At 38.8% G+C, this 62,784-nt stretch overlaps 9 protein-coding genes across 11 annotated transcripts in view; 2 read left to right on the top strand and 7 right to left on the bottom strand.

The window, feature by feature from the left end:
- Positions 1–6,236: 6,236 nt before the first annotated feature.
- LOC104429367 lies at positions 6,237–15,905 on the top strand. Its single transcript, XM_039307708.1, is given in 9 exon segments — positions 6,237–8,282; positions 8,285–8,893; positions 9,686–9,818; positions 9,916–10,004; positions 10,961–11,199; positions 12,116–12,202; positions 12,909–13,008; positions 13,151–13,352; positions 13,443–15,905. Coding segments are annotated over 9 exon segments (4,341 nt in total). The 5' UTR covers positions 6,237–6,623; the 3' UTR covers positions 14,666–15,905.
- A 1,491-nt stretch (positions 15,906–17,396) lies between these two features.
- LOC104429368 (photosystem II D1 precursor processing protein PSB27-H2, chloroplastic) lies at positions 17,397–19,520 on the bottom strand. Of its 3 annotated transcripts, none has more exons than XM_010042242.3 (4): positions 19,367–19,520; positions 18,654–18,771; positions 17,917–18,329; positions 17,397–17,825 (listed from the first exon to the last, which is right to left on the bottom strand). In XM_010042242.3, exons 2-4 carry the CDS (start codon positions 18,763–18,765, stop codon positions 17,688–17,690), a joined length of 663 nt encoding a protein of 220 aa, XP_010040544.2. In that variant the 5' UTR covers positions 18,766–18,771; positions 19,367–19,520; the 3' UTR covers positions 17,397–17,687. The 3 variants fall into 3 exon arrangements, with proteins under 3 accessions (XP_010040544.2, XP_010040545.1, XP_039162164.1); XM_010042243.3 differs by having other exon boundaries at positions 17,917–18,313; XM_039306230.1 differs by having other exon boundaries at positions 18,654–18,780; positions 19,367–19,508.
- Positions 19,521–21,296: 1,776 nt separating this feature from the next.
- LOC104430737 (preprotein translocase subunit SECE1) lies at positions 21,297–23,461 on the bottom strand. Its single transcript, XM_039306091.1, has 2 exons — positions 23,402–23,461; positions 21,297–22,221 (listed from the first exon to the last, which is right to left on the bottom strand). The coding sequence occupies exon 2, from the start codon at positions 22,211–22,213 to the stop codon at positions 21,650–21,652; it is 564 nt and encodes a 187-aa protein (XP_039162025.1). The 5' UTR covers positions 22,214–22,221; positions 23,402–23,461; the 3' UTR covers positions 21,297–21,649.
- Positions 23,462–24,933: 1,472 nt separating this feature from the next.
- LOC104434651 (late embryogenesis abundant protein D-34) lies at positions 24,934–25,917 on the bottom strand. Its single transcript, XM_039306816.1, has 3 exons — positions 25,591–25,917; positions 25,194–25,484; positions 24,934–25,101 (listed from the first exon to the last, which is right to left on the bottom strand). The coding sequence occupies exons 1-3, from the start codon at positions 25,915–25,917 to the stop codon at positions 24,934–24,936; spliced, it is 786 nt and encodes a 261-aa protein (XP_039162750.1).
- A 3,093-nt stretch (positions 25,918–29,010) lies between these two features.
- LOC104430740 (late embryogenesis abundant protein D-34) lies at positions 29,011–30,021 on the bottom strand. The gene is made up of 3 exons (XM_010043464.2): positions 29,665–30,021; positions 29,270–29,557; positions 29,011–29,178 (listed from the first exon to the last, which is right to left on the bottom strand). The coding sequence occupies exons 1-3, from the start codon at positions 30,019–30,021 to the stop codon at positions 29,011–29,013; spliced, it is 813 nt and encodes a 270-aa protein (XP_010041766.2).
- Positions 30,022–32,902: 2,881 nt separating this feature from the next.
- LOC104424475 (pentatricopeptide repeat-containing protein At4g14820) lies at positions 32,903–35,433 on the top strand. Its single transcript, XM_010036913.3, is given in 3 exon segments — positions 32,903–33,495; positions 33,729–34,366; positions 34,369–35,433. Coding segments are annotated over 3 exon segments (2,184 nt in total). The 3' UTR covers positions 35,322–35,433.
- Positions 35,434–35,664: 231 nt separating this feature from the next.
- On the bottom strand, positions 35,665–37,694 carry LOC104424466. Its single transcript, XM_010036900.3, has 3 exons — positions 36,913–37,694; positions 36,617–36,766; positions 35,665–36,188 (listed from the first exon to the last, which is right to left on the bottom strand). The coding sequence occupies exons 1-3, from the start codon at positions 37,612–37,614 to the stop codon at positions 35,913–35,915; spliced, it is 1,128 nt and encodes a 375-aa protein (XP_010035202.2). The 5' UTR covers positions 37,615–37,694; the 3' UTR covers positions 35,665–35,912.
- Positions 37,695–46,003: 8,309 nt separating this feature from the next.
- On the bottom strand, positions 46,004–46,971 carry LOC104424456 (putative uncharacterized protein DDB_G0277255). Its single transcript, XM_010036889.3, has one exon. It carries the CDS (start codon positions 46,679–46,681, stop codon positions 46,286–46,288), a length of 396 nt encoding a protein of 131 aa, XP_010035191.2. The 5' UTR covers positions 46,682–46,971; the 3' UTR covers positions 46,004–46,285.
- Positions 46,972–61,285: 14,314 nt separating this feature from the next.
- Positions 61,286–62,784, bottom strand: part of LOC104428418 (folate-biopterin transporter 1, chloroplastic) — a 5,503-nt gene continuing 4,004 nt past the window's right edge. Inside the window, 2 exon segments of the mRNA XM_039307721.1 lie at positions 61,286–62,022; positions 62,025–62,052. Coding sequence (XP_039163655.1) covers positions 61,754–62,022; positions 62,025–62,052 — 297 coding nt within the window. The 3' untranslated portion in view covers positions 61,286–61,753.

Genomic DNA, 62,784 nt, shown 5'->3' with positions numbered 1-62,784 from the left:
CTCAATCCCCAAAAGTGGTGGCGGCCAAGGAGAAGGGCGGAGGGAATGAGGGTGGCTTCTTCTCCCTCTTAACTTAATAACCTAATATAATTAGATAAAAGAATTCATTAAAACTAGGTTTAAAGAGAAATAAGACCAATATGCTTATGTCCTCCCATGCACCTTTCCAAGGTTTTCAAAATAGATGCACAAACATTTACGGTGACAAATTATTACGATGCCTAACAAACAAGAAACATCTTAATACCTTTGCAATAAACGAGGCCTCTTGCGGTCTAAAATCCCGCACCTCAAGACATTCGCAAGGCTAAAAAAAAGTCTTTCTTTTAAAGTAAACAAGCACTCACAACCTCAAATGGGCCTAATTAGCGCTAAAATAGAGCCCGCGTCGTCTCGAGCAGCCCTGATATCCTGTTGACAAAACCGGGCTTTAAGGCCCTATGGACTTAACTCAAGCCCATAATATTAATTTGGCCTGTTCTCGTGGCCCAACTTGACTTTCTTTCTTTCATCAAGCAGTTCATTAATAAAATCTTAAGGCCCAAACCATGCTTCAAATTGGCCCGCTTCAACTTTATGAACTTTCTATTATTCGCCTAATGATTTTCAAAGTTGGAAAATTCGAGGTATCACATCTTGGCCCCTTTTTATAGTCTAAAATTGGCCCTTTGCCCCTGTAACTCAAATAGATTAGTAAAGTTGTAAAGGCCTTAACGTGTAAGACTCTCCCCCTTAATTGGGTTTCTAGCCTCCCCCCTCTCCCTTCCCCTCTTTAGGAGATCTTGTATTTTGATGCCCCTTATTCTTGTAAGGGGGTTTGGGTTTAATGAAATGATATCTCTATTTCGTCCCACAAAAAAAAAAAGAAAAAAAAAAAAAAAGTAACAATAAACTATTGTACCTTGATGGCGATCAACTACTTGATGGAAAGTTAAGATTATGAGTGTAAGAAAACATTCTTAATGAAGTTCAAGGTTTTAGCAAAACAATGCTAAAAAATATATTAGGAACTTAATCTATATGAACATAGTAAGTTGTGCTACTTCTAATAAAAATCTAATGAACTTTTGTAAATGTTCATGAATGTAGAAGGGAGCACAATAGCTTAAAAGTGGTATGGCATCAAAATTTCTAAGCAAATATGTGTTCATATGTTTGATCATTTGATTTATGATTAGAATCATAGTTCAAAGTTTTATCTACCATTGATTTCGTTATTGAAGTTGTTTACATTAATTGAACATTCAAATCTTAATAAATACCTCTTTAAATGTATTAATTTACATAAATTAGTACATTTTGTGGAGGATTATTGAAATGGAAAAAGTGTCAAGTCCTAAACCTATTATATTTGTATCAATTCACTATAAACCTTTTGACATAGTGTCAATTCAGTCATTTTGACAAATTTTGCCTTGATATTACCAATGTGGATGTCGGTCGACTTATGTGCATAGCCGCATTGACATCGACAACTATTAATAATATTTTAGTATTTTTTTTCAAAATTTTATTTATTTTATTTATTCTTTTATTTTATTTTTGCTTTTCTTTTCTTTCTCTTTCCTTTTTTGTCCTTCATTTCCTTCTTGCTCTAGCAGGTCACAGAAAATAAAAACATAAAAATTTTAAAACATATCGAAATATTAGTAAAAGTTGTTTATAATAGAGTCGGTTATGCCACATGGGCCAATCGACGTCCATATTAGCTATATTTGGATAAAATTAGCCAAAAAGACTAAATTGGCATTATGAGAAAATGTTTAGGACTGAATTGACACTAAGTAAAAAGGCTTAGGACTAAATTGATACTAATAAAAAAAATTATGACTAAATTGATACCACTACAATGGGTTTAAGACTTTTTTTTGACACTTTTCTCTTATTGAAATAGCTTCTTATTATTAAAAGATGCGACTCTTGGTCATAAAAGAAGTTATTGTTGACATAGAAAGTGGTTTTGAGAGGATAAAATATACATTCTTATGACATGTGTTCATTGGTTGTTATAAATAAGAGCAAATAATACATTATTCAAAATAACTGTTCAAGGATCGCAACTATTCAAAGCAATAATTTCTTCTGCATGACCCTCTCTTCTTATTTTTTTTTTCATACACACAACTTTGATGACACATTCAAGGTAAAATTTCAAGAGAGATATTAAATCATTGCTAACTTGGATCTCTGCGGTTTTGGTATATACCTGAGAGGTATATTTAAATGTAGTAGCAACATTAGTGGGGGCAAACAATACCTTGGCGTACACTAAGGCTACGTTTGGTCGTCCATTTCTAATCGTGATAGGACGTGATATGATAGGATATAAAATCCCTGGATTTTTTTATATCCTGTCCATTGTTTGGGTGAATCGTAATATTTAAGTTTCGGATATGTTCACATCATATCATATACATTTTTATATATATATATATAAACGACATATCATTATAAATGAACCTAAATGTTCATAAACGGAGATGGTGAAAATTTTCGTAACACTATTCCTTAGTTTTATTTTTTATTTTTCCTTTTTATATTATTTTCATTATTATTTCCTTTTTCCGCTTTCATAATTCTTTAATAAAATTTTATCAAACAAGTAAACTATACTAACATACCTAAAACACAAAAATACCTAAAATATATAATAAATATAAATATTTAATTTATAGATTGAATGTTTATTATAAGATAGAATTAAAGTTGAATATATAAATTAAAATAAGATTAATTGATTTTTAATTTTTAATTTATTAAATTAGAATTCAAATATTATTTATATTGAAATATGATTTCGATTTTATTAATTGAATAAGTTTGTTATTTAAGAAAATAACTTTCCTATTATGGACATTAGAAATCCTATCCACCTTTATCCCACCTCCCCCCCATGGGATAATTTTATCCCGTCTATATCCCCTTATATCCGACCTTATCCCGTCCAGTGAAGAAGATTAAACGTAGGATAGGATACATCATATCCTATCCCGAATTTTATCCTGACTGCCAAACGCAGCCTAATTGTTATCACGCATCAAAGTATCAAAGATTTATGGCTATTGTTCTATCTTATTAGCAATCAAATGTCTCCAACATAACTCACTTTGAATTTAATAGTCTTATGATTATAGCCATACCAAATACAAGATGGAGAGATCTAAAAGATTAGTTGATATCACAAGTATAAGTGAATCCAGCACATGGACTAGTTTGGCTCCAAGCCCATCCAGATTATTTGATGGTTTTGAACTATTGTTGTTTAGGGAATTTGAAAACACTAAGAATCCTTAGACATGTATAAGATGAAACCCCGAATTATTTGAAGAAGGTTCGCACGATTATAGACATTTTGTAGGTCAGAAGTTAACAACTTAGAATTGATATAATAGATATTAGTTATTTCATTGAACTTATATCGTTCGAGCTATTTAAATTTATGAAATATGTATTTTTTGCAAGGAAGTCTACTTAAGGTTTTTTTTTTTGGTCAGGAAAATCTACTTAATTTGAAAATAAAGTAATTAATATTCACAAGGTTGAAAAGACATAACTTATAGTTTAAGTTATTAGTATAATAAATCTTAACTCATTCCATAACAAGTACAGTCCGTATGGTGACAATCAAAGGAGTCACTAGTATTGGTCACTCCTCCCCACGTTTTAATTCATTAAATTTTTTTTATAATAAATCTTAGCAGCTAACACCACCAAAAGTCTCAAATTGGTACACTCATGCCACACTTGCCTCAAATTAATTTTTGCATCACGAAAATTCCAAAACTTGTACATCCATGTCACATTTACCTCTAACTACACCCATGACAAACCTACAATTCATTAGCTTCCATAAAAATATTCATATTAAATTGTCAACAATACTTGGCAAATAATTCGGATGATTGGAGAGTGACGTGGATTTAATGTCGAAATTTAAAAGAATGGGGTCCTCTAATTGACTTCAATTTTAGAGAAGGTAGATTTGAAGAAAAAGTATTGAGATTGAAAAATTTGCTAAAATCTACTAATTTCGTTATAAGAACTCCCTCACATTTCAAAGATGTACTAATTTCCTAATTTTTCCTAATGTTACTTTAAGATTTTGAAGGATTTGTTACAAATGCATCATTTTGGAAGTTTGTGTGACACTAGTTGGGGTAAATGTAAAGCGCTTGTATCAATTTGTGATTTTTCTATGACACGAAAATTAGTTTGAGTCCAATATGGTGTGACCAAACTAGTCTGAATTTTTCATAACACAAAAATTAGATTTGGGAAACGTGGCAACTGTTTGGGATTTTTATTTTATTTTATATTATTACTCCATTTTAGACTTATTTCCTAGCTAAAATATATATCAATAATTTAATAGTGATGAAGAAATAAAAATTGAAAAGTGTATTCCTCTAAAAAGTAAGTTGAAAGAAATCAATATAATTAGGGTATCACATAAAGTTAGCTTATTGCACTAAATAAAAAAATGCAATAATAATTATATTATTTAATAAAATAAAAATGGTTTTCCTAGTTTTCAAACTGCTTAATATTAATTCACAGAGAAATCAATAAACATTAAAAATAGAGAAGTTAACTAAATGTTATACACTTACACTTTTTTTGCGATATGAATTGGCAAGAAACTATATTATGGTTATGAAATTAAACTTGTGGATGTTATCCATAATTTGTTAAGAAATTATACTGTAAATAATTATAGCTTATGCCAATAATTAACACAATTTAGTTATATTAGTTAATTAATTAATATTTTAGAAAAATATTTGGTAATTTGACCATATACAAGACAGGCAAATTAATAAAGTGAATAGTAAATCCTAAATTAATTTTTTGACAATTATTCAATTTCATCCTCACAATATAGGGCATGTTTATTTACACTTAAACAAAAGTAAACAAAAAACTTGCTAAAATTTAAAATACCACTCAAATTTCAGCAAATTTATGAAAAATTTATATGTGAATTTACATATCGACACTGAGGTGTAAGTGTTTCAAGAGTTTGGAATTTAAAAAAAAAAAAAGTCGACGTGCAGAGTCGCAAGATTTAGATCAATAAAAAAAATAATAGCCATTTTAAACATGCCTCCTAACTTATCGTCAAACAAAATCAATGGTACCTTCGTTTGTTTCTCTAGTTTCGATCCTTTCTAGTCCAAAATCCTAAAATAAGAAAAATTTCAAAAGACTTAACAAATATAAAACAACACAAACCATCATAGTTGCTCAATTAATGAAAAGTTTGAAAAAAATAAACATGAAATAAAAGAAAATGACATAAACTACTATTTTCACACTTAAACTGCTCAAACACTAAAACTGAACCACTCCCGCACAATTTTTTTTTCCAAACTCCCACACAATTGGAGGAACTAAAATTGCACTATATTCCTTCATGTATTTTTAGACCAAACTCCCAAATACACATGAAATTTTCCAAAATCAAAACCATCAACCATTCTATTTTTTTTTTTCCATTTATGCATAAGCTCGCCAAACCCAGCCTCAATAAAATTAATTACCATAGATTAGCAATGCTTAATTAACACGCAGCCTCAAGAAGTGACGAGTTGAAATGATTCTATCATTTATCGGTCGTTTCTGGTACCCTTCGAAAGCGAAATGATGCTCTATCGACTAAACGAAAAATTCCATCACAAACCAAAACAACCACCTCAATTTCTTTTCCACTCAAAAAATAAATCCACATCACAACCTCCTCTTTCTACAGCGAAAGAGACAATTTGCTTGTTGGGACAAAGTAAATGCACAACCAAGTTCTTACCACACTAGTTAAAATCTATAAATCCCCAAAAACCTAAGCATGATGACATTACGGGGGACAAAAGAAAGGCCGCCCCCACTGCCCTCCCTCCACGCGCTTCGCACAGCGCTTGTCCTACACGCTCCTCGTTTAACCAAGAGAAGGAATCGCACTACGACGCACGAGCGCACGACCGAAAAACTTCCCCACCAATGACCCCACGACACGTGGCCGAAGACCGCCCTTGGGGACACGTGGCGGGATCACAAGGGCCGCGATCACCCGCGGGATCGAAGGTTGGGGTCGATTGCCGGGGGGACATCGGTGCACGTGCGCGCAGGGGAACACGCGAAAATAGCAACAAAATAAAAATAAAAAAGGAGGAAAATTAAGAGAGGGGGGAAATAGTAAATTCGCCCCCGATTCACATTTTTCATATACGAGCGCGACAAGGCTTTGGCAATTTTAGAGGAAAATCGCCATCTCTCTCTCTCTCTCTCTCTCTTTCTCTCTCTGCGCGATTCTTGAATTTGCTCGCATGGGCTCGGCGGCAGCTGCGAGGAATTACTGATCCCGGGCGAGCGCATCCGGCGGACGCGCGGCGGCGAGGTAAGCGTCGGCCCGAAGTCATCCCTCCTCGTTCGAGGTTTCGGAGCTTCCGTGGTGGTGCGGGCTTCCAGATCTGTCGTTGCTTCGATTCTGTTTGTATGTTTTTCTTGTTACTGTCCGGGAGAGGGAGAGGGAGAGGGAATTGAGGCTTCTTGTCGGTTCTGGGGTTCTGGGTGGTGATGGGTTTTGAAGTTTAGGGCTTCGGTTTGGTGGGTGGGACTGAGTGCTCGTCATGGAGGAGAGTAGCAGGAGATCTGTGGAGCGGTCGGGGATAGTGCTGAAGAAGCGGAGCTCCTCGGGGTGTTTGATCGTGAGGAAGAAGAGGGATGGGGTCGGCGGGGTCAGCGGGGTTGGCGGGGTGGGTGCCTCGCAGAGGAAGAGGCCGAGGCCGGTCATGAGCGATTCGGGGTCGAGCGACGAGCTCTCCCCGGCGCGGCCGCGCAGGCTGCCGGTGGGTGCCGAGACGATTCGGGTGTGTAATGGATTGGGTGTCCCGAGGAAGGGCGTTCCGGAAGGGAGCGATGGGGTCGGTCGGAATGGGGAGGGGAAGAGAAGTAGGTTGGATGTGTTTGAGTTTGATGAGTATGATGGGATTGATGGCGAGGGGATGGGGGGCAGGGGATTTGATGATGGTGGGATGGAGTCGTCGGGAAGGAGATTCCTGGGCTCACCTCCCATGGCTCGGAGTGGTGTTAATAGGGACTTCGCCAGTAGTTCAAGTAGGCAGACTGTTGTTGAGAGGAGAAAGAATATTTATATTGATGAGACAAGTAGCTTTGGTAGGGAAGATGGCAGGGGTAAAAGTAGGTATCAGATGAAGCAGGAAAGCGGTCGAATTCCTATACAGATGTTGAGAGAAAAATATGGTGGCCGTCCAGACGAGGCCATCAGGGTTCAGGGTAAAAATGGTGTTCTGAAGGTGCTGGTTAACCCGAAGAAAAAAGTAGGTGGGCCTGTGAGAAATCTTGATCGGTGGGATGAACGTCGGAAAGTTTCTGTAGGGGAAGGCAGGAAAGTTTCTATCTCTGAAGATACTAGCCATAATGTCACATCCCGTCCTACAGCATTTGCTGAGATTAGAAGGAATGAGATGCGGAATCCGACAATTAAGATGGAGAAAAATAAGCTGAATGTGCAGAAAACTGTGTCTGCTAAGATCAAGAAGCCTGATGACTGGGAATCAGAGGACAGTGATATATCTCCAACACCGTCACGGAGGAATGCAGATATACGAGACTCAGTTACAAGAGTCAGCCGCGAAAAAGAAAAGTCCCCACAATCTAAAATAAGCCATGAAAGAGAGAAATCCCCGCAATTGAAAATCGGCCGTGGAAAGGGAAAACCCCGACAAGCTAAAATAAGCCGTGAAAAAGAAAAATCCCCACAGCCTAAAATTGTTGCACGGGCCAAGTCACCTGAAACACCTGTTCCAAGTGGTCCCAAAGAAGGAAAAGTGAAGCGTGGCAGTGGCACGGAGAAGCAAAAACTCAGAGAACGTATAAGAGAGATGCTACTGAATGCAGGGTGGAAAATTGATTATAGACCTAGAAGGAATAGAGACTATCTAGATGCTGTCTACATTAACCCCACAGGGACAGCTTACTGGTCTATCATTAAGGCATATGATGCACTTCAAAAGCAACTCGACGATGACAATGATGAGGGAAAGGCAAGTGAGGAGCGGTCTGCTTTTCTTATATCAGATGATACTCTCGGCCAACTAACAAGGAAAACCCAGAAGAAGATGGAGAAAGAAATGAAGATGAAAGAAAGAGAAGGCGCTGGAAGTGCCAATGCCAGACAAGCTGCTATTAGGAGAAACTCCAAGCCAAAGCATGAAGAAGAGAGCATGGACAGTGATAGTGAGGAAGAAAAATTAAGCTCCTTCATAAAGCAGGGGGTAAGTCATCAAAGAAAGGTCCTGTTCATAATATGCACAGCAGTATTGAGAAAGGCACATCTGATTCCAATGTTCACCAAGTACATGGAAGAAAAGGCAGAAAACTAGGCAGATGTACTTTACTGGTCCGCAGTTCTGAGAAGGGGCTGAACTCAGAAGGTGATGGTTTTGTTCCCTATACTGGTAAAAGAACCCTGCTTTCATGGCTGATTGATTCTGGGGTTGTGGAGCTGAGCCAGAAAGTACAGTATATGAACCGTCGAAAAACACGAGTGCTATTGGAGGGATGGGTTACAAGAGATGGCATCCATTGTGGCTGCTGTAGCAAAATCCTCAGTTTGTCAAAGTTTGAGATCCATGCAGGCAGCAAACTCCGCCAGCCATTTCAGAACATACATCTGGATTCTGGTGTCTCCCTTTTGCAGTGCCAGATCGATGCATGGAATAAGCAACTGGAGTCTGAACGTGGGGGATTCCATTCTGTGGATGCTGATGGGGATGATCCAAATGATGATACATGCGGCCTTTGTGGAGATGGTGGAGATTTGATATGTTGTGATGGTTGTCCATCCACCTTTCATCAGAGCTGCTTAAACATACAGGTTATCTTCACATGCATGGCTCATGCCTTTTGGTCCTTTTTGCCATTTAAATAGCTTATCTCTATTTCTACTGCTTTATCAAAATTCTGCTTCATTCTTGGAGCTTTCTGCTGGCAATTGAGTCCTTTCCCTAGTTAGAATATTATGCTCCTTGAAGTGATTTTTCAGTGAGGATATTCAATAGATTATAATACTGGAAATTGGAGGTAGTCTAATGGAAGAATTCATAACAGTCATTGTTCTCTTCTTCCCTGATAATTTTTTGGGGTCCTCTGATTTTGTGACTGTCCTGTGCAACCAAATTGAACCAACTGCATGAGAACTTGTAAGATTAATAGTAAATGTGGTTTGCATTTCCAAGGATTATTTGATTGATTTATGAAATTACTGACATCTAATTAGTTTTTGTGGAGAAACTTGCAATATTAAAATGGATTCTAGATTGTTCGACTGGCTGATTTGCATTGTCTCAGTGTGGCATGTTTTTATCTGTTAATTGCAGTGGCATGGTTTTCATCTGTCGGTTAGGGGCAAAGAAATTATCAGTGTCCTTTCTTGGATGTGCTTTCTTTAATAGTTGATAACCTTGCTTCCATATACAAATTTTTGTCATATTATCGTTACTGATCACAATAGTATGTGAGACATAAATATGCATATGTATGTATATTATTCATCTACATTCATAGATATGGACATCTGTGTTTGTCCATTCAATTCAGCTAACTGGTTCCCCCCAGTAATTAGCCTTTTGACTGATTTTAGTTTTAATGTAATCTTGTTTGACTGCAGAAGCTTCCTCCTGGGGACTGGCATTGTCCTAACTGCACATGCAAATATTGTGGAGTAGCCAGTGAATGTACTTCACATGTTGATGATGGAGCTGTCAGTGAAATCTTTGCGTGCGACCTGTGTGAGAAAAAATGTAGGTCTTTTTATTTCTGGTGGAACTTGAAGTGTCATATGACATGGTTGGCACATGGTCTCTACATTCGCTCAGCATTTTGATTTTTTCATTGCAGATCACAAATCATGTCTTGAGGAAACAGATACGTTTCCTTTGGACTCTGATAGCACAGGTCATTCTTTTTGCGGTCAGAAATGTGAAGAGGTAATCTTCTTTTTGGGTTCTCTCTTTGCAACCAAAACAGCTCAGATAAGGTTGTACTGAATACTGATCCACTTCTTAGTAGCAAAGGATCTGAAATTGATTTTTTGCCCCGTCTAGGTGATTCTTTTGTAGTAGTAACTGGTTCATTATTTTGTTGTGGATTTCAACCCTCGAAAATTTGGTTTTAATAATTTCCCTATTGGTGTTGTCAAGTTACCTTTCTTCAGCATTTTAACTTGCCAATCCAGATGTGTGGCATTTATATTTGATGCCTAGAGCTGGATGCAATTTTAGTTCCAAACTATGCTTACAATTGGCTTAGCAATTCATCATATGTAGACCTACTTGTAGTGCCTATTCTAGTTGGGCAATGTAAAGTCCCTATTATAATAAGTCAAGCAGTTGCTGATGTTTATCAAACTAAGTCATTGCCTTGAGGAGCTTCTATCATGTGTTTAGCAATTATGACCAGATGGCATTTGTTTCCATGCTTTCTAACGGATTGGATTTGGCATGGAGCATCTTAAATTGGCATGCAAAATGCAAGCTTGGACAGCACATTTTGTGAGGCTGATAATGATATTTACTTCAGATATGTTGTGATGAGCGTGGGATTTGGTTTAGGCAACTGGATAGTAAAATAGAGATGGTGAATAGATAACTGATTTTTTTCCCCCAAAGGAAAACTATGATCTCAGGTGTCAGCTAAGTAGTGCTGATTTGCTGATTTACTGGTCTTTTTTATTTCAACCTTCTTTCTGTTTATGTTTACTTTAACAAATTTGAAATTAGAAGATTTTTTTTTTTTTAAGGTTTATAACTAACAAGTTTTGCTTCTTAGTTGGCTTTCTTATATTGCGTTTAGTTAGCCATATTGTTCCTCCTCCTTTTTGGGTATGTTTACATTATCTATGCGGAGTTTGTATTGGTGACTCAAGTTTTTGTTAATTTTGCAGCTCTTTGAACATCTTCAGAAGTATCTTGGAGTCAAACATGAACTAGAAGGTGGATTTTCATGGTCTCTCATTCGTAGGACGGATGCAGAGTCAGATATGTCTCTTCGAGGGCTTCCTCAGAGGGTGGAATGCAACTCCAAGCTAGCGGTGGCGCTTACGATAATGGATGAATGTTTTTTGCCTATTGTTGACCGGAGAAGTGGGATAAATATGATTCATAATGTTCTTTATAACTCTGGGTAAGCTCTATTTTTTTATCCTTTACCTTTCAATAACTAATTTGTTATGTTGATGCACCTATATCGTGAAGAAATAATTATTTTGGAAAAGTCTTTGATTTGTTACACTGGTACATTGAAAGATAATTTTTACATGTTGATGTACCTAATTCATGAAGAAATGATTATTTTGAAGATTGCCTTGATTTGTTACACTGAAAGAAATGCACGTACGTGATGGCTAATGCTAAAATTGCCTTGGGTTTCCATTGTGATGGATAAAGATATTCTGAGTATTTTTGTGATCTTATTTGGTAATTTATTGCCCCATAATGACAAGCAAGCAACTTTTGTCACTTGTTTGTTAATTTTATTACTGCTTTATTCTCTTTTCCAAGTATTGGAGTCATCTGGGATGAATATAAATGAGAATGAGGAGGGATTTTCTGATATAATTCTTAGCGAACATGATCAATTCTTGATCATAAAGCTGTCAAGAATTCAGGCTCAAGTTTATTGCAATGCCATCTTGTATTTGCGTGGTCTATTGTAGTATGTATCTCGTTAAGATACCTGCCTTGCATTTGTCTACTTTTCACAGAACTTTTGAAATCAATGTGGGACAGTGAGATGTATGCAAGAGTCTTCTAGTTGGCCCAGTAACCTTCCTTGAGAGTGAAAGATGCTTGACATGAGATTAATAGCTGTGAAAATATGCTTAGTAGCATTCTTTTCTAATTAAGCAGATTAGACATATTGCCAACGAATTTACTGTCCCCATGGTTCGACCCAGGTAGCTGTCTGTCTGTTGTGAGTTAAGGCTATCTTTGCTCCACAACCAATCTGGTTCCTTGGGGTCTTGTTACTCATTTCTTTGATGTTTTACTGTTGTCTTCCCCCCTGACAGATAAAATTTTCTTTTTATTCCTTTGCACAGATCAAACTTCAATAGGATTAACTATAGTGGGTTTTACACTGCTATATTGGAGAGGGGTGACGAAATTATCTCTGCAGCATCACTCAGGTGTGTTTTCTCTTTGTTTCTGATCCGCTATGTGTTATTGTAATTGTAGTTTGTCTGCTATGTGTTATTGTCATTGTAGTTTGTCCACCATGGAGATAGTAAAAGAAAAAAATAAAAACACAGAGAGAAGGACTAGAGGAGTGAGGAGAGGCTTGAAGAAATGAAGTCTGTTTGTCTGGTTGAAATTTGTGTTGTTTGTCAAGTTCTATAGTAGATTGACATTGTTCCCCTGCCTTTCAAGAGCTTAATTAGGAAGATGTGAGGAAAGCACTGTGTTGCAGCTAAAATGGATATTACATGAGAAATTATGGTAGACATGCTTGAACCTTGAAAGGAGCTTTATCTTTAGCTGCTTTGATGTTACTTTTGATAAACTTCCTGTCTGTGTTCTCTATTTTGTGCTTTTAAGTCAAAAAATACTTTGCAGCGCATTTCCTTTTTAATGGTATCCATCTCTGTCGAGAAGCCAACGTCCATCTTTTTCTGTCATTCTGTTACTTAAACTTGAATTATTTACTGTGTTTTTTAATCTATTTCTCTATCTCCTAGTTTACTGGGGGATTAAGTGATCTAAATAAATGCCATGTCAATATAGATGCATTTGCTTGCATGTGAATGCAAGCAAGATGTCTGTCCTTTTCTTCCAGCTTGCTAGGGACATGGCAGGCCATATTCATCGTTCGACCTCTCTTTCTTGCCTGTTTAGGTTTCATGGGACCCAGCTAGCAGAGATGCCTTTTATTGGGACACGGCATATTTATAGGCGTCAAGGGATGTGCCGTAGACTATTTTCTGCCATTGAGTCGGTAAGCAATGATAGTTGTGATGGTGACTCAAGCATTTTGTAGATGAGATTATCCATACAGGCATTTGTTGGACCACCTTGAATATTTTATTATGACAATCAACCAAATTACTATTATTCAGTACTTATTTGTTCCACTTCAGGCTCTGCGATCGCTCAAAGTTGAGATGCTGATTATCCCTGCTATATCTGAACTTATGCACACCTGGACTGTTGCCTTTGGTTTCTCTCCTCTTAAGGAGTCACTTAAGCAGGACATGAGGTCCTTGAATATGTTAGTATTCCCAGGTTTAGACATGTTGCAGAAACTGCTTCTTGAACAAGACACTGTCGCGGGCTCAAAAGGTTCAGGCTCTGGTTTAAGTCTGCAAATTTTGTTAACATCTTCTGTCACTCTCAGTATCTGCATCTTACTGTTTATATGGTTTCTTACAGATGCCAAGTCCATGGAAATGGAAATGGAAATGGACAAGCAAGCTACTGCCCCTGAACCTGATGATATTTGTCAGCATGATGATCCTGGTGAGCATTCTGGTGAGGAGGGTGATAAAGCAGATATCATGGACTGCGATCCAAAGTCTCAGGATGTTTCCCTGGATGATGCTTCAACAGGGAATGGCTCGTCTCATGATGCTTCAGATGAAAGGCTTAAAGATTCTGATCCTGATTTGGCTGACAAGTCTGCTGAATCTGATGTGGATCACATATGTTCTGCTCCATGTGATGCTGAAATAGAAGCTTGTAAGGTGGAAGACAAATCAATGCCAGCTTTGCCATTTCAAGTTGGTGTTCAATCCACTACTGAAGATGGTTATACCGATGATTCCCCAGAAGCTGAAGCTGGTGTTGCATGTAAGAAGTATGCTAGTAATTCAGAAGTGAAACCTGTGAAGATTCTTAAGGGGATCAATGGAACTTCAGATGCTGCTTCTAATTGTGGTTCTTGTGCCATAAATGGAAGTCAGGTGTGTCCCCTGCTTTCTGATGTCAGCCGTAGCAAATCTGGGATGGATGATAAGTCATTGTCAGATTCCTGTGTCGTGGGTGATTTTCAGAATTCAGGTTGTCTAACCAATGTCAATGAGGAAAAAAGGGATATTTCAGCAGAGAATGTAACTGAGGGTGCAGATGGCAAATCAAGAGATGCTCCTAGTATTCACCAGTTCGAGGAAAATCTGATATCAGTAAATTCAAAAGCAGATGACCAAATCAGTTATGGAAAGGAAAACATGATTGAGTTCAATAATGATGAGTTACTTTCTCATGCAGACATGGAAGTAGAAAATAAATCATTGTTGAGTTTTCCATCTAAAGGTGAGTCCTTGGATGAGACTAACTGGGATGCTTGCAGCGGGAGCAGTCGGTATGACAATGCTGATGCAGATGTCAAGGATTCACTAGTTGAGCCTTTTGCAACTTCAGAGGAAAAGCAGGATACTATCGAAATCTGGAAGGAGGAGAATGCAGAAGATGCTCCTGTCTCTACTGTGGTTTCGATTCAATCATCAGAGGAAGCAGAGGACTTAAGGAAAGTTATAACCATGGAGGAGAATTGTCAAGGTGCTTCTGTATCTGATGTGAATTCATTGCAGATCAAGTCTGAATCAGATTGTCCAACTACAGTGGGAGAGGAGAACACATCAGTCGAAACAATTTAGCACCAGATGCAGCATAGTTGAAGTTATTTTTCCGTGTGATTGAAGCGACAATGTTCTGCAGCTGGGAACTGAATCTTCTTTGATTTAATCTCAAATCTGATTCAGAGGCTGCTGTTCTTAAGATATTCGAGGGTCAATCATCACACTGCATGCTGGATTTGCTTCTGTAGTTGAATATCCTTGGGACAAGTCTGAGCCAATTGTTATTTGATTCTGATACTGGATGTTATTGACAGTGGCTAACTGGCGTAGGGTGTTGGTGCAAATAGGAAATAGCACCCTGGATTTGGTGAGATTCATGGTACTTGCAACGTGAGAACCTACTCCACCATCACAAATTCTTGGTACTCTCTCCGTACATTTCTACATTTCTGTCACTGGTTCTGGATGTTCATCAATGATGACGATTTTGTCTGGGATGATAATCTGACAAGGTAACTCTAAAGGTTTGGTTTGCTTGGTCAAAACAACCATTCTATTGTTCATGCTAGTGACTGTTAAAGCAGAATTGTCTCTGCCAGAAGGGAATTAGCCATTGCAGTAAAACGATAATATTGATGGACTGGGATCGGAAAGGCACGGTGCTTTCAGTAGATATATAGGATATGTGGTCTTGCTTCCTCATGGTGTATATATCCTAATCTTTTAGCTGCTTTTTTCCTGTGTTATTGTGTCTTACGAGTGATGATTCAATACAACCCTCGTTGCCCGGCATTTGCTACATAATTTTTGCAATCAGAACTGCTCCAGTTGCCTGTGCATTTGGTGCCATGGGTTTATCTCAGTCTAGTGTAATCATCATTCCTGATTTGGCAACCAAGACAGGTTTATGGTATTCATCTGTTCTGCGGAGTGCAGCTACATTGGATTCAATTGATGTTAACTCCCACAGCGAAGGTCAAGCTTCTCTTTTCTATTTTTTAGTGCATATAGTTTTGACTCTTCAATCAGGGGTTCAGAATACGCGTTAGCGCAGGAATCTAATTGTGAGGTTGCTCGATTGAATGATATGAGCAACCCATTTGTGTAGACTGTAAAACAGTTTATTTTTGCTCATCGCGTGGGTTAGGTTTGTCTTCCACTTCAAATTTTCGGTAGTTGGTTTTGATTCTGATATGAGTGTACTCCTTGAAATGGTTCTTTGATTGTAGTTGCCAGTCTCCTTTGTAGACAATAATTGATGAAACTTGAAATCTCGCCATATGTGGTTCTGAGTAAATTGTTGCTTCTGTGCTCTCAATTCGAATTGCCTATGTTGCTTCTCGGTTTTAACTTCGTGTACCGTTTAGGAGATTTTTGAGATTGCAACTAATGTAATAATGATGTACATGTAACAGTCGCATATGCGCATCTCGTGAACTTTCTATCGAAAGAATAGGACCACAATGCAATGGAAAAGGCTTTCAATGGCAGTGTTGCCGGTCGACTCTCAAGAGATGAGAATGAAAACATTGGACTGTTCCTGTAGAAAGTCTTCAGCATTACTTACGTGCAAGTTTGGTAGGCAGCAATAAGTTTGATTCAAATTATAAATTAGGATATAAAAGTGAATGATGTTACATGTATGTGGGGCATTTTAATATCAAGGAAACTATGGATGGTGAGATTTGGGCGACTTTGGAGTTTTTGTTTACAACTATGAAGAAGTCACGAAGGATTTAAGGCGAGGAAAACTGCCAGTACAAGTTTGCAGGCTAGATCAATCCAAGAACGTGTCAACAAAATTTTATTTGTGCTGTGCTTCGCGTGCCATTTCTTTATTTCAAGTCTTTTGCAGTGGTCTTCCATTGAGGTTGGCCACTCTCCTTTTACGTGCATCCATGTCTTCTTTCTCTCCTCTCTCTCTCTCTCTCTACCTAGCTATTTATAATCTCAAGGAGTTCCAGTTCATCACTCGCCTGCACGCGAGAACTGCTACCGGTTCGCGAATTGCTCGTCTCTGCAATGCAGAGGGAGGCATTGGAGACGTACTCGGGGCTCGTCCCTCTCCTCTGCCGCGTGGTCTGCCGGGTCAAGCAAAGATGGGGGTTCCGGCGGCTCTATGTCGATGAAGAAGCAGGGATGGTTGCTCCTGTCGATCAGAGGCGGTTCAGAATTATAGGCATCGCGGTCATCATGCTCAACAAGTGGAGGAACATTGTGCCCAGAAGACGTCGTCGGCCTGTTGTCATTTCGAATTAGACTAACATACGTAATTTCGAATTTTCTTGACCGCGAATTGTTTTTTCATTCTTCCTTATCTTTTCGTGTTCTTTAACAAACCCAATTGTTTGGTTCTTTCTTTGATTGCAATTGCAACTCTTCTTTGAATTTACTCCAATGACATGCCAAACTCTTAGAATCTAGGCTAATGCAGTCATAGACAAGATTTACAACAAGTTTGACCAAAATAAATTTTTTGTCCGTAAAAACAGTCGCCTTTGAGGCAGAATATTCAGTCCATGATCTAGGTATATTACCGTGAAGGAGAAGCAAATGTGCATAGCAGAAAAGAGAACCGCAAAAAACAAAATGATTTCTTCAAAAGGTCATTGTCTTCAATTCTCGGTTACTTGGAAAATAGCAAAGGTAGCAACATAAGAAATTACTAAAACAGTCGTATTTTATGTTCAAGAAAGACTAAAAGTGATCTTCCCAGTCATCACCAATAACAGATTATAGCTTTGATGTAATCACTCACTTCAACTTCATCCGCTTTCGCTTGCAGAAAAGTAGAGATTGGAATGTTCAATGACTAGACGATGAGCATTTCACTGAGAGATGGCCCTGAAACTCCAAATGAATTGTTTTGGCTTTGTCGATCTGAAACCACTCTCAATCAAAGCAAGCCTTAACACATACTACAGCAAAAAACAGTACTCAAGGCTTTCTGGGTAGCTATGCTCATATAAATATTGCCATTGGTGATCTAGATACAAAAAAACTACTTGCTGAAGGCCCTACCCTTTAGAGCTAGAACTGTCAATGCCAGTGAACTAATAACAATGATGGTTCTGAAGGTGAAAAAGGACTAATGTTTTTTTCACAAGAATTCATCAGCTTTACTCAGATCGGCCAATATTTCGGACTTAATCTCTTCTGGGAGCGGGGCAGATGGGCCCGCCTTCGAATAGAAACTCGCCAAAGACCGAATTGCCTTCTCGAGCATTACATAAGATTCCTGCAGAAAAGCCATGGAGAACAAAGTTGGGGGAGAAATTCACAGATATGTGACTTAAAAGCTTCAGCCATAAAACATTGAGAATGCAAACCTCGTTTGCAACTTCCAACTGTCCCTTCCAGTTGCTCAGATATTCTCGGATTGACTCCTTTGCTGAATCCGCTGTCCTTCTGAACTTTGCATTATCCTTAGGGTCTTCCTTCAATGATTCACGCAGGGTCTTCACGACCTCTCTCGCTGATTTCAAGTATGCCTTTGGCAATACTTTTCCTGATTTTGTCTTCTCATTAGGATCAAACAGAGATTGGATGGCCCCAATGACTCCTTTATCTTCATCTTCCTCTGAAGCTGAATTCTCCTCGGCTAGTACCGGTAATGGGGCAAAGACATAGCTCACAGGTACAACAGAAGCCAGCGAAGAACCAATGCAAATAATGGCATTTCGACGACTGAATGTTGGTTCCTCAAGTGGCAGCACAACTTGATACCTAGATTGTAGTTTGTCTGTTACAAAATACAGTCATGAAAATGCACATAACAGTCTAACTAAAACTCACCGGGATTAAGAATTCTTAACCTGGTCAAAGCAGGAAGACACAAAGAAAAAATTCTGAATTTTAAGTAAATCAATCTTCCTGTTAGAGAATCACTATCAGGATGTACAATTCTGCTGCCTTCCTATTGAAAGGCCCAGTGTTGGTTCAAAAGATAAAGAAAGTAGGGAAGATACAGCAATGATGTCTACAACAATCAGTAATCAGTGACATGGCTGCAATAAGAACTTTCTGAAAAATAAGAACAAGATACTTTGATAAACTTCTGACTCACATTCACGGACAAAGTTCGGGATTTTCTCTGGGACTCCAGAGATTGTAGAGGGACATAACTTTGCAGCAACAGTGACAATGGCCATCCTTGATGCGAAGTTAACAGCCCACATTCAAATCTGGAAGAGATGGGGAAAACAAAATGGTATCCACCCAATCAAACTCCAAAAAATATGCTCACACCGAATTAAATCAACACAGCTGTATCAGCATACAGACCAGCTGTGCCAAAATATATTGAAAGAATTGCACTTCTTCAAAACTCACCTCCTCCAAAATCAAAGGACAGGGGAAAAAATGGGGTTGAGCACATTTGGGTTAACATCCTGAAGAATTAACAACTGCCCAGGTGATATTCGCAGTCGAGTTACATAATTCTTCAGAAAAGGCCAGCCAAAACCTAGTCTTCACTTGCTAAATCTATTAACCAAACCATGCTAATCTAGCAAAGCACTAATCCCAAAACAAGGGCCAATCTGGAGACACCCTTTTCATCCAAACTCTTTGTTTTTTTTTTTTTACCTATCTGGTTCTTGATTCAAGTTGCAGCACGACCTCAAGAATCACAGTGTCAGCATAAAGAAAAACGAACAAGCAACTGTCTGAAGTCACAAGCAACTAAACAGGCTCGGATGATACGAAATTGGCAAGAAGATGCCAAAACGAAATTTGGAACTACTTGACTCTTAGTTGTGCTTGAGATGAAAGCATTACCTAGAAGCTCGCGGAGTAAGCGTGACAATGGCTCCATAAAAAGGTTGCCGGCGCTGTGGTGTCGCTGGTTCTGTGAAAAAATGAGGTTGCTTTAGCTTTGGGGAGATAAGGTATTTTCTGTCGGATGGCGAAGAACGGAAAACACAAAAATGGCATTTCTGTGTTTTTTCCTTTTTGGCTGTCTTTTCTTGGGAGGCTAAGGTTCTTTTCGTAAAATTTCTAAAATCTCTGTCGATTTATTTATTTCCTTTCGTTTTATCATGATTTAATCGCGTTCTAAGAGGGGTGCAACAACCGTGTCCGATCATACCAATTCAATTTGAACTTCACTGTACAATTGATGCAAGACTTAGTTTGGTGAGTTTTCGACAGCAACGAATTTAAGTGAACTCCGCAACAAGTCTAATTCGATGATGATGAGACACAAATAATTGAAAATTGGGAGGAACTGTAGGGACGAACACCGAAAGCTAGCCCCTGCCAAGGTGCTTCATCAAAGGATACCTACGAAAAATACCCTTAGGCACGTGCAATGCCGCCTTCGAGGAGAAGAATGTTTGGTCTCTAGAGGACATTCTAGCTCCAGATGATGCTAATGATGTCACATGTAGTGGTGAATTAAAAGGCAAATCGTCAAGTGGGAGGAGTCACTTGGGAAGAAACCGGCTCTAACGACCACTTCAATAATAACTTTTTGTATAAATTTCATGAATTATATGATGAGAAAGAAATTAGGGATGTTACAGTAAAATGAAAATATCAGTATATTCTATTCTTAGGAACATAGATTTGTACAAGTAACATTATTTCCTTTAGAAGAGCACAGATATTCTAGTAAAATGGCTGCCGAGTCCAGGTCCCAAGTACTTGCAAGACAAATTTCAGACTCGTCCCAAATCTTTATAGGTTTTGTAAATGAAATCACAAACACATCTTGCAGCCCTCAACCACAATCCGTTCAATCGCTCTTAGGATTTGGCGTGGAATGGATTCGCTATTAAACGCGATCTACCAACATCCCTAATGTCAAAATGGCACTACTATTATGTTTATATAAGTGGAATTCTCGAGATATTCCATTTGCTATGGAACAAAAAAAAAAAAAGTTTCTAGCAATTCTATTAGGAATTGTAGTTTGATATTCTTGTTTGCTGCTAAATGTACTTATCGATTGTTCAATTTACAGTATGAGAGAATGAGACACATCCCAACGAACAAATACACGACATGAATTTGATATAAACCCATTAAATTTTCCTGTACTATCCAACTCTATATTCCCTTTAGGCCTTTGGAGGGCCCCAAACCCCTTCAGAAAATTGCCAAATACTATTTGCATTTGTCCAATGAATTTTAGAGCCCATGAACTAAATGCATTTAAGAATTTTAACTTTTAACCTCACTCAGTTGCAGTTTTTAACCAAATCTCTTGGAAGAGGTTTGACAAGATGATATGGTAGAACATGGTGGCTACTCCTCTGGAAATTAGTAAATTGAACATACTCATGTTTCAGACTAAGCTGTTCATCTTTCTTCCATCTGTTTTGCTCTTAAGTACAAGGTTATCAGCTTCTGAACAATGGAAATGCTGTACAGAGTCCAAAGGGTGTTTAACAAAAGCGGGTTAGTTTCAAAATTTAAGACATGGAACTTCAAACCAGAAACCACGTCACTATGGAAATTTAGGGCTTTGCATTGCTGGCACCAAGGAAGAAGTCATTCATTCTACTACAGATACAGAAGCAGATCACGACTGTTTCTAATTTTTGCCCAAATCAAGTTCAGCAGTCTTTTATGGTTCACCTCCGAATTACAACTGCAATTTACTTCTCTTTTCATTCTACACGTGAAAAGATACACACCTTAACAATCCACGAGTCACTCTGTTGAACTCAGCTGTCTAGGCAAAATATGTGGAGAAAGAACTACAGAGTAATAACAGCAGAGTAATAATAGTGTTCTCATGATTTACTCAGGCCATAAGTCTTCATCTACAATAGATTAAGAACATGAAGGATTGATCTTGTCTACATTCAGCAGCTTTATCATTACTTCTACAAGACTTAGGATAAATACAAAAATGCTTGCCAGCCATGAATATATTCATTTGACTTTGTGAAATACGAGACGAGTACACTGTGCTTTGGAACATGAAAGCCTCACCCAACCAACATACTACTTGTCTCAATTCTTGAGCAGGTGAGAAAAAAACCTTAGCTTGTCCCATGAGGAAGGTTCCTCGGCCTCACAAACCCTTGCACTCTCTGTACCTTTTTCCCACTTCTAACCGAAGAAATCCTGGATTCCCTTGCCTGCAAAAACTTTGTCCGACAGCTCTGCCAAAATGGCATTCAAGGTGAGCAAGGTGACACTTGATCCAGCGATTACCCCCAAGACAACACCAGTAATTCCCAACACCTTGCCAAATGTGGGCCACTCAATCTCCCCAATCTCCTCTGCCACACCACTCAACAGATTGCCATCTGCTTTCTCCTTCCTCTGCTCCAACGCTTTCTTTATCTCAGTCCCCAGCTCGGTCAACTCAGCAGTCGACTCGTTTGGTTTTTGGTCAATCGATTCAGTCTCTTTGAAATTGTCTCTGTTTTGAACATCTGATTCAGTGCTTTCCTGGCTCTCCTCGACAGCCCTAACAATGTGGGACTGCCTATGAGTATCGCTGTAAAGTAGAGAGCCTTCACTACCTATTGATGGTCTGGAATTAGCCAAAACACAGGTGGATGGCAACTTTGCTCTTTCCCGAAGAGTTGATGCAAAGGGAAATGGCAAAGGAGTAGAAATGGCCATTTGGCCAGTTTTTGTGGCTCTGGAAGAAACAGAAAGGCACATGTTTGCACCTACAGCAACAACAGCCATCCCTGATGTGGTATTATCCACTGCTTCAATGCCAAAACTGGTAATGGGAAAAAAAACATCTTCTATTATCAACAACTATCATAACTATCGGCTCATCTTCAAGATGCAAATGCACAGAAAAATGCCCACCCAACAAATGGAAAAGAGAATGGTACCAAAGAAGATCTCTCTCTCTCTCTCACGCATGCACACACGCATGCACACATGCCTGCCTGCATGCACACATCTGTGCGTGTGGATGCAGGCATGTTGCCATCACGCTGACCTTGCTTACTTCCCTCAAGACGAGAAAATGACAAAGCCCACCAGTTCCATTTACACAAGAGGTTTGGTTTGATGTGCAATGCTAAATATCACAGCCTAAACTAAAACAACCAAACTAGGTTATTGCTTCAGTAAGCTTTAGTATTCTCATACTAACTCTATGCTGACCAATATCATTCTAACATCATAGAATAGGCATTGTGATATAGCATGCAGTAAGAGCAGGAACCCTAAATAAAGTGCTTCCTTTTTTCCTTGAGTGGTGTGCTAGCATAGTCAGACACAAATCATCAAGAGTAAAAATCATGCTATTTTTGTTAGACACGGTTCCAGTTCCCCTGTGAACCAGCCCGCTATAAACTTTCATGGACTAGTATCTTCGCATCATTGACTGGCAGAAACAAGTCAATGAGCAAAATCTAGCAACACCCACCACCCTACTCTCCTGTGCCTCATCCTGTCATCTCGATTTAAAAAATGCTGGAACTTCCTTCAAGTGCCATGGCACATTTGAGACTCGCAAACTCTATATTCTTCCCTTCTCATTTTAGTTCTAGAAGGCAGAAATACGCAACGAAAACCAGCATGGAAATTTGACCGAACACTTCGAGGGCATTCGGGATCAAAACAGAGCATCCCCGTCGACCATCGTCCGCTCGACCGCAATCGCGAGAGAATCGCGTTTCGAGCAGAGGAACCGATCTACGACGCGCCCAAGAACCCGAACCGAGGACGGAACAAGAGGGGAACCCGGCGCGCGCAGATGGGTACAGAGCCCGGTGCTTCTGTTCCTGGACTCGACCCAAGAGGCGGAGCCATTGGTGGCAAAAGAGCAAGAAACGGTGGCGAATTCAAGAAGCAAAAGATATGCGCAGAGACGGAGCATGAATGGCATACCTCCACGGCCAGCACGCGGCGGAGCAGCGCCACCGGAGAGTCGGAACTTGAGAGGGAGAGAGAGAGAGAGAGGGAGAGGGAGAGAGGGATGGGTGAAGGGAGGGGAGTTTCTGGGGATAGAGTTGACCCTGGGCCTGGGTCTCGGCTCGTTCTGGGCCTGGGCCTTGGCCTTTTCACGGACGTATCAGTTTGTCCGCGAAGGGCACTAGTAATTAACGCAATTACAAATAGGGAAAAAGGCCAAAAAAATAAAAATTGCTAATTGGGACACTTATATGACATATTTACCCCAAATTTTTCTTTGTGACACGAATAATGCAAACTTATACATATATGATACAACTATCTCAATTTTTTTTTGCAACACTAAAAATTCCAATTTATTTATTTTTTTTTTTTTTTTGGTGACAATACATTTTGAAGGTAAACATATTACATAGAGTATAAATTTGAGGTTTTTGGTATTACAAGAATTTTGTAGTAAATGTGTTATATTATACAAGTTTAAGGTTTTGATACCATAAAAGAAATTGGAGAAAATGTGTCATTAGGTTAAGATTTTTTGTTGGCTTTTACCTTAAAAATAATAAAAGAGAAAGCCAACGCATTTTGAAATTTGAAAAATAACATTTCAAAACTAGCATGATTTGAAAGGAAATATTTATATTTCTAGAAAAACAAAGGATCGTTAGAATACTTACTAACATTTTAGTTTAGCTAGTGCTTATTTTGTGCACCAGATTGGATGGAACGAAAGCATTCTGTCTGAAAAAGAAAAAGAAAGCATATAAAAAGTACCATTCTCACACAAGAAATTTGATCCCACTTGAAAAAATAACGCTTTTCTGATAATACGTATGAATGCTTAACTTTTCTATGTATTTCACCCCATTATTTTATGGAATTCGAATCCATCAAATATGTGACAAGAATTTGATATTACCTCAATTTGAAAAGCTCAAATTAGAACTACCACTTCTCCAAGTTCTTTGATGCACAGCTCTATTTCAATCATCGGAGCTGGTGATGGCTGATTATAGTGTTCACTAAGCAACGCATCAAGACTCGAACTAGCAATCGAAGCTCAATTCTGATGGGTTTTGTCTGAATTTCTCGACTATTGCTAGTTTTTTAAATATAAATACCCAATTAAACATAACGCGTGGATTTTTTAATGGAGGGGCAACCTAAAAGTCACTCAATAAATCAAATTGGGCAACTTGATTAGCACTACCTCATCAATTTGCGATATCCAAGCGGTTCGCAAAACTAATTGCGGTTCGCAAAACTAATTGCATATTCGAATCGTTTGTACAAAAACTCACATAAATATTCGTGAAAGAAAGGACATTGAATTTAACATTACTTTTAATATTTCATCTTACGTGAGATAAAGCTTGCACTAAGCACAAGCTCGTATTATACAAGCAAACCCCGTCACCCCAAAAAGGAAAATGCAAAACGCACGAAGGAAACCTCTTGCTCTAAACAGAAACACTACCACCAGGAGGATGAGAGCTTCGCTACGTCCTTCACGGACTGGCGACGCCCTCGTTGAGCCTCACGGCCGCCGCCACCGACGCCGCCACCCCGCCCGGGTGGGCTGCCTTCTTGCCCCCCGTCCTCAGCTCCGCATCCATCACCCACTCTGCATCATGCCGGTTCGCCGCTCTGTCCGCCGGCAGCTTCAGCGTGGCACCCTGCGGAAACACAACGCCGCGCGGATTGAATTTGAGAAACGGTCGTTTCCGACATGCAAGATTTTGCGTGCATCTTTTGTCCGAAGAATTACCGTGAGAACTTCGGAGATCCTGATCTTGGCTTCGTCCCTGCGCGTTCCCTTGTTGTAAGCCGCCGCCGTCTGAGCAGAATCCGCCAAACCTCCGGGGATGACCACGTTGCTCCCCGTCACGCGCTGCTCGGCCACGAGAATGGCGGCGGCATCGCTCGGGTCCACGGGCTTGTCCCCGGCCGATTGAGCGGCTGCTTCCAGCGCCTCGCCGATGGTTATCGCACTCTGCTGGGTCACCTGCGACTCCGCCCCTCCCGTCGCCGACGCGCCCTCGACGAACTGGCCAATGACCTAATGAATTCGAACGGAAAATGTTTTCGGTGAAATCCGAACAGATGACGACCTGGATTTCTATTTGATCTTTTGTTTTGCTTTGAAGAAGAAATAAAAGATGAACCTGTCCAGCTACTCTTTCGGTGATGGTGCGCTCGACCGTGAGCCCCTCTTTTCCGGCGACTTCGGAGACGTCCCCACGGCCGACTAGCCCAGCCCTCTCGTTCCATGCTGCGGCGGCCCGCATGGTGTCCGCGGGGCCACCCCTCTGCGGCTGCCCGAGCACGGCGGCCTCGGCGGACTGCAGCATCGCCGCGTCCTGCGGCGCGATGGGCTTCGAGGCGAGGTCGCCGGAGACGGAGAAGACGTCGCCGTACTTGATCGGCTCGACCCCAGGTTGCTGCTGCTGCTGCTGCTCCTCTCGCGGCCTCCTCGGCTGTTCCTGGCTCATCTTCGGTGGAAAGCAGGGATGGCACTCGGTTGCGGGTCGAATGATTTCTCCTCTCTTGCTTTCAGAATCGAGCTCGACCGGCGTCGGCTCTGGTAGATAAACAAGTGCGACAGAGGGGGTGACATGGCGGTGCAACAATACACGTGGCGGGCTCTGCAGACAGGCGTTCATGGAGCTGGGACACGTGGCGGAAACCCTCATAGGAATCTAGGCTGCGACAAGCGGCTTGCTGGAATCTTTCGGTGGGGCTTGTCATCCTCGTGCTAGAAACACGTTGAACCGCAAAACGTGGCAAGACCCACCGTTCATTTACGTTCTGGAAGAAGGCAGGGAATACGCCACGAGAACTTTGCACGGGAATTTCATCAAACACTCTAGGAGCGTTCTATCGTTACACCATCGTTCGTCCCCTCTCGACCGCAAGCGATCGCGGAAGAATCGCATCATTTCATTTTGAAGAGCTGATCGGAAAGACGCTTTTTGAAATGGTGCTAGGGAGAACCCGAAATAGGAAGGACCGGAGGAGGTTTGGCAAAACGTACGCTCAGGATTCTTTTTTGTCCCTTGAATCATCGAAAAAAAGCATTCCATTTCTTTTTAACAAGAACAATTGGCATTTACGTTGTGGAAATCGTGCTTTCCTCATTGATTGCATTCGAAGAAAATCAACGTGAAGTCATTTGTTCTGAAAATTCACAAAACTATTGTTCGAGATCACGCTAAAATTGCGCATCGGAGTGAAATTGTCTTCCGTAAGTCCGATTTCCAAATTACAAGAATCTCTCATGTCACAATAAATTTTAAGAATCGCGTTTCAATCTCGAAGAAGAGCTGATCGAGATTTTGGAAAAAGTTGAGTTAGACCGTTTTTAATCGGATTTTGCAGAGGACCGTTTTTTTATTGTGAAATACGGAGGCGGTGCTATCTTGGAATCGTCTTTAGATTCGGAGCCAGTGGGGGTGCAAAGCAATAAATGGAAGATAGAATCAAGAAGCAGACATGAGGCACGAATGGCATACTTCCTAGCCATACTTATCATAAATTAATTTTCGTAAAAATTATAAAATTAATGCATCCGTATTACATTTAAAATCTAAATGACCGTTCTAAATCTATTTTGGGTTTTTTTAATCAATTTGAGTTATATATGGCATGAACGTATTAGCTTAGTAGTGTTATATAAAATATGGCACATATGTGTCAGTTTATGATTTTTTTACATATTAATAGTTCTAATTTGATATTTGTTATGTTAAATGTGTTATAAATACACAATGTAGGATTTTTTAGATATTAACCCTAACGTAAAAGAATATCAACGCGTATTGAAAATATCATGCTTTCCAATAGAAATACTGATAGTTTGGAAAGAACGGTAGTAATCTTGGATAAGTGGCCTAAGGACACTTTTTGACATTTTCCTTTTGCTAGTTTGTACAAACACATCGAATATATCGAAAGCACTCCACTTGAAAAGAGGCAAAAAAAAAAAAAAAAAAAAAGGTGAAAGAGCCGTGGAAAGGCCATTCTTACACCAGACATTTGACCTTATGGACAAATAACTTTTTTAGAGGCATAAATTCTTAATTTTGTGTGCATTTCACCTCTTTTTATTGATTTTTTTATGGAATTCGAGACATTTTCTTTTTCAGTTTGAAAAGGCTCAAATTAAAAAAAGCCCTTTCCAAAATCCTTAGTGCATATGACTGTTTCAATTGATTTGCCGGGGAATTAGACAAACAGTCACAAATTAGTAGAGATTTTTTTTTTTTTTTTTTTTTTGTGGAAGAATTGGTACAAAATTAAACTTTACTTTTTATCGGAAAGAGAATTAAGATTTTTTTTTTTTTTTGGGTCATATAGAATTAAGACTTGAGATATGTAATAAAGGCTCACAAATTGAAGTCCAAAGTAACTGAGCCGATTTGCGCATGCCTCATTTTCTAAATTAATCTGTTGAACGGCTCGCATCGTTTGTATTGCATATACTAATATCCATAAAAAAACAAAAGGAAAATGAGTTTAATATACTTTTTAACTTTTATTTTACATGAAAACCCGTGATGGAGCAGCGCTTTCAATTAATTCGTATTTTGTCTCATCACGAAATTTTTGCTATTTTGGGAGGAATTGTTGCTACTTTAGGATGATACTAAACAGCCAAAGGTTGTATACGGTATTTATTTTTATATTATAAGTTTTTTCATATCACTTCTTTTTAAAGAAAAAAAAAAACGAGAAATCCTATGCATACCCAATTAGGATATAACCCCTAAATAATTTTTTATTTTTGAATAGGAGGAACCACTTGCACCGCCCGACGCCCGCGCCGTATACCCCGGCTGACGTTAGCGCATGACCCATCACCACGGCGTTGCTTAAGACCACTTAGCCCATGACCCATCACCACGGCGTTGCTTAAGACCACTAGCGACAATGCAGGATTTGAACTCATCCCCTTCACGATCACGAAGGAGATGGAAATCCAAGCCAACGTGGCTACCACATGGGATGGTTAAATAAAATCCTATTCATGCTCAGTTAGGATATAAATCCTAAACCACGCTGTGTAGATAAATTCACAAATAAATTCACAAATGATTATTTAAGTGTCAAAAATTATAAATTTGAATCGTTTAAATACTAAATATTATTAAATGTAATTAAATTTTTTTTTTTAAAAATTGGGCAAGTCATATTTAAATTTTAATTATAAAAATTACGTGACATTCGAAATTTCTCACCTAGCATTGAGAAAATTAAGTAATAAGTAATTTTTTCTTATTTGACTTTTAATTGGACTGGCAAAATTTTCTAACACTAAAATAAATACCACCTTACCCATCTTTTAGAAGTAAGTCTTAGTACTTCTAGTATCATTTATTTTATTATTTCCGAGTGATTTTTATAGAATTCAAAGTGGAAAAACTCCAACATACATCACTCACGAAAAGCTGCACTAAGAAGAACACGTCCATTACACAGGCAAACCTCTTCATCCCCCAAGAGAAAAAGCAACGGCAAAAAGAAAACCGTCTTTTAGACGGACGCAGTTAAAAACCGAAAGAGGAAAAGAGCTTTCACTACGCTCTTCACGGATTGGTGATGCTCTCGTTGATTCTCACGGCCGCCGCCACCGACGCCCCCACCCCGCCCGGGTGGGCGGCCGCCTTGTTCCCCGTCCTCATCTCCGCATTCACCACCCACTCCGCATCCTGCCGGCTCGCCACTCGGTCCGCCGGCAGCTTCGCCATGGCGCCCTGCGAAAGAACAACGCCAGTGTCATGTCGTGGCGTCGGGTTAATCTTACATAAGAAGATTTTACGTTCATCTTATACCCGAAAGAATTACCGTGAGCACGTCGGAGATCTTGATCTTGGCATCGTCCCTGAGCGTCCCCTCGTTGTAAGCCGCCGCCGTCTGAGCGGAAGCGGCCAGACCTCCAGGGACGACCACGTTGCTCCCCGTCACGCATTGCTCGGCCACGAAGATGGCGGCCGCATCGGCCCGGTCCACGGGCTTGTCCCCGGCAGATTGAGCGGTCGCTTCCAGCGCTTCACCGATGGTTATGGCACTCTGCTGGGCCACCTGCGCCTGCGCCTCCGCCGCCGGGCTGCCCTCGACGTACTGGCCGACGACCTAATGAATTTAAGAGGAAAATTTTTCGATTAAATCAAACGGACGATGACCTAGAATTTCATTAATGTTTTCGTTACTTCCTCAAGAGGAAAAAAAAGAAGATAAACCTGTCCAGCGACTCTTTCAGTGATGATCCGCCCGCCGGGGACTCCGGTCTCAGTGACCGTGATCCCTTCTTCTGCCGCGACGTCCGTGCGGTCCCGGCGGCCGACGAGCCCAGCCCTCTCGTTCCATGCCGCCGCGGCCCGCATGGCGTCTGCAGGGCCGCCCCTCTGCGGCTGCCCGAGCACGGCGGCCTCGGCGGACTGCATCATCGCGGCATCCTGAGGCGCGATCTGCTTCGAGGCGAGGTTGCCGGAGACGGAGAAGACGTCGCCGTACTTTATCGGCTCGACATCAGGTTGCCGCCTCTGCTGCCGCTGCTCCTCCTCCTCTCGCGGCCTCCTCGGCTGCTCTTGGCTCATCTTCAGCGAAAATAGCGATGACACTTGTTTTTGAGTAGAAGGATCTTTCTCTCTCTCTCTCGCTCTCTCTCTCCAAGTGATTTCGGTTCCGGTAGATATAAGTGGTGCGGCGAGACACGTGGCGGATGGACGACGGCATACGTGGCGGAGGAACGGTTGACGTGGCAGCGCAGGGAGGGCATACGTGGCGCTGGTATATCAGCGACATCTTTTTCGGCTCGTCTTCCCTCGACCGAATGTACCAGTCGGCGAACGGAGGAACTCGATTTCAGCCTTTTTTTTATTTATTTGTTCGGTCGGTGGGTCCTACGTGACCGAGTGGGTGAGATTAGATGAACTCGTGAAAACTTGGCACGGACGTTCGTTTTTGGTCAAATTAGCCGGTCATTATTAACCCACTCAATTTCGGCCTGAAGACCCGTTAATAGATGAATCAGGTTGAATGGTTTGACTCTAATAGATTAATTTTAACTCATTTTGACCCGTTTTCATGTACTCTGGTACTTAACCCAACCCATATCACTAAATTATTTTAATATTTAACATGCTTAAAGGGGAAAAAATGACAAAAAATCTTAAACCGATTGCATTTGTATTAATTCAATTTTAAAATTTTCAATTTGATTAATATAATTTTAAAGCATCTTGCATTGATACAAATTTAATGCATTTGGTCAATTTAAGCCAAAAATTGCTAATATAAACATTGGCCATCTAATATTGCATGACACTGATGTATGCATTTTTAATAATATTTACCTATTTAAATTTTTCTGATTTTTTTTTATCACTTTTTTTTTTTTTTTCTATTTTTTTCCCCACAACAGTGGGCCAATGAGGTTGCCAACCAACCTTCCAGGGCTACAAGCAAGGTTTGGGTGAAGGCCTCCATCCTCTCACTGGCCATAGGCAAGGGCATTGGGCCCCTCCCCAGATCAGGCAAGGGCCGTGACCTCGCCTAGACCAGGCGAGGGCATAGAGGCGCTCGCAGCGTACGCTGGCCAACAAACGAGGGTGTCGGCCGAAACTTTAAGAAGGCAACCCTTCGGTTGTGATGACGGTCGGAGCCCGAAGATGCACCGATGCAAATCCTAGTTTCTTCATTTAATCTTCTCATGTAACTTGTGAAGTTGTTCACGGATGCTCTCAAATTATGGTGTGTCATTGTCATCGAAATTAAAGGAATGTCGGGGAAAAGAACTCCCGATTGCCACCTCGGTCCGGAACGAGCTTGCTGTTTGCCCGGCGATGAAGGTTCACTTAGGGGATCGACGGTGCTCCCGATTGGCTTGGTCCTGCTCGTTCGGCGATGGGTTCACCAGGGGGATGGCGCACTCTCCCCCGGAAGATTAACAGGGACGATCGAGATTGTCCATGATCAAATGGAGATGGATTGGTTGTTATAGGGAAAAATAGTACAACGGCCGGCTCAACATGGCCTGTTGATTGAACAGGTCGGGTTAAGCACGGGCTGAGTCTAGCTAGGCCGTTGCGTGCCCTGACCGGCACGAGCCGATAGCCACCCCGAGCCGTAACCCTTGATTCCGATGAAGGCCAGGTGCCAATGTCACGGCCTCATCTCTCTCTCTTCTCGTTACAGGAGTCTAGAGAAGGCCGATGAGCACGACTGGCTATTGCCATGAGTGAACAGTCCAGCCACTTTCTCTCTTCTTATACCCTTTCTTCTTGAATCTTCATTGTTTTTTTCTTGACTTGGCACTATTGTTTTTATAGGTTTTTTTATTTGGCGGAAGATAAATAATTGAAAAAACACAAATAATCGTTTATATCGCTTATATTGCTTACAAAAATTAATAAATGGAATATATTTTTATTGTCCACGAAAATATTTAAATAAAAATTATTTTCGATAATGAAAATATTTTTAATTGATTCATTATTTCTAGCCATATAAGCAATTCCTTTAAGAGAATGTTTTCCAAATTATATATTTTTCGTGAAATAAATGAAGTCTTAATATATTTCACTCTTTTCTTTTCTTAATTATAAAAGTCTATATAAGCATTTTGACACTAAGAAGTGTCAGGTTATTAAAATGAACAGTGTAGCCATCTTGGTATTTCGATGGCACTCTAATCACAGCTAAAGGAAAGATTAAGTTTCATAAATTGAGATAGTTTAAGGACCCAGTGGCAAGGGTGAGGGCCCCTTGCGAATCGTGAGGCCATAGGTGGTCGGTTATTATTAAATATATTTTTATATATAATACAAAACTTAGAGGAAAAAAACATTTTAAAGAAAAATTTAATATAATTCATTTGACTTTAGAGTAAAAGACTTTTTAAAAAATAAGACAATTTAAAAAAAAATGTATTTATAGCAATTTCATTATTTATTTTATTAGTATATTTATATTTTCATAAATCTTTAATTTATTCAATTTGTTTCTTGAACTTTTGATATCTATTCAATCATTGAATTATATGAAATTATCCAATATTATCAATGTAAATCTAAATTAATGAAAGGATAATATTTAATATTTTTCTAATATTATAATTTGGGGACCAAATTGAACAATTATAAAAAGGTTTAGGGACCACTTTGGGAGCCACATTATAAATTAAAATAAAGTTTATAAATCATTTTAAACAAATTAAAAGTTGAAATCATATTACACATCTAACCAAAGTTTAGAGATCATTTATGTAGTTATCCCCTAAGAACTTCATTTAGCAAAAGCAAAGGAGGTTACTAACTACTTATCCCTTGCTAAAATCATTCCATAAATGTACTAGATGAAATCTGAATCTTCGTGCGTGGATTTCATGTGTCCCGTCGTACTTGACCGTCCAGTTTCGATCTAACACATGGTCCGGGATCCATTTGCATCGTCACGCCACGCTTCAGTTCGCACGCCATGCAAACGCTGCCCCATCCTGCCGCATCCTTCCCTCCTCCCTCCTCCGCCGCCGCCGCAACCGCCACAACCGCCGCACTCCACACCGCCCTAACCACCGCCACCACCCCGGCACAGCTCAAACAAGTCCACGCCCAGATCCTCCGCCGCACCAACCTCAGCCACCCCTCCGCCGCGCCCCTCCTCGTCCACCTCCTCCTCTCCTCCCCGAGCCTCGGTTATGCCCTCTCCGTCTTCCGCCACGTCCCCGAGTCCTCGAAAACCCGGGTCCTCAACAAGTTCCTGCGGGAGCTGTCCCGGGGCGACCGGCCCGGGGATGCCCTCGTTGTGTTTGACGAAATGTGGAGGGAGGGTGTTGTTTTGGATAGGTTCAGCTTCCCTCCCCTGCTCAAGGCGGGCTCGAAAGAGGTGGGATTAGTTGAAGGGTCGGAGATTCATGGGTTGGTCGTTAAGTTGGGGTACGGCGGTGATCCTTTTGTGCAGACCGCTTTGGTCCGTATGTATGCCGCGGGTGGGCGGATTGTGGATGCGCGTTTGCTGTTCGATACAATGTCGCAGCGAGATGTGGTTTCTTGGAGCATTATGATTGATGGGTATGGTGATTTTCTTGCTGTTTCATGTACAGGTGCACCTGATTCTGTGTCCGTTTGTGATTATGGCCTGCAGTAATTGAAGGCGATTTTCGCTGATTGTGGGCAATCATTTTCGTAACATATTCCTTTGACAGTTGAGAAGCCGAAATGCAGTAGTCTCTTAAATGCATCACGCTATAGATTGCTCTTGCCCTGCCATTTTATTTCATCCGAATTATCTTTTGATATGGCAGATTCTGTCAGAATGGCCTCTTTGATGAAGCAATGTCTCTGTTTGAAGAAATGCGGAGGTCTAACGTGGAACCAGACAAGATGATTCTTTCTAGCATACTTTCAGCTTGTGGTCGGGCCGGTAATTTAAGCTATGGAAAGAAGATCCATGATTACATCACTGAGAATAATGTCATACTGGATCCCCATATATGGAGTGCCCTCATCAGCATGTATGCAAGTTCTGGTTGCATGGATTTGGCTCAAGAGCTTTTTGACAGCATGTCTCCTAAGAATTTAGTTGTTTCAACTGCCATGATATCGTGGTATTCCAAAGTTGGAAAAATTGAGAATGCACGGCTCATTTTTGACCAGCTGGATGAAAAAGACTTGGTCTGTTGGAGTGCAATGATCTCTGGCTATGCTGAGAGTGATCAACCTCAGGAAGCTCTCACTTTGTTTAAGAAGATGCAGATGTGGGGAATAAAACCTGATCAGGTCACAATCCTTAGTGCTCTATCTGCATGTGCTCATCTTGGTGCATTAGATCAAGGCAGATGGATGCATAAGTATGTCAATGAAAATGGATTTGGAGAAGCTCTGCCTGTCAAGAATGCCCTTATCGATATGTATGCCAAATGTGGTAGCTTGGAGAGAGCGCAAAAGTTTTTGAGAAAACTTCTAGCAAAAATGTGATCTCTTGGACCACTATGATCAATTCTTTTGCGATGCATGGGGATGCGAATAATGTCTTGAGGTTCTTTTATCAAATGAAAGAAGAAAATGTCAAGCCTAATGAGATAACATTTATTGGTGTGCTTTATGCTTGCAGCCATGCTGGGTTGGTTGAGAAGGGCCAGGAAATCTTCTCATCCATGGTTAGTGAACACAATCTCAAACCAAAACATGAGCATTATGGTTGTATGGTAGACCTCTTTGGGCGTGCTGGTCTATTGAGGGAAGCTCTGGAGGTTATAGAGACAATGCCTCTGGCTCCTAATGTTGTCATATGGGGTTCCTTGATGGCCGCTTGTCGGGTTCACGGTGAGGACAAACTAGGAGAATTTGCCGCCAAGCAGCTCCTCAAGCTGGAGCCAGATCATGATGGAGCTCACGTAGTCTTATCGAATATCTATGCAAAACACAGAAGATGGCAAGATGTCGGTGAGTTGAGGCAATTAATGAGACAGAGGGGCGTATTCAAGGCGAGGGGATGGAGTAGGATTGAACTAAACAATGAGGTACACCAGTTTGCAATGGCTGATCGGGATCACAATCAAGCGGATCAAATCTATGTGAAATTAGATGAGGTGGTTAGAGAGTTGAAGCTTGTTGGCTATGCTCCTAGTGCCCATTGTGTTTTGGTTGATGTAGAGGATGAAGATAAGAGTGAAGTGGTACTTTGGCATAGTGAGAAATTGGCAGTTTGCTATGGCTTGTTGATTGAAAGAACAGGATCATGCATCCGCATAATAAAGAACCTCAGGATATGTGAGGACTGTCATACTTTTATGAAACTAATCTCGAAGGAATACAGAAGAGAAATCATTGTGAGAGATAGGACTAGGTTTCACCATTTTAAAGATGGCATTTGCTCTTGTAGAGACTATTGGTGATTGTACTTTCCTATCTTTTCCTTCCAATATTAAATCGAAATCCTAAATTCTACTGTAGTTGTTTGTCTGTAAAGAAAACATTCATGTAGAATGCTGTTCTGTAATTCCAAAACTCTGAGGTGCAAAAAGAGTCTGCATATATGCCGTGTCCGTGCCTACTAGGCTTCATGTTTGGTACGAATGCCACTTGAGCTTGACCACCTACCAAATATCATTAGATATCTTTAAAGCGGAAATGTCAGCAATTGCATGTTTAGCGAACTTTGATTTCTGTGGATGTTTATTGATGTAGAAGTTGTGCATCCTGGGCATTTCTGAAACTGTCAGCTATAATTCTGTCTGGTAACATGGCAATCAGAACTTAGCTCTTCAAAGCTACTAAAACTTTACAATTGCTGTGTCGCATAAGTACAGTCGTTATCTAAAACTTGTTCGGACTTATGCTGTTCAAAGCACAGGCTAGAAAACAAAAGAATAGTCAAAATCAAGAGCTATTAATTTCACCATGTGAATGCTGCGCAGAAAAACCAAAAGAGTTTCTCATAAGGGATGAGACTCTAGAACCGAAGCATTCTGCCGCACACAAGCTCCTCAAGTTGGGACTTTTGCTCTGATCTGCCCAGGATGGTCCTCGAAAGCAGGTAAATACCAAAGCCGTCGATTCATTCGTCCAATTGCTACCGTCATCTGGTACTTCAAGAACTCCAGTGCTTTCATTAGAAATCCCGACTCATCCAATATCGAGCTCCTTTTGTACTCCAGAATCAAAGTACCAGGATCAAGCTGCACAACAGACGCAGACCATTTTCCGTGCACCCAAGAACTAGTTACCTTTCGGATGATATAGCCCATGTTTCCATTGCTCCACTATTGAACAGAAGAAAATATACCCATGAGCGGATGGTACGACACGGACAGAATGGAAAATGAAGCTGAAATGCAAAATCTTTCTCAAGTTTTCAGCTCATCAGTAAGGCATGCAGTGAAAAGAAATAGGCCCTTTGAAAGATTGCAGTTCAGTCAGTTGCTACAACAAGATGAAAATTAAACTGCAAGCAATGCTTCTAGCAATTGCACGAAACACGTAATGGCCCGTACACATTTTGAAGGTCATACAGATTTCTGACCCTCAATTACTTACATAAGGCCAAGTAACCTCAAAAGATAGAACCTTATCATGCTAACAAAACAACAATTTTCTCAACAGATTTTGTTGCGACTATAGCCATTTCGGATTGTTATTAGCTCTTATTTTATGGGACAACGGACAAAAAGAAAATGGTGCTGAAATTTACCTCTGTGACTCTGCCTCTGATGACTGTGAATGATCTCGAAGACGCGCCGGTTGTGAGAAGCCCAGCGGTCTGCAAAGGCCATCCCCATATGCTCACCTCTTCCGCCATCGATTTGTACAGTGTGCACCTAGAATTCAATAGCAGACCACCCTGCAATACAGTGCTTCATCACTTCTTGAATCAGAGTCAATTTTTAAGGAGCAGAGAACCTCAGTTGCATCACTTGAGAAATTCAATAGCAAAGAAATTGGTTTGTAAAAGAAAAAAAAAAATAAAGAACTGAACTTTGTTCAAACCTGACTGATCTTCCACGCAGAGTTCTGGTCACTGCAATTTAAAACCCTCCCTTCAACCAAACCCCTCAACTCTCCCTGCAAAAACCTGATCTTCCAAATCACATCACTTACTCTCCGAGACTCCACACCAATCTGCCTCACCGCATCACTCGATAGCTTGGGCCTTACAGCAGCTGAGACCACCCACCGAAGCCCCAAATCCGCCATGAATATCATCATGAAACACAAAGCCCACCACAGAAACCTATTCTCCCGCCGCGACCCCGACTCCAGCTTCACCTTCTTCTTCTTCTTCCCCATCTCCTTCCCCTCACGCAACGCATCAGCTGATTCCGAGCTTGGCAGACTGTCCACCGTCTTCGAGACACTCGACCCCGGGGTGGACAGAACGGCCGAGTCGAAGGACACTGGGGCACGACGCCGCGCCATCGCCTGCGAGGAAGGGGAGAGCTTAGTGAAGGAGCTCTTCTGGACGCTGGCGGGCAAGAGATCGAGGGTCGCGTTGATGCTGGCCAAGCACATCTCGCAGTCGCAGTTGGCGTCCTTCCGGCATCCGGGGAAGTAGCAGCTGTCCCCGGCCTTGGCGGCTCCGTCGTCCCGGATCGGCGTGGAGGATGTGTTGGCGCTGGTGGTCCCTGATTTCGGAGTGACCGACGAAGACCACGACGACGACGACGAGGAATCTGAGAGAAGCGCTTTCATGGCTGCGTTGGATCAGTGCCTGTTGATTGTTTGATTCTCTCTCTGGGTGTGTCGTGTGTTTTCGGAGCGTGTCAGATTTCGTGGAGGGGTTTTGAAATTTGAATTCTAACGGTCATCTGCGAGCCTTAATGGTCGGGTTGATGAGTCCGTGCGGGTCGGATCCGGTAAAAATCTCGGACCGACCCGAGTTCCACTTTAGGGTTTAAGAATAAAATAGTAATAGAAAATATTTATTGGGGTAGGTATTATATAAATTAAATGGGCCAAGCAGGAATTTTAGGAAAAAGATCTTTTAGATCTCTTTCCTTTTTTTTTACAATTCCCTAAAATCGAAATATAAGAACTCTTGCTTAAAATCGCTTTTTTTTTTTTTTTTTTAGGTACATAATTCCCAACTAAAACAAAAAGAAGTTTAAAGCAGTATATGGCACTGATTTTTGATTAGCTATTACTAATTATAATTGTTTACAAGTGCGCTGGAACCAAGAACCTAAAACTTGTTACAAAAATAAAATAATTCTAAAACTTAATAAATTAATTATTTGGTGATTTTTGTCATCTTCGTCCAACTTGAGCAATGACAAATGATAAAATGAGATTTTTACCATATTTTGAGGACATATAGTATAAAACTAAAAAAAAAAATTATATGTTTTTTAAGAAAAATCAGATTACATTCTTTTTAATTAAAAGTTTTAAAAAAGAATTAAACTAATGTTTCTGATATTACAAATAATACAAAAGTTACTTGAGGAAATTAATAAAAAAAAATCTAGTTAATGCCTTGGGAAGTCCAAATCAGTTCACATGGGAAGCACATGCTCTTATTTTGAAATGCAAAGATCTGTTATTGTCCTTCTTAAGTATTCGGGTAGCCCATACTTAAGATAGGCCAACTCCCATTTATCGATCCCTACTATCTTTTCTTAGTTAGTGAAATATTTCATTTTCCAGCCTATACACACACACATGAATGAAGTACAAGTAAATTTCCAAATAAATTGGAAGAAATAGTTACACATATAAATCCATTAATAATGATTAGTCACAAATCATACCCAAGGGAATGTCTAATAGATTTGGTGTGTTCGACGCTGGTTCCCTCTCCATGATGTGGATGATATAATAGTTGTTGTCCTCTTCTTTATGTTGAGTACGTTCGGCTGGAGTCAAGTTTTGTAAAAACCAATCATGCCTTACCACTTTCATTTCTAAATTGACAAACTTGACCCATTGTTTTCCATGATCTCTTGTCCAGCATTAAACATGGATTTTGATGGTGACATAGACGTGGATGGAGTCACGATGTCACAAACCATGGTGGAAGGCATCGGAAAGTTGCAGCCCTCTCCTCTTCCACTATATTAGAATGTCAACATTATCTTTATCAAATCTTTTAATGTATTAAAAGTGATTTGTCACAAGTTACATCTCCATTCAATTTTAGTAGATGAAAACAAAGAACTAGCGAAAAATACTCAAGTATTCCTCTTCTTACCAACTAGAGCCTATAAAAATTTCGAGGCACTATTCAATGAGGGTGTCATCTTTGTCCATAGGGAAAATTTATCTTATCAAATCAATCGGAAGATTCAACATAGATATTGCGAGGCCAATTCCTCATCGTTGCCAATATGTCTACCATTTGGACCTCTTCACCTAGTGCAATTTTTTAATTTTTAAATATGAAACAATGAGAGTCTTGAATCCCTCTAATATAACCTTCATTTAAAGATGATAGACACTAAAAAAGCAAGCAGAATGTCTCTATAATATTTGAGAAATTTCTCCTTCATAGCCCATATTGTTTTGTTGAAGAAGCGATCACCCTCCTTGTTCGCCAATTCAACAAACATAATGTATAGAAATTGATGTGGACATCGAGCCATATCGATGAGGAGGTACTAAGGACCCATTGTCTATTTCTACTGGTTTGATCACTCGAGCGTGGGCTAAGCAATTTAGGCAAGCTGTTGTTATCATGGTTTGTGATATTTGCCGTGGAGATGACCTTGGATCAAATCTTGAAAAATCTTGGAAATTTTGGTGCAATTTGATTATCTAGTCACCAAATATTTGACCAAGTCAAATATATATCTTCTTGTTTAGGAATATTCTAGAATATGATGCATTAGATTTTTAGGGTTGGTTTTAGGGTTTGTGTAGCGGCTAGAAAGCATATATAAAGGATTTGCCAAATTTCTTTGGGACAAAGATATATTTTATTTTTGAGGAAAAAGTTGAGAGATTCTCTTCTACTGTTCTTTTGAGGACTTGACCTAATCAAGGTTCCCTTGTGACGGTTAATTCGACTTATCGAGCGAGATAACAAATTCTTTTGCTCGTGGTGTCTATAACGTTGGTTGGTTGACACGCGTTCGTCAACATGTTACGAGGTTGCCAATCACAGGTTTGATTGGAGGTTGAGATTTGCAATTCGCACCATTTGGGTCTTAATAGAACGATCATTCCCCACATTAGCACGGATCATGGCAATCTCCATCTCCTTGTGATACTCTTCCACGCTCTTATTGCTTTGTGTGAGATTTTGTAACTTTTGAAACAAATCTCGGTGGTAATGACTAAGTACAAAATGCCTCCTCATCACCGCTTTCATCTCATCCCATGTCTCTATTGGTCTTTCACCATTGCGCCTCCTACTAGTCATAAGTTGATCCACCAAATTATCACATAATTAGTAAATTCAATAGTTGTAATTTTTACCTTTTTTAGCTCAGAGTATCGTTGGCAATCAAATACCATCTCCATGCGTTTCTCCCATTCTAGATACGCATCAGGATCATTCTTCCCTTGGAAAGAAGGAATTTTTATCTTGATATTGCCAAGTTCATTATCTTATCCTCGGGCTCCATTTCACCTTCCAAATCGAGCATTCAATCATCTTCCATGTCGACCTCATCATCATCATCATAATGCCGCTGCCTTCTATGTTGTGTTTTAGAGGTATCTTGCTGATGTTGCTGCTTTTCCTGAGTAGCTCTCGGTCACCATCAACCCTCATGCCATTCCCCATCATTCGGCCACTAAGCTCCTTCATGACGGCTCTCAATTGCTGGATGCCTTCCACGGGTGCTTCATCCCTTCATATGGAGTCAACCTCCCTTTAATTCACGCTTTCTTCGCACGACATATTTTAGACCTGCAAGTAAACGTTAGTCACAAAAATCCTCACCAATCGCTCCCTCACGTGTTTCTCTCAAGGTGTTTGTCACTCCCTTCGTGTTTAACTCCAAGTCTAGGTTTTTTCCACCCTCAATTAAGCTTACACACTCTTGCCTTTTCCCTCTCATATTCTCTTTTCACAAGCTCTTTATTGGACTCAAAACCTATCTCTCAACCCTCTCACGACAATCAATCAAACTAATCAAATTAATCACTATTTTTTTTTTTTTTCAGCAAGTAACAATTTCAAACCAACAAGTACAACTATCGAAATTCCAATTGAAACGCAAATCATTACTGATTTTGTTTCAATTTGGTCTACTAACAAATGAGTTGCCTTCTTGATTTTTTTTTTTTTGTTTGGCTAATTTTTTTTTTGTCGAATCTTTTTTTTCTTACGCACTTTTTTTTTGTGTGCGTTTTCTTTCTCTTTTTTTTTTTTTGACAAACTTTCCTTTTTTTTTTTTGACGAACTTAGATACAATTTAAGATACTAGAAAAAAAAATTAAAACTAACAATAAACAACTACGTATGGAAGAGGAAAAGCAATCAGATCCCTAAATCGGCTAGAACCGAAACCCTAGCTCAATAAATTTCAAATTGCTGAATATAAACAGGAAATTAAAGATAAATAGACCTTGTAGAAGCAAGCTCGATACCAACCGATGTGAATTGTTGCGGAAGGATCATTCTACGAAGGCCAAGATTGTGCGAATTGCAAACCTTGACCTCCAATCAAACCTGTGATTGGCAACCTTGGTATGAACGTGACCTGTTGACGAACATGTGTCAACCAACACCAACCAACGTTATAGACACCACGAGCGAAAGAATTCGTTATCTCGCTCGATAAGTCGAATTAATCGTCACAAGGGAAAAGGTCAAGTCCTCAAAAGAATAATAAAAGAGAATCTCTCAACTTTTTCCTCAAAAATAAAATATATCTTTGTCCCCAAAGAAATTTGGCAAATCCTTTATATAGGCTTTCTAGCCGCCACACAAACCCTAAAACCAACCCTAAAAATCTAATGCATTATATTCTAGAATAGTCCTTTTGGTGACCAGATAATCAAATTGCGCCAAGATTTCCAAGAATCTTCAAGATTTGATTCAAGGTCATCTCCACAACAAAGATCACGAACCATGACATACAGCTTGCTTAAACATAGTGATCGAACATAAGAATAGACAATACATACATATATGGCTCGATGTCCACATCAGAAATAGAACAATTGATTGTGTGATTGGTATTTGTTGGTGCTTGAAGCGGTCATTGCATCGCTTAAAACCTACAATAGCTCCCTCAAAACTATAACAACCCTCTAAAGAGTTACTGGCATATCCATTTTCTTGTATGTCTTTTTATATATCTTGTATGTTAAACTCTATCTTGTTCATACTTTCACCAAAAAAAAAAAAAAAAGTTTGTCTTTCCTATGTAGTATACGGGACCCCCAACTATTGATGTCTGAGTGGGTCAATATATGGGGCCAACCCATGTATGATGGTTACAAAATTGTAAAATTGGATATGTAGTACATTTATCCCTTCAATTTTAAAATGAATAGAGGAAGGCATCCTATTGATCGTTGCGGCCGTGGTCTCTGGTGAGCAATGAGAAAGGTAGTGAAAGCAATCAGCGGTGGCAGCGGCAACCAAGCTAAGCCAAGGTATGATTTTGGTTGCTTTATTGAGTTGAAAAGGAATTTTGAAATGCAACAGGGGTATTTTGCAGGAAAAAAGAGATGACTATTTCGCATATAAAAAGATAATGTTAATTAAATCTCAGGTGCGAATTATTTTCTGACTGATATATGAAACTCAAACACAAACTAGTGCTTCATAAAAGATTAAAATTTGTTTTGGAATTATCCTATATAATTTAATTCAAATAGTTAGTCGAAGACTCATGCTTTAAAAATTATTTTTGTGCTTTTGAGTTTGGGATATATTCACCCGAATAAATACATCTACTCCTTTTTAAAAATTATTTTCGTGCTTCAAAAAGTAGTTTTTTTTTCCTTTAATATATATGAATTGCTTTCTATATGTGTATTTTCTCACTTGCATATTTTTAGACAATATAGAAAGTAATTGAATACTAATAAAGGTATGTTCGAATTTCATTAAGTACTCAATTCAAGAAAACGAATTACATGATATTTGTAAGTTAATAGAAACTAGAAAGCACAGGCATTGATAAAGCATTGACATCGCGCATGTCACTGAAAATTCGAAATACGATTAATGTAGTTCAAGATTATTTCCGCGGATACTGACCTTAAGAACTAGAGGTACCACAAAGATCGAGCGTCATGTAGGACTCGATCTCCTCAGGGGCAATCCTAAAAGAATGACGACCCATCTATTTAAATAAGGATTGAGCCATTCAGGACTTTCCTCACAACGTGTATTTTGTATGTCAAGATTCGGCATACAATCACAAGAAAATACAGAATAAAAGGAAAAAAAGAATCGAGACACAAGATTTTTATCCCGATTCACCCTTAACTAGGGATATATCTAGTGAATGATTTCATTATAATTAGCATCTTGCACTTCTCTATTACATCATTCAATTACAAGAAAAAGAGATTATCTATATCTAGTAATTATTAATGGGTTTAGGCCTAAACTACCAATAAAATATGTGCTTAAACTATAAAAGCCCTCTAGCGGCTTATGCATGCTACCCCCGTGACCCCCATTGAAGTGGCCTCCCCAGACCCTCACCTGCTCACTAGGACTATGCAGAAAAAAAATTGGGAATTGTTCGAAATGGGATCGGACCGTCCTAGAATTGTCAGTTCCTATGGGGACCGGTCTAGTTCCTAGTTCCAATTAATAAGAACTTATGAGTATTAGTCCGATTCTTAGTTCAAGATGTGGAGCCGCCTGTGGTACATATATATACAATTTTTTAAATAAAAAAGTTTAACTTTTCAAATCAAAATCTTAGTTTTCTTCGTTTCTCTCCATTCGCCGTCTCACTCATCTTGCAATCTTACCTTCCTCTCCCATTCTCACTCTCAATGGGCTCTGACCTTGTCAATCCCTTTTTCATTTTTGCTCTAGAACACCTCTGACCTCATTGCTCTCTTTATCATTCTTTTTCTTGGTTGTTTCTGACCTCCAACCTTGTTCACTCTCAATTCTCATGTTTCTTTCGAAGTGAGGACATTTCGATCAGTTCCATGTACCCATTGAAGAACTGGATTGGATCAGAGATCAGGTTCTCAGTTGAGTTTATGGAATCAACAAGCGGTTCTTGATTTCAATTTTTTGAGTCAGTCCTTAGTAGGGAGTGCTTGATTCTAGGGAGAGAACTGCTCCCTCTAAAACAGATCACCCCTATTCTTCATCAGAAAGTGGAATGTTCGTGCACCATCCCGTCAATGAGCAACACCCCAACATCGTGACACGGAAAAGTTCTTGTAGTCATATATATGAAGGATCATCGCCATCATTTGGTCACCTTGCCCTCGGCCACCCCGTGGCCACGTAGAGGCAAAAAAGAAAAAGAAAACAAGAACAGAAAATTCGGACAGACACGAGTCCCCCGAAGAGAGGAAATTCTTCCTTTTATGGTGATTGCGTTTCATTCTCGAACTCAAAATAGGAATCCAATTCGAGATGCCGCGGCTTTATCGAACGGTGCAAAGCCGGACACAGCAGTGGCCAAATGGCCACGCAATCGAATCATGTCCTGCCCACACAAGTGTTGCTGCCTCACCGGTTTCTGCCTTGTCTGAATTGACCCCTCATGAACAAGAGGATCTCAAAACTATATCACATGGGGAACCACATCCTAATAATTTTGTCTACTGACGTCGTACTCCATGTTGGCTTTTCGGATGGGATTGAAAGCCTACATACATAAATAGCGAGGAATCCATTGTATTGAAACAATTGGAAGTTTCAACTCATTGCCCCGTGATTTTAGGTTGACCGCCCCAAAGGATTTGATGAACCGGTGCCGAAGTTCATAGACACATCTAGAGATGATCGGACATGACATTAGAAATAAATTTACCGACAAATTAGGGCTAGGCTTTCAGGGGTTTGAGTTTATATTGGCTAGAACGTGTAGAAGCTTTGATTTGTTATTGCGCGTGCAAGTGTTATTTCATATCTCGTTTCTTGCATGCATGATGATAATCTACCTTGAAGGAAGAATATATAAAGGCTTGAATGTAACAAATGATATAGGTCAAAATCAACACATAAATTACAATTTGAACTTCAATAGTGAATCGATTATATCCTTATTAATGTTATTTACTTCTCCGATTAAGCACTCTTTACATAATTGTAAATTGTGAATAGATAGACTAACTTCATCACATTATTTTTATATATGGATTCCAACTAAAATGAGATATCGCGTTCTACAGAATCATGATGGGTCCACTTATCATGGTGAGAATTAAGAAATTATTATCTCAAATTGATTTAATAAATTTATATTATTATTTAGTAGAATAAAAATATATTATTTACTGGATTTAACCCCCTTAGGGGTAGAATGATTTTTCACCAGGATTTTTCTAGGGAGGGTCATTGCGCCATGACTCAATTGTAATTGGCACAATGTAATAGTTCACATTCTTTGACTTGGTGGGATAAAATATTATTTTCCTGTCCAAATTATTGAGTTTCGGTCTACCAATAATGGATTTGGCATGTGTAGCATATGATGGTGGTCTATCTCGATAGGTGAGATCCATGATTGAAACCAAGACCCTGATGGTTAAAACTCGTGCTAAAGACAAAACGAATTATTGCAACATATAACATAACAACCTAGTGGGGGGAAAAATAAACATTTTCAGCTTTAATAATTGAAGCCCATGTCATGATGTTGAATCAGTCCTTCCTTTAGTGAAACGACATTTGACTTATGTTATTGTAAGCTCCTAGATTACCCTAGATATTCTCAACCTTGCCATAGAAGAAAACGCAAATAGTGAATTCTTACCAAGTCATAGAAAGAAATGTCAAGAAATAGAGGAGATATAGAATGATTTCTTGCTTTACTAACTCCGTTATGCATCATAAGTGCCAATGATCGCAAATCTTTTTTGGTATGATGCAGACTAAAATGTCAGTGGAAAATCTGAAGAAAATATTGAGCTAGAAAATTGGAAAAAAATTAGAAAAATAAAAGAGGGTTTTGGAAATTATTTGGGAAAAAAAAGAAAATAAAAAGAAAATGAGAGATAGAACTAGAAACAATCACATCCCAGGAACACTAGGGGTACAGAAGCAGCCAAAATTCCAGGGCTCAGAAGAAGCCTCCACTGAATTTAACATCCCCTGTACAAGACAAAAGATGATAACTTTCTCCATTTTTTTTTTTGCCTCTTTTTTTTTTTTTAGTCCCTTTTTGGTTGGGTTTTCAAGAAAGCCAAACCAAGATCAGGAATAGCTAGGTTTTCTCTGCTTTCTGTTACCCTCAATCAGTACAGTGAGTATGGTGATTCATCACCAAATTTGTGAGGTGCTGGTTGATCTTGAGTACTTCTTAGAAGACGACGAAGAAGAGGAAGACAATGAAGAAGAAGAAGAAGAAGAAGATGATGATGAAGACGACAGATCGCCAGACCTCCTCCTCAGCATCTGCCTCATCCCATCAGCTACCCTGAATGCAGGGCTGGACTTGTACTTTCTGCAGAAGGACATGTGAGCTCCCACGGCTTCTTCAACCCCGAATGGCTTCTTGTTGTTGCTGTTGGCTCTGTTTACTTCGTCCCGCACGGCCTCCGAGCACAACCCACAGAGCCATTTGCCTTCAAATTTGGACTTCACTTGGGATATGTAGTCTTGGGTGCAGTCCTCCTTCAGCCCACAACACTCGCACTTCACCATTTCAATCTCCATACTCTGTTCTCGTTCCTCTCTCTCTCTCTCTTCACCTTCCGGGTCTTCTTTTTTTGTAGGGTTTGTGTTTGGCCGGTTTGAGGACTTTTTTTCCCAGAGAGACTCTCAAGAGTCAGGAGCTAAAGAGTGATCAATCTGGGAGTTTCTGCCGTAAATTGAGGATGCCTTTTTATAGTTGGGCTTGACTTATGCAAATGAGAGAGAGAGAGAGAGAGAGAGAGAGAGAGTGGGCATGGGGGAGAGCAATGAATGATTTCTTTACAATTTCTTTTTTGTTTTATTTTTCACTGACCCATTAGGGTTGGTACCTCATCACATGAGATAGAAGCTCTGAATCTCTCGAAGAGGAGGAGAACATTTTTATAGCATTTTTTTTTTCTTTTGGTTCATAACATCTTTATAGCATATGCGTAGGGGTATATTGAAGAAGTTGGTCTAGGGCAGTGTAAAATAGGGATGAAGTCACTCTCAATTTCCATACTGACAATTTAAAATTGCCCTTCTACCTTTTTTCCCTATTCAAAATGGCCGTTATTCTTTTATAAACAATTCATAGTCATATACTTGTTTAATTTGATTGGCATTAAGGCTTATGATTTGCTCAAATTTCTCACATGATGCCAAATAAAAGCCCCATCACCAACAATCATCAAAGAGGCGGGCGCCACCTCGAGGTGGTGGTGATCGTTGTCACCTGGGGGGAGGGAGTTTTCGGGTTAGAAAAATTTAACATCATTAAAATCATATTAGCAAAATCAATCATCAAATTCCTCTAAGAATGTATATATAACTCTCTCGTTAAAAATAATTAAAAGATGATTTTGAAATTCTAACAAAAATATGAGAACTGATAAGATTTTTAACTACTAGCAATTCTAGCAATTCCACCGTCTTATGTGAATCACCATAGATTTTTCATCTCTTGGCACAATTGTCCGAATCATGTGCTCTCTCTTAATCTTGAATACAACTATTTGAAATATTTGTTGTTGTAGAGAACGAAGAGGGTTTTTTTTTTTTCAAATTGAATGAAGTGGTTTGCGCCCATTAACCTCCTTCAACACCGCATCCTAAACCACGAACAAGGTTTTTTGTGCAGATTATAATAAGCATAATTTTCTTCCTCGCTTAACACCTTTTTTCAAACCGCATGTTTTGCATTCCGTTAATTTTTTTTTTTTCGTCGAGCAACAGTATACATGGAACATCTATTAGAGATTATTCGGATGCTCAAAACATTAAGCACAAACATTTTTTATGTATTGCCTGCAACATATTAGACAATAATTGAGAGAGAGAGAGAGAGAGAGAGAAGTCTAGCGGAGAAGGCAGCCATAATTTACTCCAGGGAGAGAGAGAGAGAGAGAGAGAGAGAGAGAGAGAGAGAGAGAGAGAGAGAGAGAAGTCTAGTGGAGAAGGCAGCCATAATTTACTCCATGTTCTCAGGGACATGGGCAGTGGAAAATGAGACAATGTGGTCAGGGGGGCCTCATGAGTGGCCTTTTCTAAGCATTTTATAGAGCGACACAGTTCATCAGGCAATAGAAAATTCATTAGGTTACATGTTCTTCTCCTCTCTCCTTTGTCATTTTGCAAATGCATTGGTAGTTGGAAACTCCATATAGTTATTCTATTCTCACCTTTTCTTTCGCCCCCTTTGACGGTTACTTTCAGTTGAACCGGTCATTGTTTGGCTTTTTTCTTGGCTTCGCTCCACCAAGCCATGGCTCGAGCTTCTGGCTCAGACATATGTTTCTATTTTCTTGCTCTTTCTTCGGGTTTAATGAGCTTAATTTCTGTTTTGTCCCTCGTGCAAATATTAAGTTGTTTATAACGCCAGATTTTATGCGCATATCACGTTATCAAGAGTAATGGTTAGGCGAAAAAATCATTGTTGATGGACCTAATGAAAATTTTTATTGGATACCGGTTCTTATTTTTCGACCGATATTGAACACCCCTTATTATACCTCGAGGTTGTTCAAAGGATGCATTATGTGAGGACAAGAACAATTCATAGGTGACATTTTTCTTTCTTCTTAAGTACGAGGATGAGAAAGTCTGTAGCCAATAACCTTCCTCAAGCTTGAATTATCACATATGTCGTAAACTATTTTCTAAGTGATAGGCTCCTAAAGAGACCCAAGGATGGGCAAGCCCTCCTTGAGTAAATGCAATACTTTTTTCCCCTCTTGTGAGGTTTTATGGGATCATTATTAACTATTTCAAAAACTCAAACATTTTAAATAAATGCTTAATTTATTATTTAAATATTTGATCACTCCCCTTTATACTTAGTTTATTTTTTTATTTTTTTTTGCTTAGTACTAAATGTGAAAATATCTTATCTGGGAGGCCAATAGGACTTGGAAGATTCGACTCAAAATATCTTGCTCTAATATCATCTGAGGTGGTATGGTATCACTGCCAATTGTTTTAGAATCTTAAATTTTTCAGAGGCATATATGAATTTATTACTTAAATTTTCTACCACTTTATATCTACATCCTGATTTCTCAAAGGGGAAAGAGAAGCAACAAGGTTGCTGTACACTTCGGACGGTTGAATGTAATTCTAAAAGGGGAATCGATTCTACACTAATTGATGACCCTCTCCTCCACCTGCTTTTTGTCTTGTATTGGGCAAATGATTGTTTTTCAATGTAGAAGGTATATATTTTCCATGTGACTTTTGATTTGTAGTCAGAATCGATTGGTCCTTTTGCACGTAAGGGCATTTTCATACCCATTTCCCCAACCCCACGATTTGTTCACATCCCACCCTTCGCCATTTTCTCTTGTCCTCTCCATTGACTTGCGCATGTAAAACCCTTCTTCCTTTATTAAACCTTTGCTAACACAAATTGAAAATTCATGTGTTTGGTCATGTTGGACCATCTCGCATCACTTTCTTGTTGACGCGATTCTTTCTTTCTTTTGGCAACACTATTGAAAAGGAAATATATCGGTTGCTCAAATTAGATGACACAATGCCTGAAATTTCCCCACCATGTTGAGTTGCTTGACGAGTAGGGTATTGAGCGTGCTTAACCCACATACGACTTGGGGTTGCTTTCTCCATCGCTTTAGTTCTCCATCACGTCATCTTTTGCTCGACAATTTTGTCAAAAAGAGTGTGCTTGAACTTGGGATATGGCTCTTCATCATTGGCTGAGTTTCGTCCATCCAAATTTGTACTCGGACGGTTCCCTTAGGGCTCCATACCCATTCGATTTGACCGATGACTGTCGTCCGAGTTAGGCTGTTTGGTACTTAAGTCTGTGGTATTGACAACGTGGAATAAGGCAAATCAGAATGCACATTTGAAATGAACTATTAACTACATAGAGTGCAAACGATTGAAACTTGGCTCTGATACCTTGTATAAAGGTTTTATCTAAATATTAATGTCGTTATTTGGAGAAGAATCACATGTATATACAGTTTAGACAAATCCCATTAATAAGTGATTTATGACACGTGCCTCTGTAAATTATCTTTGCACAGTCAGTAGACCTAACATGAGTCTACATACGGATTACAATATCAGGATTTTTATTTCAGCTGAGTTCTTCAATTGCCAATGAATTTTGTTAAGGCATGCTTCTTTATTGGCCGTTGGAATTGCATCATTCTTAATTCACAAATCACACACACACACACACACACACACACACACACACACACACACACACACACACATCTATATATAAATAGATGGTAAGAGGTATTCTGTCAACAACAACAACAAGAATAATAATAATAATAATAATAATAATAATAATAATAATAATAATAATAATAATAATAATAATAATAATCATCATCATAATAATAATAATAATAATAATCATAATAATAATAATAATTCAAGGTGATAAAGGACTCTTGATGGACCAATTTTTTATTACATGTATAGCTGCGGCCTTTTGCCTACCTTGTAACCCTAGTATCTATCGGAAGAGAACCGCGCTCAAGAGATATATGTGCATGGTCCACTTACAGAGTGGAGATTTTGATTGAATCCCCAGTACATGGATCGCAATCATTCCATGAATGTCAAAGCCACGCATGATCTCACCACAATCTAATCATCAAGATTGATTTCAACGTAAGCAACAATTGACAAGGACTCATCAATGATCAGGCGCAGTCATGATCTATCATATGGACTATGCATTGCCTTGCACTTTCAGAAAAGGAAGAAAGAAAGAGAAATTATTTTGCTCTTGACTTTCTCATGCTTTAGCTCAACCTTATCCAAGAGACCCACATGATGGAGGTTAAGGAGAAAGGACTCCCATGATTGCATAATTGCAAATTTTGAAAGAATGGAGTCAAGTAATTGAAGAGATTCCAGTGAAGATCTCAAAGTTATCTTTGTATTGACTTGCAAGAGAGCAAAAACATGTACACGAAAAAAAAAAAAAAAAAATTATTACTTTTATCTCTTGAAGAAGGTAGTACAGAAATACACGTAGGTGCTCATGGAATCATGCATTGACATTGAAAAAGCTGAAACTATCATATCTAAGGATGGTCCCACCTTTACTATTGGTGTGCATGAAATGTGCCTATTATTTGGTTCAGCACTTGCAGTTTGCAAGTTGCATTCACCAATTAGAACCAATCATTTCTCCCTCCATTTTCATCCTTACCCAAAATCATTAGAAAAAGTAAAAAAGCCAAAAGAAAGGTCACGTTTTGAGTTCATGTTGGTCCTCTTAAGCTTTTCTTCAAGGAACATCTGAACATACTTGTATATGACCTAGTCTCCATGAGCCCTCGTACTATTTTTTTTCTTACTTTGTCTCGACAAGTGAACACTATAAACACGGAAGCAGCCAATGACATATCCCTTCTAGAGAACCCCAACTTTGCCCTGGCCTGCCGTATATTTCTCTTCCTTTTTCAAATTTGAGCTTGTCTCCACATGCCCTCATGCCGTCATCTCTTCTAGTTTAATGTAACTCAAAATGAATTCTCATTTTCGTGTGTTAATTCTCTTTGATAAGGGGGCTTCAATTCAAGTAGATGGGAGGCCTACAAATCCAAGGCCTTGTTATGCAATAGAATCTCATAATTAGATTATCGGATTCATGTCATAGCACCTGACATTTCATATTTATGGATTCTAGGGTTTCGGGTAAGAATAGTGGGAGGATCTAAAATTCTGTTTCAACCTTGTTTGCTAGCAAATATAGCCCAACTTGAGCGATTTAGATTGACTAGACTCAACTTCGTCCCTATTCTCCCGACAGATGAGACTTTGATTAAAAGGTCCAAGGAGAAAGAAGAGTATCACTACCTCTTGTTTGATGCATAAACAAATAGATTATCTGGGATTTTCTCCCTTTTGCGGTTAGTGCTTCGTTTAAAAATAAAGGTTAATAAAAAACGGTTTCAATGCTTGAAATCTTAGTTATTATCGGAGCAACTTGATCATCTGAACCTTCTATGTGGTATCAGGTCTTTTGACTCATTAATTTACGCAATTGAATCCTTCTGTGACTTGTCTGCGACAACTTCATCAATTCGCTCTTGGAGCACTGCCAAAGTCAGGGGCAGAAGAAAGAGAAGGAGCCTCTCCACGGCAAAAAGTTTCTACATGCAGTCAATGCACGAGAGTTCAGTGCATTTCAATTGTTAAATTGTGTAGATTCCTCATGGAACTAAGACTATCTAATGATTAAGATGAAGTGAGTTCATATACGCCGAGCGTATACAAAACTTGCTCCTCCATAATTAATAAGAGTTGGCCAATTAGACTTAGAACTAGTGCATGCTTATCAGTTGGCCCTCAAAAGTAGTGGCTAGGGGATGGTCACAACCCTCACATTAGCCCAAGGTAATCAACTCTATGATGAACTCCCTTCCCCCAAAACTGAAACCTTTTATGTCTAGGAAACCACATGCCATGTCAACAAGGAATGATACTTTTTTAATAATTTTATAAAATTAAAAATTTATCATAGTTACCAAAAGTAGATAATAGAAGAAACTGTTGCTACAAGTTTAACAAAAAGACTCAATTGCAATAAAGGGGAAAAAAGGAGACTTAAGAGAATCAAATTCCATGTTAATTGAGAATCAACGATGACTATGGCTATTGGGGCTCCTCTTCTCTTTCACTATGGCCCTTTTTAGGACAAAATCGTGAGCACATGGGTCGAATTGGACAATACCTTATGATGGGACCTAAAGTTCTTCTTTTCTAGTCTTATTTGACTTCATTACATGCACCTCCTCATGCACAATGATAGAAGTTGAAATTGGATTTTCTTTCCCTCTCTTCAAAATAACATGAACCACCCCCCCCTCCCCCTCTCTCCCTTTCCTCCTCTATTTCTCCAGACCAAACAAGCAGGTACAATCACAATCTTCTCTCCAAACTATTGATTGGCCATCAAATGGGTCCACGAAAACCAAGAAGTGCCCTAGCATGTGGGTTCTTTCGTGTGTTCAACTTGAAGAAACCCCGCAAACACACACCCATGTTTTCTTATAAAAGAGTAATTGTCATCATCAAGAGGCAATTTTCCTACATGTGAGTGCTTGTGCTTGTCCGGTAGATCTCCCACATTTCCAGTGGCCACAGGAACATTTCATGTCTCTTTCTTTGTGGTCTCCAACAGCAAACCCTGTCCCTCTTGAGACTCAAACTCATACAAAAGCCTAAGCTGCACCATCAATTTGGATTTAGATCTTCTCCACCAGCAATTTTCTTTATCATTATTCTTTTTCTTAAAGTAGGGCAAAGTCTTGTCTCGGGTTGATAATTAGAACATGACCATTTACTCCACTAAATTTATATGATAAATTAAGGATATCTACCTTTCTTAATTAGCAGAGGATAAATTCACTCATCCTTGCAATATAAAAACATGATATAAGAATATGTAGACCTTATATTTTCAAAAAGACCTTATCTTCCCAAAAAGCAAATAAGTGTTGACGTGTCACAATCTCAAAAGAGAGTTAATTGATAGGATCCAAACTCATAAAGAGGACGACCTATTATATAAGTAGTTTGTTCAATTTTGTAAAGTACTGCAAGAGCTAAGTTTACAATGTCATTCCATTCATGAGTTGCTTGTGGAAGTATGTATTATATAATTGGCAAGTCGACGTTGTAACATTATCCTAATGTGATGTTTTTCTTTATCCCTGATTGGAGGAAGTTTTGATTGGTTGAAGCAAGCACAGGCCGAAGTTTTGCATGTGGAAGATGTTGACATTTATAACCCATTAATCAAACGCTTGGTTGGGGGACGACATAATATAGCCCTTTCTCCCATTGTTCCATTGTTATTAGAAAAAGAATCACTAATAATCTAATAAAAATTGTCAATTTTTGGAGAAAGTGCAATTTCACACATTAAGAAACTTCAATTCCTTATTTCATTCTTAATTACCAAACAAAAAGTTTTGAAATTAAAATGTGGAAGTGAAAATTTGAAAATGAAGATCTCAACCGGATCTTGAGTAATGAGAGTTATCAATAGAAATATTCCACTCAAACTGGCCAGTTGCTCTTACTAGCTCCAATAGACTCATCAACATGAACTAACCAAATTCGGAATCGAAGGATTTTATTTACAAAACTCATGCAAGTTGAAAAAATTAATTAGATAAATTAAAAGTTTGAGGACTTGAGTCAAAAACATGTACAGAGTAAGGGACCAAAGGTAGAATGTTACCTCTAAGAAGATGCACACTTGGGTTGAGTGTATATTTTGTGGCTTCTAGCCAGAAGGGCGCTTGGCTTGGCAGTCTCAGCCAAGCCATCGGGATCAAATAATTTATTACATAATTCGCATGTATCTCAATAGTTTTTCTATATGAGTTTGGTCAGCCGCACGTATATATTTACACATATAATGCGAATATTATCCAAATAAATTTGCTATATAATATATACTTTTTCTTCAGCTATCATATCACACCCCCAATAGGATTGGCTCCACGCCCTGATCGTGCACAGGGTCAATGATTTCTCACATGGGGCCTTGTCTGTTTCTCCCGTCATCATATGAAATGTAATGAAAAAAGAACATAAAATATTAATAAATGAATTAGCAAAAGGAAAAAGAAAAAAAAAATTGGACTTGTCATCATAAAATAAAGCCTTCACATGGCTTCCCACATGCATCCACTTTAACTCTTGACTCTCATTTAAGGATCTTCCTCTGTACTCATCTAACTGCCTCTTCCCCTCCTCCATATCTTCTCTTGCTTGCACTCAATCATTTGTCAATTTACCGATTGAAAATGTGTTGTGTTCATGGGAATGAGGAACGCTCTAGATATTTATAGCAGCACTGAATTGAATAGGGGAAGCTCGCCCTAATCATCCTAAGGATTAGATCAAGTGATTTGACATTTCATTTGGACATGGAAAATTTATTTTTGAACCGTGGTATTCTACACTCAGAGTGATTTTAGAAATGATGGTCGCCCTTGTGCGTGAAGTCTTACTCGATGCATGCGAGTGAGGTAATTTACATACATCTATAAAGATTAGTCGAGTCGAAAAATTCGGCTATCTCACATAAAGAAAAAATGAAAGCTCGCCTTCAACTATCATCTATGTCCACTTTGCCTCCTATAGGATATGAACATCATCCCCAGAAAAAAAAAATAATAACTGAATTTAGAAATAGAGATTATCCTTAACCTGAGAAATTTTTAGCATCATGAATGCTCAAGCATGACCGGAAATCCTACTTTAGGTAGAATGGGTAGTTGAAACAGGAATCGAACGTTAAGTGATGCCTCAATTGACATTGAAGCCTGTCCATTAGCCATGTCAATTGAACCTTGACTTTAAAATCACGATTTATTCACTCAAAAACTTTAAAGATCTAAAAAGTACAAATTGCAAAAAATAAGGTTATACTAACAATTCATCTATTATTAAGTCAAATTGGATACTTGTAATGGTAAGTACAATATATAGATATCACTTCTCCGTTCTAAAGTCAAAGCAATATCAATAACTGTAGACCCATAGTCGGAATTCGATTATCTTGAGGAATCCAATTAGTCTAACATGTTGTCATTCCAATTTATTTTGACTTCATTTATTTCGCGAAAAATGAAAATTTTGAAAAATAATTTCCCAAGACTAACTGCTTGTATTGTTTAAAATAATTAGTCGATGAAAAATATTTTCATTATTAACAATAATTTATGTCTAATTTTTTTAACAATGAAATACTTTTCATTTAATTTCTTAAACAATACTAATGATTATTTTTATTTTCTTTTTAACTATTTATTTTTCACAAAATAAATGCACCATTTATTTGAAAAGGTACTTAAACAAATATTATTACTAACTTCTATTTTCCATTGGGAGAATCATCACCGATCTTCTCTAGCTTTGACTACTTTTTGCTTGAAACTTAAGTCCGATCCATGTGCTACCATATCAGTCTAAACCTAAACACATTGAATGGGTATTCCGATTGTTCTCTCTTCCAAACTGGCCGTCCACCAATTTCTTAAACATTTTCTTGGCCAAACCCTACTTCCCTTTGGCCCCCATTGGGACAGCGGTTTATGGATTCCACTTTTGTGATTCTGTGGACCGGTTTGGAAGTTATTGAATTCTCTAGTGCTTGAACTTTATGTTTTAAAAATTGGCTCAATCATTTGAAACTCAACCACCCATTTCAACTTCCAACTCCCACCACATTAAATCTTCTTGGAAGGGTGATATTTTGCCTCGACCCATGAAACCCTAAGTGCGAAATAATTTGCTACATACATATTTGGGTACTATATCTATATATCATGATTGAATATGGAATTGATTTGGATAAACGTTGCGAACTCTATCAAAGGGCCCATGCTGGAAAGAGTTGAATGCACTGCGAAAATCAGAAACGAAAAGGAGAGAGGAGAGATCAAAGAATCTGAAATGCCAAAAGACGAGGAGTGTATATTCATTTATGATTATGACGAATTATGCTTAGAATGCATTTGTTCTAGAAAAATAAATGATTTGGAAAATATTATCGCCATATATCACTTATAAAAATAAATAAACCAAAAATATTTTCATAATTCACAAAAAATTTTATATATAAATTGTTATCAATGGTGAAAATATATTTTAATAACTAGTTATTTAAAATGAGATTGTGACATAATACATTTAGGCTCCGTTCATTTTACGGAAAATATAGTGTTTCTGGAAAATGTTTTCTAAAAAGCCATTTTCCAAGAAAATAACCATATTTTTCACTATTCGGTAAAGAAAAATTTTCCACCACCTTTTAATAAACTCATTATTTTAAATTCATTATTATTATATATTTTAAATTATTTTATTATATATTTTTATTTTTCTTTTTTTTTTTCCTTTTTCTTTTCCGTCAACCGGCCAAGGCCAAGGAAGAGGAAGAAAAGGAAAGAAAAAAAGAAAAAAAAACAAAGGAAAATTAAAATTAAAATGCAATTTAAAAGGAAAAAGAAAAAAAGAAATAGATAAAATAAAAATAAAATGAAAATTGGTATGGTGAAAGAAAATGAGTTGGAAGAAGTTATGGAAAATGTTTTCTACTTTTGAGAAGTGAAAATTTTTTTTCTCACTTTTGAAGGTGTTTTTTTCAATAATGAAAAAAAATTTCTTTGACTAGTTTATTTTCCATAAAACAACATTGAAAAAATCGGAAAACATTTTCCAAGAAGTTTTCTATAAAACAAAAAAAGCCTTGGAGGCAAGTAAGAGCATTGTATGTGAGCTTTGGAGGATTTTACCTTTGTGAAATCTTTTAAGATAGCTCTAACAAATATTACATGAAATAATCGTAAAAATATTTGGAGATTTCCTGGAAGTCTAGGTCTGATCTATATATGGAAAACAAAGAAAAGTTTCTGCAGTGGTCAGTATCTCTGTAATCTTCTCCCTGCAAAACCAATCTATACTAGCCTATCATGTGTGTGCATGAATGCACGCCTTTCTCATGAGCAAAATTTATTCAAGTACTAAGAACAATGCTGGAGATACTAAGACCGACACATTGAATTGGATTATTAAATGATACGACAAATCACCGTTAGATGCTTAGATGGGTGCATCGGTTTAAATGACGATTCACAATTTGTCATATCGCCACTTAGTCGACCCATTTAGTATACCAATCTCGGTGTCTCTAGCATTAATCACCTGCTCGTTAGGCTCAACTACAATTTAAAAGGTGATTACTGGATCCAATGTATTGTCCTCGATAAAGATACGGTGCTTTTACAAGCTCTCGAGGAACTGTCTTTGGTTCCTAACACTTGATAATTGGTTAGAAAGACGATGATGAAGCATAAGATGAAACCACCTAACTATTTATTGTCCGACAGGTTTTATAGTTACCCAACATTTATGTGAGAAGGTCTTCCATAAACAAAACAAAGATAAGAAAATTGAAGACAGATAGGACAAATAACCAAAGCACGAACCTATGGCCTGACCAGGAACCTCAAAAGCTCATTGGCACATGAGATATGTAAGGAAGCTTGAACATGCCATCATGGGAAGTTTGGCCTTTAGTGAGCCCCTTGTGGATCAAATGTTGAAGTTTTTGAAGTCATGTTCAGTTCAGTCCCTAAAAAAATTAATTTTGGTATGCAGAGAAGAAGTTGGGATTGGAGAGAATGGACAAGACAATGGATAAGTCGGAGGACCCACCATGTGGTGTTGTCCAATGAATCGTCCACAGGAGACAGGCGTCCTGAAAAATTAGGCTATTGAGAATGACTCATGAGTTTGTGAACACCATGGACTTGGCTTTGCACATTTATGGACTTGTCAAGTGGGCAATATGTGGACTCTTCTTTGGATATATTATTATTAATTTTGTTGCTCATCAACAAATGTAGAAAGATGGCCTCTTTGCTGCCTGTGTTGTTTGCCTTATCCTCTGTTTGCAGCTTTTCCTTGGATCATTCCACTCGATTTGACGCCTGTGTCATTTTGAGTACAAATTTTTTAGTGTCGGATCTTGGTTTGAAAATCAATATACTTCTTACATTTTACAAAAAAAAAAAAAAAAATAAATGTAGAAAGAGACCTTGTAGGTGCCCATTTTGTTCCAATTTGCAATCAAACCAATTCAAGTCTCAATTTAGTTTGATGTTTATTCGGAGTATCGCCGAATAATTTCCACTCAAATTTACTAATGCAATTAAATCATTTGCCCAGAGTACATTGGTTTTATCACATATTATTAAGTAGAATCATCCAAAATTGTATTATCTAGAATATAGTTTATTCTTTGTGGATAAATTTTGTTAATTTAGATGAATCATATCATTCTTTTCATTCTTAGTTAGATAAATTCGATTGAGTTAAATAAACTAGTTCCTTAAAATTAAATTTGAGATATTTTTCTTTTATCTTTTTTGAAAATATAAGTATAACAAGAGATGGAGCTTGTGGACTACAAATCAACATGAATTATCGTTAGCTTCGGCTTTAACATGGGGAGGAAAAAGAACAAAAATACACCATCTTTAGAGTGGGTTATTGGGCTCGGGTTTACTTTTTCGAGGTCTAGTGTTGATTCATGTCCCTAAATTAATAATATAAATAGAAAGGAGGCAAAACCGACATTCCTACTAAACTCGGTAGAAATTTAAAAAGTACAACATGTTCATATCACCCTCATGCGGCGTTCCTAAATGCGGACTGAACCCAGTTGCATGGTGCCTTAGAAGAAAAACGAAATGAAGGCCCCAATATGTTGCAGAAATGGGCTTTTACAGGAACTGAAAATATCGTTTATTTCGTAAAAAAAAATAATTCGGAGAACACATTTTTTAAAATAATTACTTATATCGTTTACAAAAGTATATAAAAAAAATATTTTCATTGGCCATGCAAATATTTAAACATAAATTGTTGATTACTTCAAATTATACAAACAATCATTTTTAGAAAAATATTTTTGAAATTATTTATTCTTTGCAAAACAAATAAAGACCTAATTATGTATCTTTATTAGGAAGACCCATTCTTAATTTTTTAGCTTCTCAATTGGGGCCCATTTCTTCTTCTGGCTGTTGGTATCACCCACCATGATCCGAAGGATGAAGTTCCTCGGTCTATTTATTGAATAATATATTTTAGCTGTTTGACAACAACATTATTATTGACATTAGTGACAAATTATGATGCACACCCACATGAACTTCTTTAGACCGCGAATATATCTATAACTACATTTATATCCGTACTTATATTCATGTAAAACTTAAACTAAAGCAAATGCGAGTGAGCTTGTCTCACTTTTTGTTGGGAAAAACAAATATCAAAATTTTATAAAATTCACACTTCAGTTTTCAAAGGAATTTTCCATGAGATAATACGTTACAAATTCTCTGCTCCATCTCCCGTTATTCCTCTCCATAATCAGTCATAATAGAAGTAATTTTTGGGCTTGATTTACGTGAGATTCTTCCCATTATCTCCCCGTCAGTTCTTTCCATAACGACTGGTAGCAATTATAAGCTCTGCAAAAGTCGTTGATTGTGTGATTGAGGAGACATTAAACTCCTCGAGGGAAAATGTCAACCCATTTTTTTTAACTTCAGGTTTCCTTGGATCGTTAGACCACAACCTCGTCCTTCATGTGTTTCTCAGATCGAGGTTGAGAAGATGATGAATAGGTAGCTCGCCTGGATTACATTCGCATGAGGTCCAACTTCCGCACGAGGTTATACGACACGTCCGTGCAACTTCAGTCGATACAGACACGAATGGACCGGGGCTCTTCCCATTGCCCATCTCAAGGGAACAACATCACTATTTCCAGCTTGACAACGAGTTCATGCATTTCAGGGTGAGCTCCCACGTAGATAGTTTCCAGTATCGAATCCAATTTTCGACACGTAATGTTGTTGATTAGTTGGGCCTATGTTTACAGAGATCCTACGTCTCACTGAAGAGAACAAATTTCTCCTGCTCTGCTATGCACTGTTATGCTTTCGCTGTTGTATGAAGGTAAAAAGTATTCAAATTGAGTAGATTCCCTTCCTATTTCCTCACTAGTTCAAGCAATAAGTTTGTGCTAAATCCAAGATTTTCTCATCGACTCCATAAGACATTTGAAGCAATTATAGACTCCATAAGACATTTGAAGCAATTATAACAATCATATGTCTGAGAAATTCGACCAAGTTCTCTACATCCTTAAAGAATCAACGGTGGGTAGTGATAAATGACGAGGGTTATTAGGAGAATTGGAAATGGAAAAGGAAAAACCGATGCCTCCTATTATATTCAAATTGACTCTGGCTCTGAATCTCGTGTGACCGAAATCAAGAGAGATTTTTACCACTCTCGGACCGCTCAATTTGGCTGGCAACGTTATTTCATAGAGAAGTATGACTCTGTTTGAAGTCTAGACCATGATTTTCAGGAGCTAAAAGCTTCTGTTCCCATTATTTACCCAGCTACCAATGCTTTCCACGTTCTCTCTATTCCTAAGTCATTGATATTTTACCTGTTCTATCTGTTAAGCATACATTTGAGGACTCAGCAGTTCAAAGCATATGCAATGAGACAATATCATACTGCAATGAGACAAATTGATTGCGAACCTAATTGTTCCAAAATCTGAAACTTTCCTATTATAGAAGAATACGCACTGTGAACGGCACATTTTGCAAGTTGAAAATCTGAAAGCTGCATCAATTTAGCGCACCCAATTCTGTAGTGAAAAGTGTCATGCTTTCTTACTGCATGAGGTGAACTTGCCCAGTATTTTACTTCAAGCACCTGCTGCTGAGACGTTGAATATATGAGAGTTTGGGCCCAATAGAACCTTGCAATCCACTTACTACAGTTAGACCCAGATTTTGAAAAAGTCAGCTGCATTTGGAGGAAGAGTGGCTTCACAACTACAGATTGGAATGAGTGGTAGCTGTAGTTCCAGCCAACTTGCCCTTGACTGCGGATACTTGTGATCCTCTCTCTCTCTCTCTCTCTCTCTCTCTGTGTATATTCTACAGTAAGGTGAATAATCTAAGAGAGACTGTGCCCAAACTAGAAAAACTTATTGGCACAAACCACTCAGTTGGACTTCATCTCAATATCTTCATCCTCGCTCAAGGTCGTGTCAAAATCATCCTGCGGAAGGAGGCCTAGGAGAGGCAAGGGCAACAACGAGCTGAGATTGCACAGCACTATCAAAAAGACCAAATTGTCAAACCTGTCCTTGGTGATACCAAAGAGCTGTGTCAGCCCAGCACCAATAAGCCCACCTAACACGCTCCCCGCATTGGATATGGACATGAGAGTAGCAAACAATGTAGCTTCCATTCCCTCTGGACATAGTCTGCCGCCAGGACAAGGACAGGCATGAAAGAAGCCTACAATGCAAAAATAAGGGGTTAAATAATCTCTCCAATCTCTATATATTAAAGCAAACCCGAAAGGAGCCTTAAACCTCAAACTTTTTCCTAAAAAATTCCACAATATACCCATACATTCTAAGAAAACAAACACTGATTACATATTATCAAACAATGGACAAAATAGTAATTTAAAATGTAAACATTATAATCATGTTATATGAGAAAATTTGTCATCCACCCCCCCCCAAAAAAAAAAAAAAAAAAAAAACTTCTGCCTAATAGTAATTCCTTTTCCTGTTTTCCATATTTAAAGTGTGTTCTCTTATCTAGTGACTCAGTAGGATAAATCACTAGTTCGTTAAGTCAGCAGTCAGCACCAGAGGATGAGAATAATGCACTGGTGTGAAAGCAATTAAATTAACACATATTCCTTCGATTGTAGCATGACAGCTGATGCTGTCACATGGAAGTCTCACATTGGAAGATTCATACTAGAAGGTTGTACAATAATCTAACAAAGAAAACAAAGCTCAGAAGCAGCACAAGACACAAGAGGAAACAGTGTTTGTGCCCCATATTAGGACATTTTAGTCACAAAAATCTGGTTGCCCTGCACAAATATGTACAAATAAGTGATCTTACAACCCAAGTCTTCTATTGGAGGCACTTCCAATATTGAAATGACATAATATGCATTTGAGAGATATGTTAGAATGCTACATATTGGCCCTAGAAATCTCAAGAAAC

The sequence above is a fragment of the Eucalyptus grandis genome, chromosome 2, assembly GCF_016545825.1.
Source record: "Eucalyptus grandis isolate ANBG69807.140 chromosome 2, ASM1654582v1, whole genome shotgun sequence".
In the NCBI taxonomy this organism is placed as follows: Eukaryota; Viridiplantae; Streptophyta; class Magnoliopsida; order Myrtales; family Myrtaceae; genus Eucalyptus; species Eucalyptus grandis.
Note: the sequence above shows the minus strand (reverse complement) of the source record. Positions and strands in the feature narration are given on the sequence as shown.

What these genes read in the sequence shown, in the direction of transcription:
- LOC104429368 (XM_010042242.3), bottom strand. Translation starts at nt 18,765, where the DNA reads ATGTGGGCTGTTAACTTCGCATCAAGGATGGCCATTGTCACTGTTGCT. An exon ending in CCCGAACTTTGTCCGTGAAT is followed by an intron (nt 18,330 to 18,653) that starts GTGAGTCAGAAG and finishes ATTTTGTAACAG; the next exon opens with ACAAACTACAATCTAGGTAT. An exon ending in AGTTGGAAGTTGCAAACGAG is followed by an intron (nt 17,826 to 17,916) that starts GTTTGCATTCTC and finishes GCTTTTCTGCAG; the next exon opens with GAATCTTATGTAATGCTCGA.
- LOC104430737 (XM_039306091.1), bottom strand. Translation starts at nt 22,213, where the DNA reads ATGTGCCTTTCTGTTTCTTCCAGAGCCACAAAAACTGGCCAAATGGCC.
- LOC104434651 (XM_039306816.1), bottom strand. Translation starts at nt 25,917, where the DNA reads ATGAGCCAGGAACAGCCGAGGAGGCCGCGAGAGGAGCAGCAGCAGCAG. An exon ending in CCGAAAGAGTAGCTGGACAG is followed by an intron (nt 25,485 to 25,590) that starts GTTCATCTTTTA and finishes CGAATTCATTAG; the next exon opens with GTCATTGGCCAGTTCGTCGA. An exon ending in GGATCTCCGAAGTTCTCACG is followed by an intron (nt 25,102 to 25,193) that starts GTAATTCTTCGG and finishes GTGTTTCCGCAG; the next exon opens with GGTGCCACGCTGAAGCTGCC.
- LOC104430740 (XM_010043464.2), bottom strand. Translation starts at nt 30,021, where the DNA reads ATGAGCCAAGAGCAGCCGAGGAGGCCGCGAGAGGAGGAGGAGCAGCGG. An exon ending in CTGAAAGAGTCGCTGGACAG is followed by an intron (nt 29,558 to 29,664) that starts GTTTATCTTCTT and finishes TAAATTCATTAG; the next exon opens with GTCGTCGGCCAGTACGTCGA. An exon ending in AGATCTCCGACGTGCTCACG is followed by an intron (nt 29,179 to 29,269) that starts GTAATTCTTTCG and finishes GTTCTTTCGCAG; the next exon opens with GGCGCCATGGCGAAGCTGCC.
- LOC104424466 (XM_010036900.3), bottom strand. Translation starts at nt 37,614, where the DNA reads ATGAAAGCGCTTCTCTCAGATTCCTCGTCGTCGTCGTCGTGGTCTTCG. An exon ending in CTGCGTGGAAGATCAGTCAG is followed by an intron (nt 36,767 to 36,912) that starts GTTTGAACAAAG and finishes ACTGTATTGCAG; the next exon opens with GGTGGTCTGCTATTGAATTC. An exon ending in TCAGAGGCAGAGTCACAGAG is followed by an intron (nt 36,189 to 36,616) that starts GTAAATTTCAGC and finishes TCTGTTCAATAG; the next exon opens with TGGAGCAATGGAAACATGGG.
- LOC104424456 (XM_010036889.3), bottom strand. Translation starts at nt 46,681, where the DNA reads ATGGAGATTGAAATGGTGAAGTGCGAGTGTTGTGGGCTGAAGGAGGAC.